Source organism: Argopecten irradians, chromosome 9, assembly GCF_041381155.1.
Source record: "Argopecten irradians isolate NY chromosome 9, Ai_NY, whole genome shotgun sequence".
NCBI lineage: Eukaryota > Metazoa > Mollusca > Bivalvia > Pectinida > Pectinidae > Argopecten > Argopecten irradians.
In genome coordinates this window covers 10,478,671-10,539,937 of record NC_091142.1, presented here as the reverse complement: position 1 = coordinate 10,539,937, position 61,267 = coordinate 10,478,671, and the positions used below count along the sequence as shown (strand labels likewise).

General features: G+C 33.6%; 4 protein-coding genes across 5 annotated transcripts in view; 3 read left to right on the top strand and 1 right to left on the bottom strand.

The window, feature by feature from the left end:
* Positions 1-1,455, top strand: part of LOC138331415 (protein HIRA-like) — a 22,160-nt gene extending 20,705 nt beyond the window's left edge. The window contains exon 27 of the mRNA XM_069279016.1: positions 1-1,455. This exon is cut by the window's left edge and continues 672 nt beyond it. The gene's annotated coding sequence lies outside the window, so the exon portion shown is untranslated.
* Positions 1,456-9,096: 7,641 nt separating this feature from the next.
* LOC138331413 (uncharacterized) lies at positions 9,097-13,648 on the bottom strand. Its single transcript, XM_069279013.1, has 2 exons — positions 13,379-13,648; positions 9,097-12,484 (listed from the first exon to the last, which is right to left on the bottom strand). Exons 1-2 carry the CDS (start codon positions 13,628-13,630, stop codon positions 12,071-12,073), a joined length of 666 nt encoding a protein of 221 aa, XP_069135114.1. The 5' UTR covers positions 13,631-13,648; the 3' UTR covers positions 9,097-12,070.
* Positions 13,649-19,654: 6,006 nt separating this feature from the next.
* On the top strand, positions 19,655-29,875 carry LOC138331412 (solute carrier family 28 member 3-like). Its single transcript, XM_069279012.1, has 11 exons — positions 19,655-20,224; positions 22,257-22,398; positions 22,626-22,820; positions 23,985-24,146; positions 24,461-24,586; positions 24,998-25,128; positions 25,581-25,749; positions 26,547-26,705; positions 27,054-27,234; positions 27,726-27,758; positions 28,305-29,875. The coding sequence occupies exons 1-11, from the start codon at positions 19,773-19,775 to the stop codon at positions 28,487-28,489; spliced, it is 1,935 nt and encodes a 644-aa protein (XP_069135113.1). The 5' UTR covers positions 19,655-19,772; the 3' UTR covers positions 28,490-29,875.
* A 7,137-nt stretch (positions 29,876-37,012) lies between these two features.
* Positions 37,013-59,773, top strand: LOC138331410 (solute carrier family 28 member 3-like). 2 transcript variants are annotated; one of them, XM_069279009.1, is made up of 11 exons: positions 37,013-37,667; positions 46,293-47,309; positions 47,944-48,085; positions 49,713-49,907; positions 50,590-50,751; positions 51,592-51,717; positions 52,324-52,457; positions 55,381-55,549; positions 56,565-56,723; positions 57,236-57,416; positions 57,750-59,773. In XM_069279009.1, exons 2-11 carry the CDS (start codon positions 46,825-46,827, stop codon positions 57,908-57,910), a joined length of 1,914 nt encoding a protein of 637 aa, XP_069135110.1. In that variant the 5' UTR covers positions 37,013-37,667; positions 46,293-46,824; the 3' UTR covers positions 57,911-59,773. The 2 variants fall into 2 exon arrangements, with proteins under 2 accessions (XP_069135110.1, XP_069135111.1); XM_069279010.1 differs by having other exon boundaries at positions 37,013-37,941.
* The last annotated feature ends 1,494 nt before the right edge of the window (positions 59,774-61,267 follow it).

Sequence of the window (61,267 nt, the reverse complement as noted above, 5' to 3'; positions counted from 1 at the left end):
AAGTCCTCACCAGTATTGGAGGTTGCTGGGTACTGCCTGGTTTTACTCCGGGAACTCTGACTTGTCCACTGCCAAATCCTGAAATATCCTTATATGGCCGTAGCTGTTAATAGGATATAAAAAAAACAAGCACAACAACAAATTTTGCTGTTTAATACAAGCAGTGCTCTCATGTGCTATTTTGTAAGATCCTTAAGACTCAAAAAGCTTTTGCAGCAATTCTGTATTCTCAAAGAGCAACAGGATAAAACTGATTTTCCAAATATATTAAATTGAATGAGCTCTCTTTATCACCAGTATTCTGTTTGATTTAGTTTTAAAAAAATGGGCATTGAGATCTTAAGCATGTGCCATTTGAATACATTTTATTATTATATATGTATGAAGTAACTATGCTAAGCAATCATAGTCTCTGCTACTGACGTTTAAATTCTATCAATCTTTGACCATTCTAGTTAAAAATAGTCATTATTATTTTGGTCCCAATATATATACTGATGTCTAAGTTCTATCCATATTTGACCATTCTAATTGAAAATGTTCATTATCCATTTGGTCCTAATATATACTTATGTTTAAATTCTATCCATCTTTGACCACTCTAGTTGAAAATGTTCATTATTTATTTGGTCCTAATATATACTTATGTTTAAATTCTATCCATCTTTGACCACTCTAGTTGAAAATGTCCATTATTTATTTGATCCTTATATATACTGATGCTTAAATTCTATCTATCTTTGACCATTCTAGTTGAAAATGTTCATTATTTATTTGGTCCTAATATATTGTGAAATTTTTACCATTCTATAAGATGTCACACTGGTTAGGTTCACACTGCTGTTACTTGTTAGGTATTACTGGTGTCACTCTATGCTGTATATGTATGACAGGACCACTCCACTCAACAGTACATGTAATTAGGACTAAGGCTTGGTTCCATGAAGTGGGGTCCTTCCCAGATGAAATTGTGTTCCTGTGTTTAATGGGAATAATTCCCATATCACGTGATACCCGATAGCGTTTGTGTGGGACTAGTATCTCCAGTGGTGATAGAACGTAACTAAATTGTATTTGTAATGTTCCCCCTGAAATGTTGTTAACAAGAGATATCATCTTTTGATGTTATTCCATCACCAATAGAAACAATAGTACCGCAAACAAATGTTATCAGGTATCCTGTTGTATGTGAATTATCACCAATAACATGGACTTTAAGAAGAAATGGTGTCCTCATTTTCTGTGCTTAAAGAAGAATATGGGAATGGCGCAAACGCAAACCTTGTTAAAGTTATACTACCTTTCCTTAATAGTACCTAGCTACTAGACCTATCCCATGGACAATTTTCATTGAACAAAGGCCTACATTATAGAATTGTTTATAGACTAGTAAGGATAGGCCTTATGATTTCGTGTTGCTTTTTGTAGACACACCCCTTTCAAGACCTGCATGTTTGTAAGCTTAAAAATTGGCTGAACAATTTTGTCAGCAGAAAATAGTGGTTCTTGTTTCTACTAATCATATAGTTAACTTATAAGTTGCCATGATCTCAGACGAGTGGGGGGTTATTTGTTAGCCCTTAAGTGGAGGGGGATATTGTTTTACAGTTCTAGTTCTACCTTACTAGGTATTACAGAAGTTAACTGCTTCCCATTTAAATACTATTTATCAATACATGGCATTATTTCAAATAAATGATTAAGTAGTAATATGCTAGTGTTCATCATCATCTCATTTATTCTGTCATCATATCATCAAACCACCATTTCCACAGCAACCACAGCAAATAAGATCATTATTATTTATTGTCAAAATTCTTAATCAAAATTTTCTATCCAAAAAACACATTTTGTGATATTTCTCTTTTACATAGTGTTTCATAATATGTTATATCAGTTCCATCACAAATACCAGGTATATGACTCTACATATATTGTACAAACTTCATTTGATGTATTGTATCGTGTAACATGTACAGAGGAGTTTCAAAGGTATGATTTATTGGGAGTTTAAAAAAAGTATTCCGTCTTTGCATATTACAGAGTAAGCTCCCTTGCAGGTAAGTATTAATTGTTACATCATACTTTTGGGTGTGCACTGTGCAATTCACGTCATTTTCTCCAAAATGTATGATGTTGCGGTTGCAAGCACATGACGTCACAATCAATACCTACCTGCAAGGGTAGATATCTCTGTAATATGCAAATAATACAGAATACACAGCATTGTTGAAGTATTGAAGCCTTGGCTTCCTACAGTGCATTATTAGTGCCGCAAATTGTTTTAATGTTCGTGTTAACGACAAATAAGTACGTGCTTTATTGAGACAGTGCTAGTATTAGGTTTGTGTGTAGATGTGAATGTGTGTAACATGTGTGAGAGGAACCACCCAGGCCTACAGCTAGAAATAAGAATATGATCACAGGTACAATTTTACATTTAGTTAACCATGATACCAATCTGATTAAAATACAGATTTATTATGATTGTTGACTGTTTATGATTATGAATGTTTGAGACTAGTGTTACGGGTGTGTGATGACATCAGAGATAAAAATGTAAGTGACAGTGTTGGTGATATGTAGCTATCTATGTACTCTTGATTGTAGTTGCTGAAAGTTAGTGCTGAAATGTGTTGATTTCTACTTAAAGTCTAGCATTCTTGTTGACATCTGAAATCTTAACGAAATTGTTTTCTCTCTCTCTTGTTTTCTACCTTAAACTTTTCCTCTTATAAATATATTGTGTTCATGAAAATAGTTGAAAAGAAATTTCCCTGTTCTACTGACGTTATTCATTTCTTGTCCTCTCAAACTCTTACATGTATTTCTTTCATACATTTGAGAAAAGGGAACAGGTCCACTTGCACAATACATTGTACATCTGACTAAGATTTATGCTCAAACTGAAGCTTGATTGAGAATTTTCTCAGTTCGAGAACTCATATGTAGGCAGTGCATATTCTCACCAAACTCTTGTTTTTCTGTTACATATGTATATACATGTATATACAAATCTATTTCCTGGACCAACATTGATCTGAATGACTATCATATGTTATGTAATACCAGTATTACCGACATGTTTCCATGGTGATATGATGTTTCTGAATTAAACACATCATTTCACTTGAACTACGACCATGAATAAAAGTAGCTAAAATATGAAAAGATGTGTTCTCTAATCCTTTATCAACGAAGCAAAAAAATTAATGTTGTCAATATATTAAATTTCATCAATATTCATTTACTTACTTAAGGAAATCCTGTAACTTAAAATTCTTTGTATGGTAGCATTTCAGAACACAGGGACCTGGCACGAAATTTTTTAACCAACAGTAGGCCTATACATATATATAAATTATAGTATAATATACTATAATATGTATATATGTATACTCACTGTAGTGCAACTAGTACGGCTACGATGTTTTGATCCGTTTCCGGTATCGCTTCGGCGACATGAAGACCACGGTACTGTGCTTTGTATCATTAATTTGCTGGTGTTACGGATGATACCATGATTCATGGTATGTAGTGATTGCTAAAGAGTATGATAAGTTTCAACCAAACCAAAAAAATGTATTATTATCTGTTTTCTTATATTTCAAAAAATGCATTTGAATATCACACATGACAGAAAACACAGCTAGATTTTTCGTTCAGCTTCGATTTGCCGACTTATATTGAGGTATAGTTTTACTGTGATTCAATATTGGAAATCTTTAGACTTTTCCGTTTCCATTGGTATATAATATGTTTACAATAATGTTAAAAATACTTATGAAATTCAACAATTTGTGTTCGATATCAGACTAGTATCGCAACGGTTTCGAATTTCAATAGTGTACGGTTGAGACACAAGTTTAAAACAAAAGTGAGTGTACGGTTTCGATTTCTTTCTTTCAGATAATGACATGAAAATGGACCAATTTTTGTACTATTATTAGAATTAAATTCATTAGACGTAATATTTAACGTGTAAGCTATCTTAATTTTGTAGTAGACTAGAAATGGGTATACTAGTTTATCCCATAATGCGCTTGATATACAGTAACCTTGTTTATGTCATATTTTTGTATACATCGGCTATTTTTAATTTTTTTTTAAAAAGCATATCAAATAGCACGCACAAGGACTTCAAAAATATACTTATAAATACTTGGTGCGAATTAGCACTCCATAATAGAAATATACACATATACATGTACATGATGTATATCATATGACTGTGTTTTAACATATATCCGCACCATGATAGATATGCGAGAACAACCAATTTATGTCACACACCAATGCATGTCAAAATATGACAACGAATGCTTAATTACACTAGTGATACATGCAAAATATTATACGGGCAAAATCACTAGTCGTTCCAGTTATAAAGGGAAAAAAGCTAAAGTTTAACAATAAAACGCGTTCGTTTATACGTCTGTATAGAGTAAGAATACTATTCGATAAACAGTTGATGATTTGGGGGGAATTTCTTCTGGTGTGTTGTAATCAGCAACCGATTAAACAATGACAGTATCTGACTGCCGATAAACCAAATATACACAGATATATATACTTCTTCAATTTTAAGAATACATTTTTGTACATTGATATTATTCAACGAATTCTCACATTGACTTAAACTCAGTGTTTATGTGACCTCTTGAACTCTGAAGAAATAATTAGCACACCAAAATCTACATGTAACTGCCAATGTTAATAATGAGAATTATCATACATTGGGGTTAATAGCCATACATAGGTACTGTACATATGTACAGTGACAATATAAATATCGGCTATTAACGGGCACGAAATTCAATCTGACGTCATTTCAAAAACGATGAAGGGACATCAAGAAACCAAGACGTTACGCCCACAAGAGTCTGATAATTAGATAAAGTTTGTATCAATGTACACCCAAAACAGTGCCCATGGACCATTTTATACGATTTTAAAAGCAAAAAGTATCGTTCTTTCCAACGGCAGTAATCTGTTTCTTAAGACTTCCTAAAAGTATGATTTTTGGCCGCTAAAGCGCAGGCGTGGTAGATTTTTCTTCGATTTTTGTGTGTGTTGAGGAGCTTTCCACCTTTCGCAATATATACGTACTTTGTAGAATGTGAGTTAACCGATTTTTATCTAGACCCCTCAAACGTGTAAACATGGTCTATGGGCTCTTTGGTCCATATTGAAATGAACTGTAGCTTATTCTCAGATCCTTGTGGTTACGCTAGGATTCGAGGACGGCGGGACAGGCAAGTTAAGATGTCCGACTCTATTGCATATTTACAGCAAATTTTGCCGTTAAAAAATTCTCCCAACATAGTTTATGTAGGTATTCGATAACAAGTTTCATAAATTCAAAAGTGTTCAAAAGTAAAAACTCCTTAATCCCACATCAAAGGATTTGAGAGACCTTATAGGCATTGTAATGATGGGCATAAAAACGGTATACGAAATCATGTACATATCAGATGCAGGTACACACATCTCACTCGTATAATGAAAATGTGCCTAATTAGTTATAGTATATATGCATTGGTCAGTGTGACCGAGTGGACAGCGGCAAACTATTATTTTAAAGGTGAACTGGACAAATGCAATTAATGCCATAGCTAGGGATCTGATGATTATTTACAGTTTAGATATTTATGTACATTAATTACAATGTAATCGTGGACCCACAAGAGTACCCAAAGACCATTTTAGACGTTTTAGGGACCTAGATAAAAAAAATCGGTAAACATCCTATTCTACATTGTACTATGTGTGTTTAATGTAGAATAGGATTTTTACTGATTTCTTTTTTATCTAGGTCCCTAAAACGTCTAAAAATAGTCTATGGGCACTCTGGCGGGTCCATAATTATATAAACTGTAACTAATTCTCAGATCCCTGTGCTTAATACGTTACGGTTGGATTATATTACGCATGGAAATGCCATCATATAAATAATACCAAACCGTTGCAATCTCAAACTCCAAACCGTACACGTTTTCGCAATATCATCGATCAAAACCGTTGCGCAAAGACTGACACAACGATGTAAACAATGGGTCAAACACTCTTTATTCTTCATCAAATATAGCAAAGCGCATATCAAATTGATACATATGAATCTAATTATTTGTTTCTCAGTCATATTTTGTGAATATCTTGGATAATAAGCAAGATTCAGATGAAAACTTGAAGTTTTTGCTAGGAACTCGCATCAAGCTGTATGTAAGTGTCACAATTGTATGATAAATAGGAGTACTTTGCGTGAAATCACGATCTTAATACAAGGTAGGATATCTAATTAACACTTGAGCTGAATATCGGTCTGTAACACCATGCGCAATGTATTTAAACTCTACAAGTTGGAACCTACCTGCTCGGTACTCGTATATCGAAGCGATACCGGAAACGGATCAAAACATCGTTGCCGTACTAGTTGCACTACAGTGATAGATAATACCACCTGTTAGTCGTGCCAGGTCCCTGTGTTTCAGAAGTTAAGGAAAGATTTCTATGGAGAAATATTATTGGACCCGGAGACCTATGGAGAATTTTAAGCTATTAAGAAATTTTTCTCAAGTTACTTGTAAGGACCATTGATTAAACCCTTGCCTGAGTAGATATTTCTTTAAAAGCAGATCATCTGTTCAAACTTTACACTAAATGCAAAAAAGACAACTTGCTGAAATTATGTAAATAAGAAATATATAATGTCCATTTTGAATTGCTAGCATATTCCAAATTACTGAATTTGAAATTGTTGACATTGAACATTCAAACTGCCATACAACTGTACAAGGATTTATTCTTCTTTTTTAGCTCACCTGGCCCGAAGGGCCGGTGAGCTTATGTCATGGCGCGGCGTCCGTCGTCCGTCGTCCGTCCGTCCGTCTGTCTGTCCGTCAACATTTCCTTTAAATCGCTACTAGTCATAGAGTTCTGCATGGATTGTAACCAAATTTGGCCACAAACATCCTTGGGGGAAGGGGAACAGAACTTGTATAAATTTTGGCTCTGACCCCCTGGGGGCAGGAGGGGTGGGGCCCAATATGGGAAATAGAGGTAAATCCTATAAATCGCTACTTGTCCTAGAGTTCTGCATGGATTGTAACCAAATTTGGCCACAAACATCCTTAGGGGAGGGGGAACAGAACTTGTATAAATTTTGGCTCTGACCCCCCGGGGGCAGGAGGGGCGGGGCCCAATAGGGGAAATAGAGGTAAATCCTATAAATCGCTACTTGTCCTAGAGTTCTGCATGGAATGTAACCAAATTTGGCCACAAACATCCTTGGGGGAAGGGGAACAGAACTTGTATAAATTTTGGCTCTGGTCCCTCGGGGGCAGGAGGGGCGGGGCCCAATAGGGGAAATAGAGGTAAATCCTTTAAATCGCTACTAGTCATAGAGTTCTGAATGGAATGTAACCAAATTTGGCCACAAACATCCTTGGGGGAAGGGGAACAGAACTTGTATAAATTTTGGCTCTGACCCCCCGGGGGCAGGAGGGGCGGGGCCCAATAGGGGAAATAGAGGTAAATCCTTTAAATCGCTACTTGTCCTAGAGTTCTGCATGGAATGTAACCAAATTTGGCCACAAACATCCTTGGGGGAAGGGGAACAGAACTTGTATAAATTTTGGCTCTGGTCCCTCGGGGGCAGGAGGGGCGGGGCCCAATAGGGGAAATAGAGGTAAATCCTTTAAATCGCTACTAGTCATAGAGTTCTGAATGGAATGTAACCAAATTTGGCCACAAACATCCTTGGGGGAAGGGGAACAGAACTTGTATGAATTTTGGCTCTGGTCCCCCGGGGGCAGGAGGGGCGGGGCCAATAGGGGAAATAGAGGTAAATCCTTTAAATCGCTACTAGTCATAGAGTTCTACATGGATTGTAACCAAATTTGGCCACAAACATCCTTTGGGGAAGAGGAACAGAACTTATATAAATTTTGGCTCTGGCCCCCCGGGGGCTGGAGGGGTTGGGCCCAATAGAGGAAATAGAGGCAAATCCTTTAAATCGCTACTAGTCATAGAGTTTTGCTTGGATTGTGACCAAATTTAGCCATAAACATCCTTGGGGGAAGGGGAAACAGAACTTGTGTAAATTTTGGCTCTGGCCCCCCGGGGGCAGGATGGGTGGGGCCCAATAGGGGAAATAGAGGTAAATCCTATAGATCGCTACTAGTCATAGAGTTCTGCATGGAATGTAACCAAATTTGGCCACAAACATCCTTGGGGGAAGGGGAACAGAACTTGTGTAAATTTTGGCTCTGGCCCCCCCAGGGCAGGACGGGTGGGGCCCAATAGGGGAATTAGAGGTAAATCCTTTAAATCGCTACTTGTCCTAGAGTTTTGCTTGGATTGTGACCAAATTTAGCCATGAACATCCTTGGGGGAAGGGGAAACAGAACTTGTGTAAATTTTGGCTCTGACCCCCTGGGGGCAGGAGGGGTGGGGCCCAATAGGGGATTTAGAGGTTAATATTATTATTCCTTCAGAAAAGAAACAATGAACCTGTATACAGAATATTACTTGGCATTACAAACCAGGTGAGCGATACAGGCCCTCTGGGCCTCTTGTTTTAAATAATGTATTGTTCATATATTAGTACTAGTCCTAATTATGAATCAATTCACTGTGAACTTTTCAATGAAGCCAACAAATTTTACATGTACCAGAAATCATCCAGCCCTGGGTCACGAGTTTGAATCCAATATCGGGTAGTTGCCAGGTGCTCTTGACATTCCTCTTTCTGAATCTGTTGTGTCCTTGAATGACCTTGGCTGTTAATAGGACGTTGAACCAATCAAATCAAAGGTGAATTTTTCGATAAACCTTGTATACTAGATAGTATATATTGTATGATGCTCAGGTGTGGATTTGGATATTGTAGTACACATGTACTTAAATTATCCTTGAAGGACAACAGCCTTTTAATGTTTATTGCTCCTACATTACCAGGATTTTGTATTTCGTTATAAGACTGCAACAACATTAATGTTTTCTCTCTCATCTTAAATTCGGATCACAGAATGTCATTTAAAAACAACACTTACACTGAAACAAAATCATCCAAAAGCATTTAATCAATCGGGAAAAGAAGCAATGGTACAGTTCTTACAAAAACTGGTCACAAACTTAAAGCTTTTACCATTTTATCATGATTTATAATCAATATTGATTACCTGAATTTGAAGACACATGATGTTGAGGGTAACAATTTTAGGATGGAGATATAATAGTACCGTTTTCAACCCAATAAGTGCCCATGGCATTTAAAAAATTGAAAAATAAAAAGGTGCTTAACAAGACGAAATTATTGCAAACCTTTTATAGTTTTGATAATTTTGGTCTTATATGCACAATCAGGCAATTGAAATGAGGCCTCGAAAAGGGGAGGGGGAACTTATTGTGTAGAATACTGTAATCACTTCTTCACACAAGGATAAAAAAAATCTGTCTTTATGTCTCAAAGTATTTTAACTTTGATCGCAAATACATAAATTGTGATACAAAATAATGACACATTAGTAAACCAACCACAGCTGCAAATGCTATGACAATAACTACGACTAGGGGTAAAAGAACTACTGGATTGACATTTTTTGTTTTGTAAACGATAATACAAAATAAAAGACATTAAATGCAGTAAGTTTGCTGAAGACTAAGAGCCTTTGAAAATTAAATCACACCCCAAAATTAATTGGTTTACAATAAAATCAATAAAATGACAATAAACATGAAGCACTATTAATTAACTATGATAAAATATTTTATCACTGGTATCTTTCTGTTTCTTACCAATCTAATTAAAATTAGATCTTCTATGTCTCTCTTCTACGAGCGGACGGTACGGAGAGCGACATAGAAGATCTAATTTTAATTATATTGGTTTCTTACTCACCAATCTGGATATTATTGACGGAGTGTAAACAAAGGGAAGTAACTCTAGGAAATCCTAATCAACTACATCAATGTCATTATTACATACTTACACTAGACTAACATCGGAATGTGACTAATTGCAAAGAACGAACATTAAAGGTTCAGTACACATAATTATTAATTTAATGATAACATTAATAGCTGCATATATCAATCTATTTAATACAATATACATTACATACAGCACATGTATCCAAGGATTTATAAGTGGGACTTTAAAAAAAATCTTGATGTATCATGTCAAGATAGTTTTAAAAACAATTAAAACTATTGGCAAAAAATCCAAATCAAATTTTAACTCAAATAAAACTTGCTATCCAATAATTTGGAAATCATCTTTATTTCTAATAGTCAGTACGTCTTTCAGCCTCTACTAACTACATGTAGGTTATAACACTGTGAAAGTTGCATATATACATGTATACTATTATAACTGTTACATTTAGGTACATGTAAATGGTATTGTAATTTGATCGATGGGTCATAACTAAGTTTGAAAGCCAAAGAAATTAGAACACATATATAATTTCTTACACAGTAACAGTATATATTAGTACGACACATTAGTAAAGTGTAGGGAAAAGGAAATTCAATGAGTAAAGATAGGAAAAAGGAAAGTACGTGAGTAAAGTATAGAGAAAAGGAAAATACTTTAGTAAAGTATAGGGAAAAGGAAAGTACGTGAGTTAAATATAGAAGTATAGAGAAAAGGAAAGTACGTGAGTAAAATATAGGGAAAGGGAAAGTACGTGAGTAAAATATAGGGAAAAGGAGAGTACGTGAATAAAGTATAGGGAAAGGGAAAGTATGCGAGTAAAGTATAGGGAAAATGAAAGTACGTGAGTAAAGTATAGGGAAAAGGGAGGTACTGACTAAAGTATTAAGAAAAGTAATGTACTTTGTAAATGAATAAAGTATAGGGAAAAGGAAAGTACATATCCAACGCAATGGTAAAGATACTGTCTAAGAAAAGAAAATCGTTTTAAGACAGTACAATTGAAAAGCAAGTGGTAGATAGTTATCAACAGTGGTTTCACACGTCGACAAAAAAGAGAAATACATTTATACACATCAGAAAAACGTTTTGAAATAAAAATATGCTGAAAGTTTAAATCTTTATACGCGACTTGATGAAACAATTCATTAGAGATGTAGCACTATGTCTAGAATCGTATCTCAGAATAATTACTATGTAAGCACTATTAATTAATATATTGCTTTAGATTACGCGCAGTGAAATTTAGCTCTTGTTATCACTTTATGAATATAGCGGACTGGAGTTTGATATCTTTAATACTGCAGAAAAAAACTATTAGACATTTATATATCTCAATAGCTTTTCTGGAAAAAAAATCATGCGTTCATAACGCTCTGTGGAAACGTTTGGCGTTTATAACACCACATGAAAAAAGCATGCGTTCATAACGCTTCGTAAAGTGGTTTTGGCATTTATAATGCTACAAAAAGAGATTATCTTTTACAATAATTATAGCACGAACACATATTGTGTTTATATCGACACAGGCAAAAACAGCTTAGGCATTTTCAACGCTGCAGGTAAACGTTTTTTCTTCAAAATATATAAAACAACTTACACAAAATATGATAAGTATAACTTTTACGACATATTATGATAATTTTGTAGTCAATAGTGATACCCATATTTTGATAAAAAATATAAACGGAAAACTTAAAACTTAATTATTTTTGTGTAAATAAAAGTCTTGGATAAAATAATTATAAAAAAGAAATAAAAATTAAAACCAAAAAGACGTTAGTATGTGATAAACTTAAAATACATTTGTTGATATAAAGGAGTTTTAGTAAGTCAGCACAATAACAGCTAATAATGATTAGAAAATAGAAATATTCTACAATATTTTAGTATGTCAGCACAAGAATACAAAATTAGAAAATAAACTTATTCTACGACTTTTTTAGTATGTCATGATTAGAAAATAAACTTATTTCCACTAGTACATCATAAAAAATAATCATTTCAATAAAAGAAATTAACAAGTTCATTTGCCAGTGAGCCTTTCAAACTGATAATTACATCGATATGTATTTCCTCTGCGTCATCTTGTTCTAAACGAAACAAAGAACTGATGTCGATATCGTGTAGATTTCAGAATTCAAACCTATTGTATGTATCAAAGTCCTCACCGTCCAATAAATTGCTTTGGACATGACGTCGGCGTCCTTGAAGCTTCTTTCTGAAATTCTTGCCGGTATTATTAATATTTTGCACTGGGAACTTTTCGTCAACTTCAAATGCGTAATACTTATTCGCCTCGCGCCAATACCATTCGTCCTCCTCCTCCGGAAAGTAATCCTCGCCGTGGAAGAAGGACTCGGGGAATAAATCTTCGTATTTTGGATGTGGAAGAAGTCGGACAATCCGAGGGTGGGGAGCTGGGGGAGGGGCTTCCATGTGACATCTCTTAAAGTTCATCATTGTATCGTTACATAATTGTCTCCAGTTTTTCCCGCCAGGGTCTCTCCTGACAACAATGTCTGCCCCGCCATTGGAGGTAGTTATCTTAAAAACAAAATATTCATTCAGAAAAAAAAGTTTTGAATAGACAAATACTCACGTCCCCGTGCCTATACTCAGATCCCTGTGTCTAGAATAGGGCTACACATTTAGAGTAAAATTAACTAATACCCAGGTCCGTGTGACTAGAGTCCTTTTCAATGGTTTTTGTGAAAACAATGGGTGCTACAGTGTTATAGATACCTATTCCCAGATTTATCACTGCACATATATACATGTAGATTAATTAGGATAGGCGTACATAGATGATACATATATCAACTAGGAATGGAATTTATTTATAGACTATAATCGTTCCGGATGCAGAATTAAAAACTATTATCCGGAAAAAATGTCCGAATCTTGGTTTGATTTAACAAGCGTCCGAACCTCGGTCGTTTTGCCCTAATTCTCAGGTCCCTATGTCTAGCAGTTATTAAAAACTATTATCCGGAAACCTGTGTCTAGGTTATGTATACACATATTGACTTACTAAGTAATACTAAGGTCCCTGTGTCTAGGATAGATCTACAAACCACACATATTTAGACTAACAGGTCCCTGAGTCTAGGTCTACACTCATATATAGTATTAGACTTATTTTTACTCAGGCCCCTGTGTCTAGGACAGGTCTACATATATATGGACTAACTAGGCTAATACTGAAGTGAGTTCCCTGTGTCTGGGGTATGGCTTCACACAAGTAGACTAAAGTTAACTAATACTCAAGTCCCTGTGTCAACGTAAATATACACACACATAGAATAACTAATGCTCAGGTCCCTGTGTCTAGGATAAGTAATACAGTTCACATTTGTGATTAATTATCACATGGTCCTCTAGGCCTATATGAAGAAAAACAACATAAAAATACAAAGTAATTACAGTAGGGTTTCTTACCTTCGATAGCTTAACAAATTCACGGTCTCTCTCGAGGCATGTAATGCTAAAATGAGACGTTGGATCCCACACCGATTGAAGTTTCTTAAACACCCATAGTCTCCGATTGTCTAAAGAGAACCATGTATTTCTGAGACAAAACACACTGATCTTAGGGATGGCATCGATACTGATGTCTCCTCGAAGGATCTTGTCCACGACCTCACCCAGGGGCATCTTGATTACATTCCCCTTGGTGGTAGTAACGTGCATGGTGTTGGCGATGGTATCCTGTGTTTCGAGAAATGTACCTGATGTCACTAGGGCGAAGACGGACGTAATCATTATCCCTCTTCCTCTTTCCATGTTTCCTGTTCATCTTGGATTGTGAGTATGGCCCGGGACACCGTTGACTGTGTTGTGATCAAGTACTCGTGAACACAGTTCAAATTAGCCGCGTGACTGTCACGTGCTCTCGACGTAACATCAATGTATACAATGTATTACATGCATGAAGATATGCATGATCTACTATTGAGCGCAGTTTGTATTTGATAAGAATACAGCCAAAATGTCTTTAATAAATTGTTTTTACAGGGATTTGGCACGGATTCACACATATCATAAATAAATATATATATACAGTAAACTTTTATTGCCGAGTACCTGTAAATATAATTTTTCCACCATTTTTTTCATCTCTAAAGACGCCTAAATTGGTTTATGGATATTCTGGTAGCTAATTTTTATATTCCTATGATCGTATAGGAAATAAAATGTTTGTAGAGATCTTTTGTTTTTTACTCTGATTGGTAATAAATCAATCAACCAATCATCCGTCCGTCCGTCCGTCCACCCACCCACCCATCATTTGCTAAAAATCATTTCTCAACAAATGTAGCCTGGCATGTCCAGCCAATGATGGCTTACTTAGACATTGAACAACCATAAGTACATGAATATAAAACGGAATACATGTAGTCTAAAATAAGGATTTGCGAAATAAAAATAAAGAAAGGATGTCCCAAGTTGTTAAATGATTAGTATAGGCACCTTATAATACAGGGTTTAAAAATCGTCGGTTCTTGAAAATCTGTAGAAAGCATGAAACTTTGAATATGACTTCTGTATTTATAACAAACATAAGGTTTCAGAAAAAAATGGATCCATCACAATTAAGCCCACACGGCTGCCATATTGATTTTCAAATTGCCACCAGAATCACATTCTTTTAGCCATTTATTGCATTAAATAACAGCTACATCCAAAATACAAAACATGTGCACCTACAGATATTTGGTATTTTGTTACTTAAGGCCATTTTAGTATTTTGTTACTTAAGAACATTATAGTAGTGTTAAAATACTTATTGAGGGATAATCATTTTGTATTTCAAGGTGGCCGTCAATCTTACGACCTGTATCTACCTGAATTTATAATTATTGATAACTGATTTTGACATCTAAAAGACATCTAACAACTTTTAATTCACGAATCCAGATGTAGATGGTTTTAACATGTTATTCAACACAAAAATCAATAGCATTTTGAGAATTACAATACTTACACAGTCAAATAAGAACTAAAAATGAATTTTAGCAGCATTGTCATCAATCAAAATTTACGTCAGTGATATAAGTAATTATTAAGTGACTTTTTAGATATGTTCTCATCTAAATATACGTAAAGCATAAAAACAATAAATATTACATTGCATAAATTCTGTGGTTTGCAAATGCTTACAAAGCATCGTGCGTGTTTTTCCATGTCTTTGAATGCTTTTCACAGCTTAATTCATCTAAACATGATTTTCAATAGACTACTGAAGAAGAAAAAGGATGTCAAAATTTTCTCCGATATAATTTTAAGATTGTGATGGTGTTCGATTTAGTACATAATTTTATTCACTGTGTTAAAATCTGAAATAGTCGCCATTCTGAAATCAAAGATGGCCGCTCAGCTTAAGATTGGAACTATGCATACGTCATAACAGGAAAATTTCTCATAGTGTGTTTTGAGTCCTGACCTAAAACATCTTCAATATAGTAAGTCAACGGAAATTTGCTTACTCATTGCCATGTGCATTTACCGATGTCGTTCAGCTATCTTGTCGCTTCCGCTACGATCTACCAGGCGCTTTCTCTGCAGTTTTCGAAAATAGATCTGCAGCTGATTTCATGTCTATATACATTATTTCAAATGTAGGCAATGGCGTCCATGTTGAATGTACAAAGGGATCTGTACATCTATTCTCCACAGTCTAGGATCCTGGAATCTCCCAACTCTTCATACTTTGGATCTTCTTTCATTGAAATGTTTCTGCAAAGCGTACCTACCGCGGGATTCTTCGTCTTCTGTAAGTCTGCCCTGCCACGTACATTCCAACCTTAACAAAGATGATGCAAGTTAAGCACCTCGTGGGTGTGCCAACCCTACCTTTTTTATTGGGTGGGGATGTTTGGGGTTGTAAGACACGCAATGTTTTCTGTAGTAGTCTCTCATGGTACCACTATCAGCGGCGTAGTCCTGACTGGTAGGCTTGCATGCCCCAAAATATAGAACGGTGGTGATTTTATAATAGCATGTCAATCGTACAATACTAGACTCCCCTCCCCCCCCCCCCCCCCCCCCTCTGTCTAAGTGCCTCGAACAAAAAATAACGGATTTTGGTGGTAAAAAAATTAAAATAGTAAGGACATGGGAGAATTTTGGGTTTTTTTAACTGATGACAATTACTTATATGGCGCATATTCCTAACATAATCATGTTTTTAGAAATATGTTCTAACCTTTTCAAATGGAATTTTGGTAATCCGTAAGTGTTGTCCTGATTCAAAAATCCACTCTTGCACTTGAGTGTAATTTGGTTGAAGGTCTATAATATTGTCTTTTGACAGGATTCTAACATAATCGAAATTCATAACACCCTGGTAAACCCGGAAATATATAGACATTTCTAATATAATTTTACAGAATAACAAATGTTCAAATCTTTCGAAATGTGCCCCGAATAGTTTTGTTAGGCATACCAGTTGGACATTTATCATCTGTATTATACTATTTAATATTCTGCCAGGCGATGTTAACGTGTATTCAAATGTTGTTGTTTTTTACTGACTGTACAAAAATTGTAAGTCAGATTTTTAAAATAATGGTGGCATGCTTGAGCCAAGCATGCGACGCGCGCTACGCACTTGCCTATGGAATTTGGCAAAGAATGTAGGTCGTATAGTACATATACCGACATCAACCGAAACTAAACCCAACCAGGTTCCCGATATCTTCAAAGTTATTTTCCTGTCTGTGATTCCCAACTTGGTCTTTACATCCTGGGCTCATATCTTCGCGGTTTGGAAATCCTGATTCACTCTTCTATCGTCTGTTTCATGAAGTACTCCGGGATTGTGTTGTGGTGTGGGTCCATATGCATTGGAGAGGTCCTGCTAAATAACTGTAAGGCCTCAAGGCTTGACCGTTGTTTACTTGATAAGTTGGTGATGGTTTTATTGTGTTTATGAACGCGCAGAATCCTTGAGAACTTCCATTCTTCAAAGACAAAAATATATTCGTTAGCTGCCATGGAGGGTGCTATTCGTTTTATAAGTATGACGAAGATCTTTCTTTCCACGCTCATAAAGGAGGTGGTCCTCAATTGGTAATGTGCCTTAAAATTAGTCTCTTCCTGACAAAAGTCCGGATGTAGGCGGCATCGCGGGGAAATCGCTTGTACGATAGGAGAGGGGTCGCTGAGCATTTTTCGGTATTCATTTCCACAAAAAACCCGGTAGTTTTCACGGCAATCCCAGAAACATTTATTAATTTGATACAGTGATCGGGGAATTGTCACATTTATATACGGAAAAATCTTGTGCTGACAAAACGTTAATGTATTTATTGGAATAATGGGCATCGTATACAACCATCCATACCTGGCTGAATAGTTCTGAAAGACAGGAAAATGCGGAAATTGATCTCCCGAAAAGATGTTACAAAGTAATGGGGGTGGATCGTTTGATTTTAGTGTTACGAGGGGAATCGTTTTAATAAAAATTGATATAAAAAACCCATTAAGTCATTAAAAGGGAATACAACATACAGTAAAACCCCTATAACTCGAACAGCAGGGGACCATATCAATAATTCGAGGAATACAGGGTATTCGACTCATCCGAGGTTGGTCATGATCGACCGTTGACAGTCAAAATGTCCGGTCACCCTATGACAAACAATACATTGTAATGACATTTTAATTACCGTAATTTCAGCATTTTGGATTTATTATGAAAGTGTTTTTGATAGCAATATCAAGTTGAAAAAAATATGTATTACATAAAATGAGGGTTTGAAAATACTGACGACAAAGTAAATCAAATGTAAACGATCGTCAAACGTGGTACCATATTGGTTAAAACAGACAATGGGTACAATTTCGATGATTTAATTAAAAAAATCATTTAACACATTTACAAAATAAATACACACTATAAAGTTATTAACCAGCATAGTTACGAACAAACAACGATACCTATGTGTACCTTGTAAAAGCGTTAGGTTACACGTGTTCACGAGGAAAGTTACGAAAATACAATATGCGGGAAAAGATACGGAACGCACTGATAAAAACGAACATGGGTCAATGTGATTTGTACGGAGCAATATCAAATTTTGGTATCGTTTATATCTTTTGAAAGAAACCACAGAAACTAAAAAAAAAAAAAATATTTAACTTATATAGGAAGTCGGACGTCAGCGATTTCTTCCGACTCTTTTGTCATTTCACAATGCGTACTTTCTATTTTCGTATTTAAGCGAAGATTATTGCGAGAGAGACATCGATTATTTAATGCCTTTTCTGAAATATTCAAATAAAGTTTGCATCAAACAACGACTGGCGATCGTGAAAGTAGGTAATACTGACACCGTTAATCCCTTGCAACATTAACATTTATAATGTGTATTAAAATGAATATGGTTAAGACCCTAAGTAACAGTCTTCAATCTCATTTCATTTGGTATTTTTACATTATTAAGTGACTTCTAAAATATTTTATATTTTATATACATATAAAGCATTAAAAACCAATGATATATTATTACCAATGTTTATAAAACATCATATAAGTGTGTTTGTGTCGGCTTTAATAGATTACCAACTGAAACTATAATAAACAGGTCAAAATCTCCGACAAAATTAATTAAAACTTTTCTATTGTTTTTCTCCACCCATTTTCTAACCAAATACTTAAAGGTGTACGTCTATGCGCTAAAAGAAATCATGCGCAACTATGCACGGTCACAAGAAATGAAAGTTGGCTAAGAATGTAGCTCTGGAGAACTCCTATGTCAATACATTGATCACGAAACCTGTTTGTAAAAAAATATTTCACCTGGAACTCAAAATGCACTGTTCTTAATAATCCACATGTAGCTCCATATTAATTCTTAGAATTTGCCATGTTTATAATTTTATGTATATAAAAGCACTGATTATCTTTAATTAATAATTTACATTGTATATTATACGGAATTTATTGAAGGAATTATTTTCCAAAACCCACCAATGTTACTTATGATACTGATTGAAATACAGGTAAATCTCAGGTGACTTTACAGGTGTAAATATAAAGACAGCTTATATGAAACAGTATATAATTGCCTTCCTATTGTTTCCTAAAACAACACCTACCTATTGTTGATAAATATGTTGGCGTTCAGAGAACACTCCCCCTTAATTACCGAAATGCTTGATACGACACCTGTATAAACACAGGTCGTGAGCTATTATCCGTGACGGTCGGTGCAGTCAGGTTTGACACAGGTAAACAATTACCAAGGGCCGAACACCTGTTCGACGAATGCATGGGTACATACTATGCATTTGCTCAAACGGGGATATATTTCTGTTCGAGGAATAAGGGGTATTCGACGAATAGCTGTTCGAGCTATCCGGGGTTTTGTTACATAGATTATATAGGGAGACGGCCGGGACCGTACGACCAGTTCGACGAATAGGGGGTATTCGAGGAATCCGGGTTCGAGTTAGAGGGGTTTTACTGTAATTATATACTATTTACGATAAAATTACATTTGTCGCACACCATTTATGTAAATATCACTATATATATCATTACAAGGTAATTAAGTTTTTACATTGATGTTAGACTGCTGCGTTACTTATAGGAGACACCAAGATATAGACATTTATATACATATGCCTATGTATCATTAAGCAAGCTCACGAAATTGACGAGTCACGTGACAGCTAGTGTTACATCGCAACTCGCCAGGATCAAACGAATTATCAACACTGTCTAGACTGTTGTGCCGTGGAATTAGCAGTAACTGATGGTTTTCGAGTGTGGTAAAATATTTCTACTAAGGACTTTTGGGACTTTTAAGACTGACCACTGTCCTGAATGATGAGTGCTCGTGGTGACCAAACTATGGCGGTGGACTCATCGGAACCGTTGTCGTGTAGTGACATAGACAAGGCACGTGATGGTATACGTCACCATCAAAATGGCGGTTTACCACGTGCATTTGAGGCTTCAGATGCGTTCAGTGGGTTGTTTGACTCTTCGTCCAACCTTATCAAAACTTGTAGAAAATGGATCCGTAGACGGTTTGTCGATTTTCTTCACCTGTTGGCTATTATTGGTTACAGTGTGTATGTTGTGTTTGTTATCCTCTACGACCCGTCAGTTGCATTTTGGACAATCATCGACATCATCGTCATCGTTTTGTATGTTCTTCATCGCTTCATTCGTCTTCAAAACGTTGCCAAATTCATCACCAAACATGGCCGGATATGTTTGCTATACAAGAGACACTTTAGAATAAAAACAAGGACAAGAAGAATTATTCGTCTGTAAGTCGTGTTGGAAATTCGAACCTGCTTTCAAACGGCATGGATATATACTTTGACTATTGTATTGTTGAAACGTAGCACTAGATTGATTTCTTGTCTTGTAAATATAGTAATACACCATACTCTAGTTAGAATGGTAATAATTATTTATAGTATTCCTGGTCATCTTCTTATTCGTGATGAAGGTTCTATAATATATGTATATAGATACATGGTAATCTCATTACAAGCGCAAATATTCAGGAATAGATCCACCGACCTGAATATAATTATATATAATTGAAAATATATTAGGGAAAGTTGTTAACTTTCTTTCTTTGGGTATAAATATGAGTTATTAAACAATAACACCAATATAAAATTATAAGGAAATTTGCTGTTGCAATGGAAAATGCAATATTTTCGCTTCATTTATCACACCATTAACTCCAGCTAGCAAGTAACGCTTATTTTCTATGGGTGGTTATAAGGACATTTTCGTGTGGCGTTTTCATTAAGGTCACATGACTACACTAACACCGTGACGCCGTATTGGACCATTTAAAAAATTACTTCGGTAGAGTAGCATGCTTCCTTGAAAAACTAATCTGGGCAAAATGCTATGACTATTTGTTTATTGTTAACCAACTAATTTTTATGAACCATTTAATTTATGGAGATTAGCCGAAAACTGTACAATATGTGGAAGAGAGAACTGTATCGAGGCCCGTCATGCCCGGATAAGCAATTTTATTAAGCACTGCCTACATTTTTTACTTATCCTGGTTATACAGTGATATTAGCATGTAAATACGTGTCCTAAACGATAACCGCACAATCCTATGTCCTCACGATATCCCCCTTCTCTGAAGTTCTCTACATAAGTTGTTCCTGCTCGAACCTTAGCAAATTCTGTTCAAAACGAATTGGGTATGGCTTACAATCATTTTAGAATATCGAAATATGCTAGAAAATGGCATTTATGGGTAATTTGCTTATTTCCAAGTAGAAGTCCTAACGATAACCACATTTGATCTGCACGCGCACGATGTTTTTCCGTGAATGTTTGCAAAAACGGCACATTCTGTAAGAAATCCATTAACAGCCGATGAATCTTGAATTCATTTAAAGTACTATAGACGGCATTGATAACTGATAAGTTGATTAATAACGATACAAAAAGAGGTAAACTTACCGCGAGGCGGGCTTCACGGTAGCCATTACGTTGTTCTCTTAGTAACGTTTGTGACGTACATTCCCTACCGTAATAACAGTAATTTCCAGGCTAGTTCAAAACAGTCGGTGTACCCAGAACTTTCGTTGAATTCAGAGGATTTAAAATATCGACCTCTCTAGGGACAATCTTGTATTCAACAAGCCAATGGGATTTTGGTGAAATTCTAAAGTTTTGTTACTACAGCGTAGATGATTTGGAAATTTAATATCAAATGAGGTGTACCATAACAACAAGGTTTCAGAAAGCGGAAATTGGAGTTAATGCTGTAGACATGTGTTACATGGTGAATTCATAACAAGGAGGAAAATTGATATGTACAGAAATTCTGCGGATGTGTTTAATTCCGCATCAATAGAGGATTAAATTCTCTTCATATTTATTGTGTGGGATTTTTTTTTTGTAATTTGGATTAAAAAATAAAGGAATATTCCGGCAGGTTGTGTAATATGATTAAGCCCGGAGACATATACTCACCCGCATTGTGTAACTCTCCCATAAGTTACCTTTTACTGTCTTATGTGACTGTCTTATATTAGAGTCACTTATAAGACAATAAAAGGTAACATATAGGACAGTTACAGGTAATGGTACCATAACCCGGGAGTTAAAGTACAGAAACAACAATAGATGACATCACAACTATGTTTTAATTTCGCGTATTTGGTTCCCAATGATAATTCGCGGAAATAAATCACCAAGAAAGGTAATTAACTACTATTGCAATGGAGCGTTTGTTTTACCTGTAAATGTGAAATAGACCTTTGTGTATTGTTGTTGCTGTTTCATTGTTGAGGAATCTTATTTTGTATTTTCCAGGTGTCTGACGATACTGGTGCTGCTGTTGATCATCACATTCATTGCTTTTGATGTTCGTGCTGACACGGAGAGACTGATATCGTTAGGTGGACTGTTCCTTTTAGTGTTTCTCGTCTTCGCCACTTCCAAAGCTCCAACTAAGGTGAGAACAATATGGCGTGCAAATCATACCCACAATTCCTCCAATTTCAATGTGATGCTATTTTCATTTAGCAGAAGTGCACAAGGTATGACATACAATGTATAAACGGTTTCATATAATCTGCTAAGGTAAATGACACAAAATGCAACTTTAAATTTCAATGAAAGTGTTACTGGTTATCATTAGGTTTCATAGTTTTCACAGTTATGACGTCACTTCCGTTTCAGGTAAGCTGGACCCCCGTGCTGTGGGGACTTATACTACAGTTCACATGGGGGATCGTCATACTTCGATGGAAACCTGGATACGAGATATGTAAATTATTTGGAGATGCTGTGGTTGGCTTCCTCACCTTTGCGGACGAAGGGTCAAAGTTCGTGTTCGACGAGAAAAATTATACAATGCACATCATTGTATTCAAGGTATGTACATCCTCGATACTCCAGGAGTTCCGATCACTTACGATCTCTACACCCAGAAAACATTTGACCAATCACAGGCTAGCAAAGATTTCCTTTGAAGACTACAAAGAGAGCGACGCCTAACATCAAAGCCACACAGTCAACCACAGTGTACCGTTATACGGCTCTTTTGATGTACATCAAAGGACTGAATCACCTGTACTGTTCTGTTGCCTCCAGTTTTACTATGAGATAGTCCAGGAGTGTATAGAGATCGTAAGTGATCGGAACCCCTGGAGTATCGAGGATGAGGTATGTAATGATATAAGGAAAGTATTCTGGTGTCTTACAGCTTCTTTAATTAAGTCAAAAAACGCATATTATTATCTTGATATTCAGAATTCAAAGCTAATATGTTTTTCTAAATATTAAAATGGTAGTTATCGTAACGCCAGATATTTACGAGTGTCAAAGTTTTCGCGATTCTAGTTAAAAATGAAAATATTAACTTTCAGCAGGATAAATTTTCACAAACTGGCTATCAGGGTAGTTATGGTTCAATCATAGCTCAATAATTTGCTGATCAAATTTTCGCGATAATTGCCATGCCTTCCGAAATCACGAAAATATCATACCGCGAAATTAAGCGGCTATACGGTATGACACTTCCGAACAACAACATAACACATGGTGATTAACACAAGAATTGACTACCCAAAGAGGAATGATTCATTGGTATCGAGGACGGTCACTACATTCAACGTGCCTATATCTTCTGCTCACTGTTACACTGTTATATATTACCAGCGGTGATATACCTTTGTGATGTAATATTTTCCCTCTATGTCCCTAGATACATTGGTAATGCATTCGAGTAATGAAATATTTTCCCTCTATGTCCTCAGATATTGCCAGTGCAAATGCATTCCAGTTATGTAATATTTTCCTTCTATGTCCCCAGATATTGCCAGTGGAAATACATTCCAGTAATGTAATATTTTCTCTCTATGTCCCCAGATATTGCCAGTGGAAATACATTCCAGTAATATGATATTTTCTCTCTATATCCCCAGATATTGCCAGTGGAAATACATTCCAGTGATATGATATTTTCTCTATTTGTCCTCAGATAGTGCCATTGGTAATACAATCTAGTGGTATGATCTTTTCTCTGTTTGTCCCCAGATCTTGCCAGTGGTGATATACTTCAGTTCCATTGTATCCGTCCTATATTACCTCGGAGTTATGCAGTCTATCATCAACGGACTGGCCAAACTGTTCCAGTTCACAATGAATACTACAGCCATTGAATCATTCGCTGCTTCCGCCCACATCTTCATCGGACAGGTATTATACCCGATTCTAGAAATTCAAAACAATTTATATTATAGCAATAGTCAAAGATGTTTTACGGTGAATTTACTATATCAGTCATACACATGCTGTTGGTCAAGACTTTTTTTCTTGTATTCTTGTATTGTTCTTACACTACAGTTATTTTTTTTGGAATCAATAAATTCAACTTTCTATGCCAATAACATTCTCCTTTCCTCTGCTCTATAGTAAAATCAATGTTGTCATAGCGCTATTAATAAAAAAAAAATTCCAAATCTGAGCATATGAAAATAAAATTTTCATTATATACAATTATCTGACCACAGTTGGAGTCGTCCATAGCCCTAAAGCCATTCTTCCGTGACCTCACTTTGTCCGAGCTGCACTGTGTGATGACGTCAGGCTTTGCTACTGTGGCTGGGACAGTTATCGCCGCCTACATTGAATTTGGAGTAGGTACTTATTTATACAATCTATTTTGGTATTATCCTTGTTTAAGTTCGTTTAAACATTGAACCGCATTCACTTGGCAATTATGTGAGGATGATTGCCTACTTGACAACGAAAAATTCCACATGAAGCGCTGGCGCGCGTCATCAAATTTGCCGTTGGATAGGGGCAAACTCTCACTTGAAGGGATTTATCGATACTTTGATAAGCTGTATAAGGAAAAAAATATTCTAAAATCTATTTCACAATAATAAATATTTATTTCCTTTTGCGTCGTTAAAGCGGGATTTTTATTGTAGTTATAATATACCTTAATTACTATATTAATGTGATGAAATGAGATTAAATATAATGTAAATCCAAATACTAAGTAAGCTATAAAGGAATACTGCATGTAGCTTGTTTTGTAATAGGTCCCAGCCGAGCACGTGATTTCTGCGTCTTTCATGTCAGCTCCAGCCGCTCTTGCCGTGGCCAAGCTGGGCTGGCCGGAGACCAAATTGTCCAAGATCCAGGGAAAAGCCATAGTACTTACTGAAGTCGGGTAGGGCCATCGAGTAGCATATTAAACATAGTTGTAGAACTTGTGATAAAAATGTCATAAAATCTTAACTCCTTTGTCAAAGATTTCAAAAGGTAAATTACTAAAATAAATCATGACGTGGATGAACTTTAGATTTCTTTCCAACCTAGCTAGCAGTGAAAAAGAATGAATAAGCTATCCCGTGTTTTGTGTTGTACAGTTTGAAATGTAGAGGACCAATAGTATCTCAGATTTAAGTCAAAATTACTTCGCCTCCATTACTCTGGTGCATCCTTTTATGAGAAATAATATCCAACAAAAGCAAATTCTTTTAAAATCTCTTTCCTCTTTTAAATGCATGTTTTTCCCTAATCATTGCAATATCCAGGTGAGCGTTACATGCCTATCGGACCTCTTGCTTACACAATGACTCTCGTTGTGATATAACATTGTTTGTCTCCCGTGTTATATAGTAAGGAACACAACCTCATGGAAGCGGCGTCTGTAGGAGCCGTCACGGCCATTAAACTGGTGTCCTATGTCGTCGCTAATCTCATCGCATTCATCTCAATTCTAGCCTTCATCGACTACTGCTTCTCATTCATGGGGGCTCGTGTTGGTCACCCAGAGTTCACTTTCGAGGTATTTACTAATTGAAAATATGTTTGATTTACTGGAACTTAATTTGGTTTGGCGTTTTCTTGTCTTGAAACCAGCAGTTTTTAAATGGAAAAGAAAACTAGGGATTTACACATCAACACACTTTTATTATCTAAATTATCACATACTGTAAACCAATCTATTTTCGCGACGATTTAATTTCGCGTTTTCTTGCCCAATGACCTTTTTTATGGATATTTATGATTTCGTGGTCTACAGTTACAACGTATAGGGCGCTATGAATATTTATCTGACACCCAGATTGCATTTATATTTCCAATAAATGCAATCTATCATTTCTTTAATTGTTATATTTGCATTTTATTTTCCAGTTCAAAGTATAACATAATTTAGCATCTAAATTATGCTGCATTGAACATTTGAATTTCCGGCTTCAGCCATCTAATCTCAACAGCCAAGTTCAATGTGATAAAAACAGTCCCTATAAAAACTGAAAGGAAAACAAAATTTCATTGTTTTTTCAATAGTGTTTCAGTTAACTTTCAATTATCTAGACATTTAAAAGATATTTTTTATAGTTTCATAACCAAACTGGTTCCTTCAACTACAATGTCAATTTCCCAGGCGGACTAACATGGTGTCAGTAAACAAGACTCACATCCATTTATATAGATATTACTACACTAAGTCTAGGCTGCATTTATTGGCTCATAATGCAAATTACGATTATCATTAGAGTAATGGGAGTTGCTGTACACGAAACGAAAGATTGTCGGCTTTTTGTCAATGACCTTTTTCAATCTCATCTTAAATTTTAGTACTTCTGTTCGTACACCTTCATGCCGCTGGCTTTGGTAATGGGGGTCCGATGGAAGGACTGTGACAAAGTCGCTAAACTTATTGGCAAGAAACTGTTCATCAACGAGTTTTTATCCTTCGCCGACCTTGGCGCAATGATACAGAACAACGAGTTAGATGTAAGTACATTATTTCTTGAATCGGTCCTCTTTCTTTTAGCAGTTTTCCTATATTACAATTTTCAAGAATAAGTTAGGAATCTTCGTACAATACAAAAGACATTACACTCGTATATTGCGTATATTGAATAATGGAGAAAAAAGATTATTATGTGAATGGATCGTAATCTTCTTTCTTCTTATGTTTCTTCTTTTTCTGTTTCTTTTCTTTTTTTCTTTTTCACTTTTCACTACTTTTGATCCATTTGATCCAGATTTGTCTTTACTTTGTTCTCCGATGGATTCTGGTCTTAGAAATGTATTGCAACAATTTGCAGAATTTTCACGTTTGACCTCTTTATTTTCAAGAATCGTTCTGCAGTTATAGCTACCTACATCCTTTGTGGGTTCGGTAGTATCGTCGCCATGGGGATCAACCTTGGAGCGCTTACAGCCGCCGACCCCAGCCGACGACAGGACTACGCGACAGGCATGTTCAGAGCATGGGCTGGCGGGAATATCGCCTGCTTCATGACGGCGTGTGTTGCAGGTTAGAACAGACATATATAGTACCTAACAAAAACTAACAAATGCTATCAGATATAAACTGGAGTGATATTTATTCAGATGGAAGTTTAGGTAAATCGATATGAGCATAACTTCACTGGTGTTTATCATGCCATCGTGCAATATATGTTTTATTGGAAAACCGTTGCAATAGTATTTACAGTAAAAAATCGCGGTAGTTTCTATAGTGGTTTTGTCACTTGGGACATAATAGTCTGTTTTATGCAAGTTTACCTGAAATTCAATATTGTGAACCTATCAATTTTCGTATGCGATTATATTTTGCACTTTTGCGGACATTTTGAAATCGCAAAATCGCGAAAATCATTTCTCAGCGAAAATATGGTACACTGCTGTAACTATCCATTTTAAATGATGTAAACTACTTGTTTAATGGAATATTTTAAATATGATTCCCTACATTAGCAAGTTAAGTCCGAGGATAACATATTATAACTTTGCTTCTTACTACAGGAATGCTATACCAGGAGTCAAATTTCCAGACAGGTATCAACATCACAGATGTAAACGCAACCATTATAGCGATCAACTTTACTACCATAAACAACTCCTCCAATCTGATAACATGAGCGGTCATGTGACGTTATCATGTGACGTGGGAGTCGAACCATTTAACCAGTCGGTTGCTTGATGAGGATAAATCGTTGGCGTATCGTTCTCGCAATAGTGCTCCATGAAGCATGGACATGTTTCCCATTAAGTGTTCGTTAAGTGCCACACGGCATTACCAATATCAATATAGAAGAGGTAGATAGATATATGTAGATCTCGTGTTTCCTTCGATGATTTGGAAATTTTCAAGATAGTAAGCGTAAGTGTATTCAAGGTGGTATGGTAAGCCGAAATGTCGCGTTGTATCGATCATATATAATGCCTATATCTAATAAAACCTTTTTAGTCTGTATGTGAAAGAACAACAATGACAAAGGCTTATATAAACAGAGGAATTTTGTCAGGAAAAACTATAATCTATTATTTTTTTACAAGAATTGCAAGTAGAGTAAAAATAATTTGACTAATCTATCTTGATAGCCGAAGCTTCCAAAGGCATGGCAAGGGTCTTGTCTTCACCGGAGGAAACAGCCAGATCTAGAAGTGCCCTTGGAAAATCCACGTGGTCGACCATACGCCTATTGAGGTCCAGTCGGGAAATATTAACTGCGGCCGTCTTACCATTACACATCCAAATCAAGGATGGTGCTTTGTTGGTCGTTTAGAAATAAGATACGTCGTTTCCATTAACTTTAGATTTAAAGCTAAGAATTTATGCTTGATCCGATGAATGTTACGATGTACATGTATAGCAATTCGAAGAAAAATTATGTAAGATATTTCTTCCTCAAGTAAATAATAAAGAAAAATATGTCAAGAGAAAATAAGTTGCTTTATTTCGTGAGGTGTTATTAGATCAAGTAATATATGCGTCTATGAAAGATAATTCTTATTAATCTGTTACTTCCATTTCTTACTAGGGGAGGTAACTCCAAATCTAAGTAAAATAACTCCGATGTATCAGAATATGAAAGCATATGAAATATGATTTAGTGTGATGGTATATGATTGAATATGACAAGTGGGATGGCATATCATATAGTGGTAATGGTGATCATTGGCGCAATTCAATGGTAGTCAATAAGGCGGTCATGGTAGATGATATGAATGATGATGGAAAATTGCTTTACCGGTAGATGTTGAAGCATGCTGGTAGATTGTATTTAAGGGGAAATATTTTAAAATAGTATATTATATATTTTAACTGTTTATAAGTTATTGTATACTATTACATACATATTGTAATGTTAGAAAATCTAACTTAATTTAAGATTGTGTGGTATGGTGATCGTAGATAATTGACTTTAGCAAAAAAAATGTGGTGCATAATATATTTCAATTGTAAACAATTGACTTAATTGCAGGTAATTATCTTATTGGTGGAAAATGTAATATTTTAATGAAAGGTAATGCTATGGTGACAAATAAGGTATTATAATGGTAGATAGAGTATCATAATTGTCCACTTATAACGATTAGATAATAAATTAAAGATGCTCCACCGCTGACAAATGGTATTTTTTCTCTATCAAAAACAGAAGCAGACGATTTTTTTTATTTTTCTTCAGTTACAAAAGTTACTCACTTTACACCATTACCACCATTGAAAAGTTTGAGCTTCAAATTTTAATTCAAGATAAAATATGAAAAATAATTAATTGCATCCCGAAAAAATTCCGTGGCACTATAACCTATATGGCATGCAGTACTGATTGCGCATGCACCGAAAGTAAAATTAGGTATTTTAAATTACTTTTTGTGTTATTAGACATATATATACACGATTAAACACCTATTATTGCTATTGCTCAAATGTTGGGTATCATTTTTGCGCTGTCGGCGGTGGAGCATCTTTGAATTTATTATCAATGTAATTGTAGTAAATGCTATATTGGTAGTTAAAGTATTATAATAGTTATTAATGTTATAATGGTAGTTAAAGTATTGTAATGGTAGTTAACGTTATAATGATAGATAAAGTATTGTAATGGTAGTTAATGTTATAATGATAAAGTATTGTAATGGCAGTTAATGTTATAATGGTAGATAAAGTATTGTAATGTTATAATGTTAGATAAAGTATTGTAATGGTAGTTAATGTTATAATGATAAAGTATTGTAATGGTAGTTAATGTTATAATGATAAAGTATTGTAATGGTAGTTAATGTTATAATGATAAAGTATTGTAATGGTAGTTAATGTTATAATGATAAAGTATTGTAATGGTAGTTAATGTTATAATGATAAAGTATTGTAATGGTAGTTAATGTTATAATGATAAAGTATTGTAATGGTAGTTAATGTTATAATGATAGATAAAGTATTGTAATGGTAGTTAATGTTATAATGATAAAGTATTGTAATGGTAGTTAATGTTATAATGATAAAGTATTGTAATGGTAGTTAATGTTATAATGATAAAGTATTGTAATGGTAGTTAATGTTATAATGGTAAAGTATTGTAATGGTAGTTAATGTTATAATGGTAGATAAAGTATTGTAATGGTAGTTAATGTTATAATGATAAAGTATTGTATTGTAATGGTAGTTAATGTTATAATGATAAAGTATTGTAATGGTAGTTAATGTTATAATGATAAAGTATTGTAATGGTAGTTAATGTTATAATGATAAAGTATTGTAATGGTAGTTAATGTTATAATGATAAAGTATTGTAATGGTAGTTAATGTTATAATGATAAAGTATTGTAATGGTAGTTAATGTTATAATGATAAAGTATTGTAATGGTAGTTAATGTTATAATGGTAGATAAAGTATTGTAATGGTATTTAATGTTAATAATATGGTAGATAAAGTATTGTAATGGTAGTTAATGTTATAATGATAAAGTATTGTAATGGTAGTTAATGTTATAATGGTAGATAAAGTATTGTAATGGTATTTAATGTTATAATGATAAAAGTATTGTAATGGTAGTTAATGTTATAATGTAGAAGTAAAGTATTGTAATGGTATTTAATGTATAATGTATAGATAAAGTATTGTAATGGTAGTTAATGTTATAATGATAGATAAAGTATTGTAATGGTAGTTAATGTTATAATGATAAAGTATTGTAATGGTAGTTAATGTTATAATGATAAAGTATTGTAATGGTAGTTAATGTTATAATGATAAAGTATTGTAATGGTAGTTAATGTTATAATGATAAAGTATTGTAATGGTAGTTAATGTTATAATGGTAAAGTATTGTAATGGTAGTTAATGTTATAATGGTAGATAAAGTATTGTAATGGTAGTTAATGTTATAATGATAAAGTATTGTAATGGTAGTTAATGTTATAATGATAAAGTATTGTAATGGTAGTTAATGTTATAATGATAAAGTATTGTAATGGTAGTTAATGTTATAATGATAAAGTATTGTAATGGTAGTTAATGTTATAATGATAAAGTATTGTAATGGTAGTTAATGTTATAATGATAAAGTATTGTAATGGTAGTTAATGTTATAATGATAAAGTATTGTAATGGTAGTTAATGTTATAATGATAAAGTATTGTAATGGTAGTTAATGTTATAATGATAGATAAAGTATTGTAATGGTAGTTAATGTTATAATGATAAAGTATTGTAATGGTAGTTAATGTTATAATGGTAAAGTATTGTAATGGTAGTTAATGTTATAATGATAAAGTATTGTAATGGTAGTTAATGTTATAATGATAGAGAAAGTATTGTAATGGTAGTTAATGTTATAATGATAAAGTATTGTAATGGTAGTTAATGTTATAATGTAAAGTATAATGGTAAATGTTATAATGATAAAGTATTGTAATGGTAGTTAATGTTATAATGATAAAGTATTGTAATGGTAGTTAATGTTATAAATATAAAGTATTGTATGGTAGTTAATGTTAAATGTATTTGTAATGGTAGTTAATGTTATAATATAAGTAATTGTAATGGTAGTTAATGTTATAATGGTAAAAAAGTATTGTAATGTTAGTTAATGTTATAATGATAAAGTATTGTAATGTTGTAGTTAATGTTATAATGATAAAGTATTGTAATGGTAGTTAATGTTATAATGATATAGAAATATTGTAATGGTATTTAATGGTAGTTAATGTTTAAGTAAGTATTTAATGAGTATGTAATAATGTAATAAAGTAAAGTATTGTAATGGTAGTTAATGTTATAATGATAAAGTATTGTAATGGTAGTTAATGTTATAATGATAAAGTATTGTAATGGTAGTTAATGTTATAATGATAAAGTATTGTAATGGTAGTTAATGTTATAATGATAGATAAAGTATTGTAATGGTAGTTAATGTTATAATGATAAAGTATTGTAATGGTAGTTAATGTTATAATGATAAAAGTATTGTAATGGTAGTTAATGTTATAATGGTAAAGTATTGTAATGGTAGTTAATGTTATAATGATAAAGTATTGTAATGGTAGTTAATGTTATAATGATAAAGTATTGTAATGGTAGTTAATGTTATAATGATAAAAAGTATTGTAATGGTAGTTAATGTTATAATGATAGAAAAGTATTGTAATGGTAGTTAATGTTATAATGATAAAGTATTGTAATGGTAGTTAATGTTATAATGATAAAGTATTGTAATGGTAGTTAATGTTATAATGATAAAGTATTGTAATGGTAGTTAATGTTATAATGATAAAAAGTATTGTAATGGTAGTTAATGTTATAATGATAAAGTATTGTAATGGTAGTTAATGTTATAATGATAAAGTATTGTAATGGTAGTTAATGTTATAATGATAAAGTATTGTAATGGTAGTTAATGTTATAATGATAAAGTATTGTAATGGTAGTTAATGTTATAATGATAAAGTATTGTAATGTAGTTAATGTTATAATGAAAAAGTATTGTAATGGTAGTTAATGTTATAATGATAAAAGTATTGTAATGGTAGTTAATGTTATAATGATAAAGTATTGTAATGGTAGTTAATGTTATAATGATAAAGTATTGTAATGGTAGTTAATGTTATAATGATAGATAAAGTATTGTAATGGTAGTTAATGTTATAATGATAAAGTATTGTAATGGTAGTTAATGTTATAATGATAAAGTATTGTAATGGTAGTTAATGTTATAATGATAAAGTATTGTAATGGTAGTTAATGTTATAATGGTAGATAAAGTATTGTAATGGTAGTTAATGTTATAATGATAAAGTATTGTAATGGTAGTTAATGTTATAATGAGATAAAGTATTGTAATGGTAGTTAATGTTATAATGATAAAGTATTGTAATGGTAGTTAATGTTATAATGATAAAGTATTGTAATGATAGTTAATGTTATAATGATAAAGTATTGTAATGATAGTTAATGTTATAATGATAAATATTGTAATGGTAGTTAATGTTTAATGATAAAGTATTGTAATGGTAGTTAATGTTATAATGATAATAAAGTATTGTAATGTAGTTAATGTATATGTAATAAAGTATTGTAATGTAGTTAATGTTATAATGTAAAGTATTGTAATGGTAGTTAATGTTATAATGATAAAGTATTGTAATGGTAGTTAATGTTATAATGATAAAGTATTGTAATGGTAGTTAATGTTATAATGATAGATAAAGTATTGTAATGGTAGTTAATGTTATAATGATAAAGTATTGTAATGGTAGTTAATGTTATAATGATAAAGTATTGTAATGGTAGTTAATGTTATAATGAAAAGTATTGTAATGGTAGTTAATGTTATAATGATAAGTATTGTAATGGTAGTAATGTTAAATGTAAAAAGTATAATGGTAGTTAATGTATATAATGAGATAAAGTATTGTAATGGTAGTTAATGTTATAATGATAAAGTATTGTAATGGTAGTTAATGTTATAATGATAAAGTATTGTAATGGTAGTTAATGTTATAATGGTAGATAAAGTATTGTAATGGTAGTTAATGTTATAATGATAAAGTATTGTAATGGTAGTTAATGTTATAATGATAAAGTATTGTAATGGTAGTTAATGTTATAATGATAAAGTATTGTAATGGTAGTTAATGTTATAATGAATAAGTATTGTAATGGTAGTTAATGTTATAATGTAAGTATTGTAATGGTAGTTAATGTTATAATGGTATAAATAAAGTATTGTAATGGTAGTTAATGTTATAATGATAGATAAAGTATTGTAATGGTAGTTAATGTTATAATGATAAAGTATTGTAATGGTAGTTAATGTTATAATGGTAGATAAAGTATTGTAATGGTAGTTAATGTTATAATGATAAAGTATTGTAATGGTAGTTAATGTTATAATGATAAAGTATTGTAATGGTAGTTAATGTTATAATGATAAAGTATTGTAATGGTAGTTAATGTTATAATGATAGATAAAGTATTGTAATGGTAGTTAATGTTATAATGATAAAGTATTGTAATGGTAGTTAATGTTATAATGAGATAAAGTATTGTAATGGTAGTTAATGTTATAATGATAAAGTATTGTAATGGTAGTTAATGTTATAATGATAAAGTATTGTAATGGTAGTTAATGTTATAATGGTGATAAAGTATTGTAATGGTAGTTAATGTTATAATGATAAAGTATTGTAATGGTAGTTAATGTTATAATGATAAAGTATTGTAATGGTAGTTAATGTTATAATGATAAAGTATTGTAATGGTAGTTAATGTTATAATGGTAATGGTAGTTAATGTTATAATGATAAAGTATTGTAATGGTAGTTAATGTTATAATGATAAAGTATTGTAATGGTAGTTAATGTTATAATGGTAAAGTATTGTAATGGTAGTTAATGTTATAATGGTAGATAAAGTATTGTAATGGTAGTTAATGTTATAATGATAAAGTATTGTAATGGTAGTTAATGTTATAATGATAAAAGTATTGTAATGGTAGTTAATGTTATAATGGTAGTAAAGTATTGTAATGGTAGTTAATGTTATAATGGTAGATAAAGTATTGTATGTAATGGTAGTTAATGTTATAATGGTAGATACAGTATTGTAATGGTAGTTAATGTTATAATGGTAATAAAGTATTGTAATGGTAGTTAATGTTATAATGGTAGATAAAGTATTGTAATGGTAGTTAATGTTATAATGATAAAGTATTGTAATGGTAGTTAATGTTATAATGATAAAGTATTGTAATGGTAGTTAATGTTATAATGATAAAGTATTGTAATGGTAGTTAATGTTATAATGGTAGATAAAGTATTGTAATGGTAGTTAATGTTATAATGGTAAAAGTATTGTATATGGTAAATGTTTAATGATAAAGTATTGTAATGGTAGTTAATGTTATAATGATAGATAAAGTATTGTAATGGTAGTTAATGTTATAATGATAGATAAAGTATTGTAATGGTAGTTAATGTTATAATGATAAAGTATTGTAATGGTAGTTAATGTTATAATGATAAAGTATTGTAATGGTAGTTAATGTTATAATGATAAATATTGTAATGTAGTTAATGTTATAATGTAAAATATTGTAATGGTAGTTAATGTTATAATGGTAGATAAAGTATTGTAATGGTAGTTAATGTTATAATGATAATAGTATTGTAATGTATTGTAATGATAGTTAATGTTATAATGATAAAGTATTGTAATGGTAGTTAATGTTATAATGTAAAGTATTGTAATGGTAGTTAATGTTATAATGTAGATAAAGTATTGTAATGGTAGTTAATGTTATAATGATAAAGTATTGTAATGGTAGTTAATGTTATAATGAGTTATGTTAGTATTTTGTAATGGTAGTTAATGTTATAATAGATAAAGTATTGTAATGGTAGTTAATGTTATAATGTATAAAGTATTGTAATGTAGTTAATGTTATATGTAAAGTTTGTAATGTAGTTAATAATGTATAATAAAGTATTGTAATGGTAGTTAATGTTATAATGATAAAGTATTGTAATGGTAGTTAATGTTATAATGATAAAGTATTGTAATGGTAGTTAATGTTATAATGATAAAGTATTGTAATGGTAGTTAATGTTATAATGATAAAAGTATTGTAATGGTAGTTAATGTTATAATGAGATAAAGTATTGTAATGGTAGTTAATGTTATAATGATAGATAAAGTATTGTAATGGTAGTTAATGTTATAATGATAAAGTATTGTAATGGTATTAATGTTATAATGTAAAGTATTGTAATGGTAGTTAATGTTATAATGATAGATAAAGTATTGTAATGGTAGTTAATGTTATAATGATAGATAAAGTATTGTAATGGTAGTTAATGTTATAATGTAGATAAAGTATTGTAATGGTAGTTAATGTTATAATGATATAAAGTATTGTAATGGTAGTTAATGTTATAATGATAAAGTATTGTAATGGTAGTTAATGTTATAATGGTAGATAAAGTATTGTAATGGTAGTTAATGTTATAATGATAAAGTATTGTAATGGTAGTTAATGTTATAATGGTAGTTAATGTTATAATGATAAAGTATTGTAATGGTAGTTAATGTTATAATGATAGATAAAGTATTGTAATGGTAGTTAATGTTATAATATAAAGTATTGTAATGGTAGTTAATGTTATAATGATAATGTATTGTAATGGTAGTTAATGTTATAATGTTAGATAAAGTATTGTAATGGTAGTTAATGTTATAATGTTAGATAAAGTATTGTAATGGTAGTTAATGTTATAATGATAAAGTATTGTAATGGTAGTTAATGTTATAATGATAAAGTATTGTAATGGTAGTTAATGTTATAATGATAAAGTATTGTAATGGTAGTTAATGTTATAATGATAGATAAAGTATTGTAATGGTAGTTAATGTTATAATGATAATGTATTGTAATGGTAGTTAATGTTATAATGTTAGATAAAGTATTGTAATGGTAGTTAATGTTATAATGTTAGATAAAGTATTGTAATGGTAGTTAATGTTATAATGATAAAGTATTGTAATGGTAGTTAATGTTATAATGATAAAGTATTGTAATGGTAGTTAATGTTATAATGATTGATAATGTATTTTATGGTAGTTAATGTTATAATAATGATAAGTATTTTATGGTATTAATGTTGAATTGCAATACCTTTTAATGTTTAAAGTTATTTGATGTTAGACGATTTAATGTGATGTAAAACCGATGCAATAACGACAGTTATAGTAACACCTGGAGTATATGTCTTATTCGGCACATTTAAGACAACGTTAGAAACTTTAAATCCAACGTTAGAAACTTTAAATCATCGCTGTAACACATGTTAGAGTCTTAGCTTAAACTGGTTATCAAACCATAAAACATCAAACTGCATATAATATTTTGATTTAAATTGCCTGTAGGAGTATTGAAAAACGTTATGAAACGCTCACATTGGAGCATGTTGTAGATAATTACCTAACGACAAACTCTTCAGTATTGTCATTGTTAATTAGTCCAAAAAGACAATGGCAACATGCTGTTATGATAAACAAACTAACAATGCTACTATTGCGTAGTAGCAATATTTGAAACTAGAGGGATCACAGTTCATAGGTCAAAGGTTAAACTCCGAGGTCACATATCGAGTCACGAATAAAACACTATCTAATAGAACTTATATGAGACACCGTGATATTTATGAATGGAAATATCATTTGGCGTTACTAATTATAGATTAGGTAATGTCCATACCACACACATGTGCCAGTTTGTCACACTCGTACATTGCCAACGTAAACACGCGAAGATATACCGGAACACAATCGTCACATGTAACGTGTTATTGAACGTCAGAATCACGTGGATTACACAAGCGAGTCAGTTATTAGGACATGTGTGCTACTAGTACTGTAGCAGGTAAATTACTTTTTGGTGGATATCTGGAGATAATAGCACGTATGTATGATTGTTTTACGTTTGAATAATACACATATCCCATTCACACGCTGTGATTCACGATCAATACGATAACATGAGCTTCCTTCCTGCATACATGTATACATCCTGTATATGTTACATACAGCCATGTGATAATGCACTGTTTAATCACAGGAGCTTTACGTTCTGATAATATACTATATATTATTGACAGAACGTCAAACTCCTGTGGTTACCACAGAGATGTATAGTGTAGCTCGAAAGAAGTCTAGACAGATACTATCACAGAGCCGTAAGTATAAAAAATGTTAATAGTTAGATCGCAGACGTAATGTATAGCCAATATATACTGCACTCCCTCTTACATAATGACAAAGTCAACCATGCATGCTATTATTATATGCAGAGATTTAAATATAAAACAAAATATTTAAATCTCTGATATATGTTAGAGGAAGTGAGTATCTTTAACCATTGTATTTGATAATTTTACTTAAAACTTGGATGGCATCATAGCTACATGTATGTTTTAAAAATGATATACGCCTCTCCAATTGATATGCTGAAAGAAAGAACACTTTGTCAGCCTACCCGTCTCAAGTGAGCATTATTATACAAAAATGTTATTATGGGCTTGTATCAGCTCATAACCATTACAGAAACTAGAATGTCGTGTTCGGTAGTAGACTACACAGGTATTCAATGTACATATCAAACATTTAAATTGGGAGATATGTTGTTGTTTTTCTTCTATTTACATGACGCCGTCAAAATATGACGATTATGTCACGGTGACCTGTAGGGGTGCAATGGTGTGAAAGGATTAAATTTGTGATTTTTGTTTGTAGTTGAACTAGAAACTGATAATGAATGACATATGCATACCTACCTGGTAGTACTATTTAAAACTGACTTAATTATCCTTAGTCAGACTGTTGCGATAGCTGCCTTTGGTATCTAGGGTAATTGAGTTCATTAAAACCTGGTACTTAAACCAATCAATACAAAAATAAATGGTATCGTAATTCAATGTGTTGTACACCTAATGATATTAGAGTAGATTACCTATTGCATGCGGTCCAATTACCAATATCAATGTTATATATTGTATATCTACGCATGTACAATATATAATGGCTTACATAATAGTCAGTATATAGTCTTGCTAAAGCCCGTGTACATTTCAGAACAAGAATGGGTCTTTCAATGATAGGTTAGTAAAGTCCAAGTAGTGGGTTGTGTCCTGTACAGGGTAATATACAAGGTATACTAGTGTTGTAGGATTTCATATAGGTATTAAACTCGCCTGACAATATATGTCAATATATAATCATTATATTGAGATTTCAGTGTGTTGTCGAGTAAAACAGTTTTACCACAGATTTTTATTTTCAATATGATTACATCTCCATATTTTAGTCTTGATCGAATGGCACAGTATTACAAATATGGAAATGTCTATTACGTGGTTGGAATAGACTTCTACTGGAACAGTGTGCACAGCCAAAATATCTTCAGGTCAAGTTGACCTGGAAAACAAATTTGACCTCAAATTCACAGGAAATTGGGGTCAATTCACACGAAAAATCCTCAGGTCAATTTTATTTGTAATTGATATGAAAAATGTTAAAATCGTCACATGAATTCATGCAAATTTCAGGTCAATTTCACTTGAATTTCAGATCGATTTCAGGTCAAGGTATTGACCTGAAATGACTTTTTGTACTCTTTTCAGATACATTTGACCTGGAAAATTCACCTGAAATTGAGGTCAATTTCACACGAAAAAACCTCAGGCCAATTTCAGGTCAATTTCATTTGTAATTGATATGAAAAATTTAAAAATCGTCACCTTAATTCATGCAAATTTCAGGTCAATTTCACATGAATTTCAGATCAATTTCAGGTCAAGATATTGACCTGAAATGACTTTTTTGTGCTCTTTTCAGATAAATTTGACCTGGAAAATTCACCTGAAATTGACCTGAATTTACCTGAAGACATTATGCCTGTGTAGGACATTAACCAGTATATTGACAGAGATATATTACTTTCATGTACATGTATTATGTCACTGGGGAGGTAATGCGACCTGGTGTGGTGTGCTGTTCGATGTCTTTGGTGGCATATTTTAGTGAGATAGCGCAATGAAAAGGGCAGCAAGAGTTATATCACTATTACAAAGAGACACAACAAGAGGCCCCCTAAACATACATTCATTAACACCACAACACATTGCACATATGGCAGACCGTCCTTAAATGACCTTAGTAGTTAATAGAACGTAAAGACTAGTAAGTCAACTAAACCAATCATTGAAGAGGATTGCACAGAAAGACACATTTTGGAATGAAGGCTCCGGAAGAGGAATGTATGCAATCTTAACAATTCAAAAGAAGGGAAAAGGAAATCCGAAATATATTATCTCGTTTTCGATTTGATAATTATCCATTATAAAACAAGACGGCATTGTAAAACTCCGCTTTGAATGGTCTCAAAGTGACTTCTTATATTAAAGATTATGCAAAATGTAATTGGTGATTGTGTCAAACATTAAACTATTCGAAAGGGAACATCACGTAGACATGCCAACTGCAATTCCTTGCTTGTTTTTGCGCAAGAAGTACACAAAAATGGGGCGTTTCATAATTAAAGTAGCAAAGACAATTGACACAGTGTTCTGGCATACATATTGAGCAGTATGCATTGTTGGTATTCAGGAAGCTAAACTTGATGTGTGGAGTTCCTGCATTTGACAAGTTGAAAAAGAAAAGGAAAAAAACATTTTTTTTTTAATGTGATCAACGCATCCATTTTCTCGGGCGATTCCTTTTTCTTTCTGATAAGGCTCGCGGATAGGATCGTTCGTGAAAACGACGCAAATAACAGATAACATAATTCTTACAGTTGACCTAGATTACCACAGTCATAACAACTGTCACTTATTCTCCTTATGTGTTCTGAGAAGTACAGAATTACAGTTCTGTAATGATAGTTTGTTATGGCTATTGAGGAGATTAACATACATGGATGTTTGTTGAGTTGGCATATCACCACTGCCCTTTGTTTAACATAGATTGATTAAGAAATGTTGAGAAAGATCTGTATAAACAATCCGTTTGACATTTGTCAATAAAAGTGTTTGAAATTGAAATTTAGAAGAGTTATAGCATCGATGAACCGTGTAACGCTTGCTCCTCAGGAACGTCAGGCGATTTCTTTAAGCGTACATATTTAAGCGATAAAATGATTTAGCGTTTTTCGAGTTAGATATTTTGCGATATAGTAGGATTGCGCTAATCGTACTTTCTGCATGTCGTCAGTGATTCTAAAAAATGCGCGAATTTCTTATTGCGCTAAACGTTTCAATTTTGTGTTAAAACACAATTGCGTTAAAAAGTACATTGCAGAATGTCCTATCTTTTGTGGAAGACGTTTGTTTAATCGATTATGAAATATGGATACAGTTTTGCTAGGAAGTTACTCGTTTACTTGAACATATTTTAGGTATTCAATAAGTTACTAACAGCTGTCAAATAAAAAGTCTGTGGACTAATTGTATTTTAAATGCATTAATTGGGTGAACGTTATTAAATTGACGTATGTCAGTGTGGCGTTTTTATTGTGTAATGGAAAGATTATGAGTTTATACCAAAGTCTTTAGTATGTGGGTTCTGGGTTTAAACTGTAGTATGTAGAGCGGATTCATTTGTAGTAAATAATATATTATTTTCTACGACATTCATCTTCTAATAACAACGGAAGATAAACTCAGAGAAAAAAAAGGTTCAAAAGAAAAAAAATAGAAAGAACATAACTTTAAGACAGAAAAATCAGATGGAAAAGTTTACAAAGATGCTACCATCGTCTGAATCTGAAATATATCCAACATGAGTGAGGAGTCCTACAGAATATGGCTGACAGGCCACACGAAAATTGTCGTGTCATGCCAAATGATATATTAGATCATGAAGAACCATGGGGAAAGTTGCACGAGTTATTCACATTGATAGGGAACGCGTGTGTCAAAGTCCAATATTTACATGTGATGGAAAACTTAAGGTAAAAGGTACACGGTGACAAAGCTATGTTTCAAAGTTCGAAACAGATTTAGAATAATTCTTAATACACATTGGTGGGGAAAATGAAGAATAGCACCAGGATATCAAGGTAGACCTTTGCTTCGGGAGGTAGGTGTAGTCTTTCAGTAATTTAACTAAATATCTCACATATGATCATGTGTACTACACAAATGCGTACAGTCAGACCTATCTATAAAAACTACACAGAGGGCCAAGAAAATATGGTCGTTATAGCCAGGTTGTCTTTATACATAGTGTTAATTATGTTGACCAGGCGGTCTTTATACAGAGGTGGTCGCTAAAGCAAGGCCCTGTATATAACTTTTAAGAGGAGTTGAGATATACAGTACAGTGTATCATTAAGGATTAACTTGAATATATTTTTTATGTTATGGAGATATAACACAAAAATCTGAGTGTACTCAATCATAAACCGCGAACACACTCAGATTTTTGTGTTGTATCTCCATAACATAAAAATATTCAAATTAATCCTTATAATTCAATATAATTAATTTTTCTTCGATTCTGGCTTTCTGATTGGCCTATTCAGTTTTTGTATTCCACGATGAAAAAAAAATCCGCGATTGGCAAGGAATTCCGACGTTATCGTGACGTCACAATAGAAACATTTACGTCGCGTATTGAGTTTGCAAAAATAATCCCTTGGAAAAAATCAATGGAATCGTACGTGTATACGTATTTCACTTTATAAAGTAGCCTGGAAAATACGCAGATTCACAGTTTGCAAACAAAATTTCTTTCATACCCCGATGAAATTAAAAAAAAATGACTTCAATGCTTAATTACTAAAAATAATCTCTTCAATATTCCAAATTAATTTTTGGACTCTTTTGTCTACGAAATTATTACGCCATCATCTCAGCCAATCAGAAGCGACGTTACAAATGGCGACGCCATTTTTTCCTTAATCGGCTGAAAAATTAAATTGGGAACCCAATGAAAATGCTCGTAACAAGCAATATTGAGTTATTTGTCAATATTGAGAATTGAAAGCTCAAAACAGAAATACGCCAATATCTGGTACATGTAAACCAATCAGGATAGATACTAATATAATTTTATAATAGTGTCTCTCTAGTATATAGGTTATTTCTGATATTGTATATTATTATTCATTACATCATAATACAAATTAGAGTGACTATTTTGCTGGCTGTTACTACAACGGGTATTGTTTTGTGTATTATAATGACTTGTAGTTTGGCCCTAAACGACCTTAGTTGTCGATGGGCCGTAAAACTCAAACAAACCAACAGAACAAAATATTACTATAATGGATGTCGGCGACAGATAATGTGCTTGTACGAGGTAGATATAGTTATTTTTGTTTGTAGATCAACGACCTATTAACAGTCATGATCATATAAGGACGGCATCCCGTGTGTGAAGTGTTAGAAGTGTGTTCGTATTTTGGGAGACTGCAGTATTTTCGCGTTGTGATAGTGTAACTCTTGCGCTTTTGATAGTGTTATCTCACTGAAGACAAAACAAGTACACCCCTACATATACTGACAACGGCAAACCAGTCGTCCCACTCACTTTTTTCTGAGCACTGTAGAATATTTCATTTGTTTATATGATTATAAATACAACATATTTTGGTGTGTACGTTACTGATAGCATATCGACGACTTCACGAAATAATTTAACAGCCTGAAACCACGAGAGAGGACAATAAAATGTTTAATAATTATCCACAGGTGTCGTATAATGTGTATGGACTAACTGATGTCTAGAGTCAATGCATTTTTTAAAGAATAAAGCAAATTTTGAATAACATAAGGTTTTTTCATAATTTGCATTCAATTATTTTATTTAATCGTTGATATTTTTTCAAATGTTTGCAAAATCAGTTTTTTCCATAATTTGCTTCCATTTTTTTTTATTTCATTATTAAAGGCCCAATACTTTTCTGAAACGGCTTTTAATTTTTAAAATGTTAATGTAAAAGAGATCGATAATTTTGTAGAGTCGCAAAAGTTATTAACTTACCGTTAATACTACACTTATCGTCATCTTCTGGACAATTGAATTAAAACAATTAAAATGTTAATTTTCATAACGCGGGTCGTATTATGTTTCCCGCCGTCGTCCTAAATACCACTCGGTAGTTGACCATCACTGCGCCAGACGGCAAAAAAGCGAACTTACTCTCCCCTCTTATCATATATTACGCAGGAAATTGTGTTTGGTGTTGTAACCTGATAATTGGCCATCGATATGTATTTTCGTATGTTATTTATGTTTTTAAGAAAACTTTAAATTTTGCTCCGGAACGGTAGTGGGCCTTTAATATTTTTCAAATGATTAAAAATAGTGTTTCATATCATATACAAAAGGCCGTAGAGTTTGTCATATTTCGAAATACTTATTTATTATTTTTGCCATCACACATTCATACCATATCTATTCATGGATCTATCGAACAAACAATCATATGTATTTTAAATGTGTGTATATTTATTTCATATGCATTCAAAATAATTTATTTTGATTTTGTTAAATGCGCAATCAGTACCTCATTCCATATAGTGCCATATAGTGCCAATTATTTTCTTTAAATATTTTTATCTTTAAGTAAAATAAGAAGCTCAAACTTTAAATTAATGGTAATAGTGTAAAGTGAGTAATTTTTGTAACTTGAGAAAAATAATTATTCGTCTCACCGGTTTTTTATTTAGAAAAAAAAACATTCGTCAGCAGTGGAACATCTTTAAACGGATTTTCAGTGAAAACATAAAAGACTCCCGGAAACCACGTATTCAACTGAGCCAATTTTGTACCTTTTTATTATTTCAATTGTAAAAAACACATAAAAAGGACTTAATGATTTTCAACAATCTTTTCTAAGATTACCAAATCGTGTTAATAAAGCACGAACGCGGTAATTATTTGGTCTATCGATATATAGAACAAAAACCGAAGTGCACAGTTTTTCATTACCTTCGTGGTTTATTCATTATGAATATCAGTGTTCGGTCTAATTACGGCTTGAACAAGACAAGTATTTGGTTTATCAATGTATAGATTGAAAACCGAAGTATATTTAAATCATTAACTAAATTATAATTACCTTTTTTTCTTCAAATATTTATCTTTGCGCGAAAGAAAGTTGGTTTACAGTTCAATAGTGTTCAAATCTCACGACTTGTTTAATTAAACAATTACTGTGTGTTTATTGCAAGAATGGTAAAGGAGAGGTAAATTAAAAAATATTATTTAACAAATATCACGACATATTACGTAGTTTCTACATTATGTGCTTAAAGGCCCACTACCTTTCCGGAGCTAATTTTAAAGGTTTCTTAAAAACGTTAATAACAAAAGAAAATATATATCAATGTCCTAAGATGAGGTTACAACACCAAACATATGCAAGATTTCCTGTCTAATATACAATAACACTGGAGAATCATTTCGCTGTTTTGCCGTCTGGCGCAGTGATAGTCAATTACGGCGCGGCATTTAGGACGACAGCGGGAAACATAAAAACGACCCGCGTTATGAAAAATTAACATTTTATTTATTCTAATTAAACAGTTCTGAAGTGATGATAAGTGTGCTAGTAAACGTATAGTTAATAACTTCTGCGACTATACAAAATTATTAACCTCGTTTTACATTCCTATTTTAAAAATTAAAAACCGTTTCGGAAAGGTAGTGGCCCTTTAACATTGATTGTTGTCAGAAGCACAAAGAACAGTGGACCAAAACAGTTTCTACAGATAATTCAAATGACTCTGTATTTTGCCTAGATAATTATAAGTGTGTATAGTTCGTTAAACTCTTAGTAACATAATTAAACAACAAGTTTGCAATATCATATACTATCTGCAGCTGTCAAGTATATATACTTGTACTTATCAATATTTACTGTTATCACAGCTAGTCTGTAGATAGACATCAACGTCGGTTTTGATACACCTGAGTTGTCAATAAGTTAATTAATTCCATTTGGTTCCACGTATATCTACACTGATATTCTGTATTACTGGAATTATTCGCGGCACTGAAATGAACAAAACACCAAATATAATATATAACACATTAAAATGCCCAGCCTTTCGAGGCAATGTTATTAAATTCTAACTGTTTTGAATACATTTAAAAATTAAATGAAAAGGCTGATAATGATATTGGAATGGATCGACCGAAAACCACGAATCTGATACATAACATACACATTGAATGTCTTTGCAAATTTATCAAAAAGGCATTTTGTTTACATTAGAAGAGCTTTATCTGAAATGTACTGCGCCAAATCGTTGCACCGTGAAAGCCTTTAAGCTGACTTTAGCGAAATAGCCCAAATGTGAAAAATATTAACAATAATTTGCTAACTGTGTTCAATCCTTGAAAGTACTTGTAATTTGTATTTGTATCTTCTAACATTACTCATACTGCATGTATATCATGATCTATTCAAACTCTACTAAGAGATAATATGTCTTTATAACGACACGACCTAGTTGTAGTAGGTAGACTTGATACCGTATAACATGTAATAAGATCTTAACACATACACTTTCTGTTACAGGTTTAAGAAGGCAATGCGATCGATGCGCACCTGTAGCACGTGGTCGAAAGGCATTTTGTATATCATGGATTATGATATTGTAGTTATACATACTCTTAGCTAAACTGGGTGATACCACGTGGAGCGTTTGACATCCGACCTTTCCATGTTTTATCACCATGGTCAGCTTCTATCACTGGAATAAACACACAGACTTTCATCAAAACATATCGGTCGAATACGAAGGTCAATTACCTGGTGAATAGGTGTTCAAATTGTTATCTCTGTCCAGTATCCGTATCGTATGATTGTTTGCTGAAGTATATAACTCCCCTTGAGTCTATCTCATCCCCCACCTGTCCAGCACCGGCGGTATTTAACTTGTACTCCAAAAGGATAAACTATACAACAAGTCTTGTTTCGTTAACCCGCTGTGTGTGCCGAAGTGATAAGACCTGACCCCGAACCTGATACTTCCAGGGTCTACTTACTAAATTGTGGTCAGTACTTGTCAAACTGACCAACCACACAGTGTTTTTTTCTAATTAAAATCATGACAATGGAGAACCTGTCTCGCACCACTGCCTCTGGACATACAAGCGATGGATCCGACGAACCATTGGTGTCTAAGTCTCACACCATTGAGACATCTAGTGTTGTGGTGAACATGGATACTCTTCCCCGTAATGGACATTGCAAACATGATAGTGAACCTGTGGAAATCACGGAAACTTTTGGTCAGTTTTTGACTTACTGTTCTGAAACAGCAAACAAGTGCAAGTCATCAATACAGCACAGGTTCAAGGATGCCATCTTCATTGCATCTATCATTGCCTACTCCGTTTACATCGTTTTTGTCATTGCATATGAAGCCACGGTCTCATTCTGGACCGTCGTTGACGTTGTTGCCGTGGTTTTAATCGTTATATACAAGTTCTGGGGGATATCAAATGTCGTTGGACATATTACGACGCCTCTTCGTGCTCTCCGTAAACGACACTGCGTTGTCAGTCCAAAGCGACAGATTTTGGCAGGAAGGTAAGTGACTTGTTATTACTACACTGGTTTATGACGATAAACTACATTAATGTTACGAAATTCATAATCTAAACAAGTTAACCTAGGAAAACTGTTATACTATTGTAAAACAACTTATTTTCGTTTGCGGGTTATATCGTGTATTTCTCGGGCGGAAACAGAAATCGCGAAAATATATCACCGTGAAAAGTTTTCAAATACAGGTGATGTAGAATCAAAGAAGTCTCGATTAAGAAATTAAGTCGTCGTAAAAAAGTCATTAGGCTGTAAACGCGAGATTAATTCCCCGCAAAAATAACTTGGTTTACAGTAAAACAAATGATGAATGGGAAAGGTGCTTCAATAGAGTAGCAACTCTGTCCAGCACCGTGGGTATGTAAGTTGTACTCTTGAACTCTGACAGTAAAGGGAGATCACTCGGTTAAGTGCTGGCCCTTTTATTCTAGCGTTATATTAAAGGTGTCCCAATTTTTACGGTCTTAGATACTGAGTGGTGTATACAGTATCAACTTTAATAACTTTAGGAAGAATATGAAATATTATCTATGATATTTTCACAAGAATGTCACATATTAAATCGAATTTTAGATAATTTTTACAAGGATGTCACATATTAAATCAAATTTTATTTCAGGTTTTTCACGGCGTTCCTTTTTGTCGCCTTGGGTGTGTACTTGGTAGCAGACCTATATGACGAGCCGGAGAGACTGATTCCCCTCGGTGGCCTCATTCTGTTCTTGGTCCTAATGTTCGTGACGTCTACAGCCCCAACGAAGGTAACCTCTCAATTCACGAAAAATGGCTATCAACCAGTAGTGAACTACATAGAAATGTGTATTCAACAATTGAAATATGAAGCAACCTCACACAAGAGTATCTGTTTAAAGGGACAAACATGAATGTATACTACGAAACTAGGTTAGTTAAATTAAGACCAGAAATATCATCAAGTCAGAAATAATCGGCTTTATTTAATTGAAGATTTATATAATTGCTGTTTGATCTAAGGCCATAGTACATAGCGCTCAATCACTGGAGTTTAACACACACTAACATATAAACGCTGCTTTCCAACATGGATATGAAGGCCAAAGAGAGATATCCTTTATATAGTCACTATACATTTGAAAAGTGTCATTGATGTATTTTTCAAACAAACCTTGCAGCTATAACATTCAACAATCGTAACTATATATGAAACTAGGTTAGTTAAATTAAGACCAGAAATATCATCAAGTCCAGAAATAATCGGCTTTATTTAATTGAAGATTTATATAATTGTTGTTTGATCTAAGGCCATAGTACATAGCGCTCAATCACAGTTCTAACACACGAACATATAAACGCTGTGCTTTCCAACAAAGGTGTGAAGGCCAAAGAGAGATATCCTTTATATAGTCACTCTTTGACGACAATTTATTCCCTTTTATTAGGTATTCCTAACAATTTCCATTATAGACAGGTGTCCGGTATATTACGACGTCTGTTATTACAGGCCTTTTTGACTGTAGATCTTTTCCCACGAACTTAAATCCCAACGAAATTGTATTTTTCCCACGAAAATTGAGCCCACATAGTTTGACACTGTGAACACTTCCGCGGTTAGGCTATTCGTTTGATATAAGCGAATCTCGATCTTTTGTGTTGGCATCTGCTCTGCAGGTAGGGCGTTAGAATTGTACCTGCTGCCCATATTGCATGATCGGAAAAGGCGACTAAATTTAGGAACCTATTTTTTCCCTTCTTTCTAACTGACTTCTTGTCTTTCCTAATGCCTCCCTTGGCACCGCCTCACTTTTGGCCTTGAGTTGAGCTTTCGCCCCTAAGAGGAAGGTTCTGGGTTCTGTCCCCTTGCCGAGACACACCAAAGTCTATAAGAATTGTAGTTTTTCCCCCTGCTTAGCGCTCAGCATACAGGGAGTGGGACGACTGGTTTGCCCGTTGTCAGCATAATGTGACCGAGTGGGGTGTGTTGCTTCGGCGGTATGCTTCAGTGATATAGCACTATACAAAGGGCAACAGTTCCACTATACAAGACGACACAACACGAACATACTGCAGTCTCCCAAAACACGCACCTCGCACTCCACACACGCTTCACACTGCATACATGGGAGGCCGTCCTTACATTACCCTGGCTTTTAACATGACGTTAAAATAATCAAACAAACCAAAGTGTTTGGCATCCCCTCAATACAATTGTAAGATGTATGTGGCAGCATCAAATTACCTCTTTGCTTGAGTGAAGCAGCTTTCCTTTCCTTTCATGTGCTGCGTCTTCGCGACGTCAAAAACACGAATATAAAAAGAAATAGAAATTCGTTGTTTTTACAAGTTGTCATCAACTGAACTGTACAAGTTAATGTTTTGAATTAATTTGCTGCTTTTTTATTTATATACCAGGTTCAATGGCGGGCAGTACTTTGGGGTCTTCTAATCCAGTTCATCATGGGTATCATTATCCTAAGATGGCCGCCTGGTTACAAGGTTTGTAAACTGATGGGGGATGGCGTTGCGAAATTCCTCTCCTTCACCGACTTCGGGTCCAAGTTTGTGTTCGGAGAGAAAACCTATACCATGCACGTCGTTGTATTCAAGGTAAATGCATTTTTCACCGTTACGCTAAAATTGTTTGCTTTCAAGGTAAACCGATATTGTTGCAGCAGGTTGAAAGTTTCCTTATTGCAGCAATTTTTTGAAATCCTCTATAATTAGCTTTAAGTATCAAAATCAGCCAAAAACGTTTTAAAATTTTTACCGATATAAACTATCATCAAAAATGATTGCCGTTGTGATAATATTAAAAGACAATTAATAGCAAAATTAAGATTTCTTGATGTACCTTTATGATGTATTTTTCAGTTAAACATGAGTAAGGCATTCCTCTCACGCTCTCTCTTTCCTTCCAGATCGTACTTGTAACTTAGTTGTGTACTTGAATGACGAATTTATCTCTCTCTCTCCCCAGATTTTACCAGTGGTTGTGTGCTTGAATGATGTATTTCTCCTTCTCTCTCCAGATTTTACCGGTGGTTGTGTACTTGAATGACGTATTTCTCCTTCTCTCTCCAGATTTTACCGGTGGTTGTGAACTTAAATGACGTATTTCTCCTTCTCTCTCCAGATTTTACCGGTGGTTGTGTACTTGAATGACGTATTTCTCCTTCTCTCCCCAGATTTTACCGGTAGCTGTGTACTTTAATGACGTATTTCTCCTTCTCTCCCCAGATTTTACCGGTGGTTGTGAACTTAAATGACGTATTTCTCCTTCTCTCTCCAGATTTTACCGGTGGTTGTGTACTTTAGTGCCGTTGTATCCATACTATACTACCTCGGTGTGATGCAGTTCATCATCAAAGGTTTAGCTAAATTGTTCGAGTTCACAATGAACACCACACCTGTCGAGTCCTTCGCCACTGCCGCTCATATTTTCATTGGTCAGGTGAGTCCAATGTCCAGCTATGTGAGGTACAAAGTTTGACACTATCATCTGGAAAGATTAGTAGCGTATCCAATAATCCATTTTATCATTTTCAAGTTATGTCAGTTTTGTCGTGAAAGAAAACAATATTTAACCATTGGAATGGTTCTAATACGCTTTTCGATGTTTCTTCCTATATAAGTTAGTAATATCATTTATTTTAGCAGAATATTTCGCGCTATTGATGATTTCATATCTGCTTATTCTAATGTGCAATTCAGTACAATATATTGAATCAATAAAAGTAAAATAAAATGTCTTTCTTCGTCACTTTTGTTCTTGATAATTACTGTCTAATTACTAAGCACAAAGCATCATATACACTGTGTTATTGATCCGAAGGTTAGGTGTGAAATTCCCTGTAGAAATTGTACTTTGTTAAAGATGCTCCACTGCTGACAAATAGTATTTTTTCACTATCAAAAACAGGAGCAGACGATAAAATATTTTTCTTCAGTTACAAAAGTTACTTACTTTACACCATTACCACCAATAGAAAGTTTGAGCTTTTAATTTTACTTCAAGTTCAAATTACAAAAAATAATTAATCTGTCGGCGGTGGAGCATCTTTAACAATGAAATAATTAAAAAAAAACACAATAAATTAAAAAAAAGATATTTACTTACAATGTATCTAGATGAATTGATTTACAAAATATGTGCCTTGTTATGGCATAACTGCCATAACTATGAATTTATTATGTCATTATGACCCTGAAGCGGCTCCACTTAGATCTAGATTTTCTCAAACCATCGTCCTTGACCCTGACTGACCTTGACTTCTTCTAAATATCCCAACAGGTTGTGTCTACTGTGGCCTTGAAGCCATTCCTCCGTGACCTCACGTTATCCGAACTCAATGCCGTGATGACGTCAGGCTTTGCGACGGTAGCCGGAACAGTTATAGCTGCCTATATAGAATTTGGGGTAAGTACGGAATTATTATAGTACATCTTTTTCCATGAATGGTCGTAAATTGGTTTTTACGCGAGTCAACATTTTCGCGGTCTTCAAAGTAAAAACGAGAAAAAATATTGGTTTCAGATTTTCTGGCTTTCAAGGTATATGAGTCAATCATTTCTCAATGTTTCATGATCATAGCAATTACCCGCAAAATTGCGAAAATATCATCCCTGCTAAAATAACAGACTACACCGTATTTCTCATGTCAATAACATCATTTCGCCCTATCGAAACATCATTTGGTTTGCACTTACTTTGTTCTTCGCAAGAAAAAAGTATAACTATCTTAAAAATGAAATCTTCCAACATTTGCGATCTTGTAGGTTCCTTGACTCAAGGAATATCTACTACTGTGGATTGAATTACTTCAATCTTCTCAAATGAAGCGCAAACTAGTGTGACTGAACACACCCCAACCGGTCACATTTTAAACTGACAACGGATATCTCGTTGGAATCTCATGGGAATTCCATGCAACCTTTGGGCAGTTGAAGTTGTTGATTCATGAAGATTCTTGGAATTTCCTAGAACTGTTGTCTTTTTTAAATTGCATTGTTTACCTCCACACAGGTTCCGGCAGAGCACGTGATTACTGCGTCATTCATGTCGGCCCCGGCAGCGTTGGCAGTGAGTAAGCTGAACTGGCCGGAAACGGAAGTACCAACCGGGGAGGCGAAAGATGTCTACGTTAACCTTAATGTCGGGTGAGAGCATTGATCACATGACTGGTCTTTTATTGCGGTTAGAGGAATTAATTAACTGATGACTGTAATAAAGATTTGAGAAAAGTTTTAAAAAAGATTTGATACAGCATTTGGAAAAAAACCTCTATATTCGCGTGTCCTCAGAACACATCAAAATGGAATTTTGCATATAATATGTAAATTGTATGCTACAAATGCAATATGTGTGTAATTATAATATCAATATTAACTATTGCACACCAGACATTTGATACATTGTAGAACTATGACGCAAATATACTTATTTAACTTAGGAATTAGGTACTGTCAATGTTCTTATTTTGGCACATTTAAATTAAAAAAACCGTGATTTTGAAAAGGTTAATGCAGTGATGAAATCACGCATTCGTAATGATTGTTACTGTAACGTTGTATAGAATAAAATAAAAATTATAAATAAATATTATCCATAATGATGAGAATGTTTGATTTCATGAAAAACGATATATTAAAATAAGAAAATCGAATAACTCGATTGACGAAGTATTAAAACAGGTTCGTGTATATAAATTAAATAAAATGTAGATATAAAATCGAAATTAGACTTTATGTAGTTACAATGATATCGGATACTCATTTGGTGTGATATCAGACGCTGATTATATGAAGAATTTCAATTTGTTATACAATTTTGATACCTGGTGCTAATTATGTACGGCGTTATGACATGTGTATTACCAGACACTTATAAAGTATTAAAAATTGATGCCAAATACTAAATAGGTATGCAATTATAATACCAAACCCTAATTAGATTTTCATCTGTATCATAAAGATCACAAAGATTAGACAATGCCTGATACTCAATCCTATTGACATTAATATCATTAAAATATTTTGAAATTAAAATTAGATTTTCAATTTTGTTAATTGAATCTAATTATGTAAACAATTGTGACATTAATTCGGTATGGAAATATGATACCAATCACTCTTGGTGTATGCAAATAGGATACATTATACATGTACTAGTAACACACACTAATTTGGCATACAATCAGGACAGCATATTCCAATGAGATTTGTTACTTTGATACTAGTCATTATCCAGGGATGTATTTATGATACCAGACACTTGCTAGTGTTGTTGTTTGACGACAGTCCCTAAGCACGTCCTTGTGCTGCGTCCTCAGATCTAATACCTTTGACTAGTAGAAACAATTGAAGGATATTGTATTAGTATCTTGCCACTAGTTTGGAATAACTTGACAAATATTCACTCATCTGTTGTTCAGAACGAACCAATTTCGTTTTTCCGTCTTGCCTTAATCTGTTGTTGTTCTGTCAACTCTCGTTTTCTGGCCAGTTCCTCTATTAATTAAACGTTATATCTATTATTTTTCAGTTTTCGCTTATTTATGAAGACAAATATCTTTACATTCCCGTTTCAGAAGCAACACATACTTTCTTATTTTCCATGTTTGTCTCCTTTTCGATAATATGGGAGTAAAACATTGTAAATCACCATTCTTTCGCTAAATAACATCTGCATCATTTTTATTGATAGGAATTTCCATTCAATTTTTACATCGGCGAAAGTTAATCTTCGCGAATTCGGTTTGAAACGGATATACGCACGAAAAAGTGTTTTCACGAAAAAAGTGTTTTCAGTTTATCATCCCTCACAATGCTGATACCATGCACATATATCGATAATTTTGGGGTCAGATTTTTTTAGCAGTAATGATGACATTATGGAATCACAGGCTGTTTCGGTTGCCATATTGTTCTTTGAGCTTCATTTTATTTTTCAAGTCAGTCTGGAGAGTTTAGAGAGTAGTTTTTAATTTCAGATTTATGATGACTTTGACTTAAGAATATATCTTGTTATGACAAGGACTTTTAAACGATTTCATTCATTGTTGATATTTTACTGACTTATCATTTCTTGTATATGGGACACAAACATCCTTTTGCCCAAATGGAAGTTATTGTCTTTGTAAAAGTCGGATCTAATAGATCTGATTAATGACAATAATTTACCAACATCAGGCGTTTAGGCCTACTGGGCTAATGTGTCTTTAAAATGGTTGTTTCTGTTTCTGTTTTGCGCTCAGCTTAAAGGGAGTGGGACGACTGGTTTGTCCATTGTCATTAGAATGTCGCATGTTTGCTCTGTGTCTCTGGTAGCATATTTCAATGAGATAGCAATAAACATGTATAAAGGGCAATAGTTCCACTATTACAAAGAGCCCCAATACAAACATACTGCAGTCTACAAAAAACACGCACGCACTTCACTTCACGCACGCAATACATACGGAAGATACACGGAAGGTCGTTCATAAATGACCATGGCTGTCAGTAGGGGGTTATAAACAACCATCCAACCAACCATTTCTTCGTGTATACGTATGCGTTTTATTTTATGCTTGACTTTGATTTTCTCCTGTCAAAACGTGTTCATTTTGTAGCTATAATAATTGTTGTGTAATGCATTTTGCTTCTTTTCTATGAAGATTATGGAGAGAAGTCTTGACGTTCAAAAAGTAAAATCTAGAAAATTAATTCAAACGGTTTAAAAATTTTCTCGATTTGGTCTTCAGGGTATTTATGCTTGAACCAATTCTCAAAATTTCACGGATCCAATTTTCTTGGTCATAGAAATATAACGCGAAATCGCGGAAATATCATAATTAAGCAGTTATACGGTATAAATGTTCGTTTAAAACTTAATACGTCATATTTACCTACAGGAACGAAAACAACAATCTTTGCTCTTTGCTTCCATTGATATTTTGATATCTCACTCATGATGGAGATTATGGAGGGAAGTCTTGACGTTCGTTTTGACAAACAAAACTGTTTGGTCAGACTTAGCGAAACTTACATTGATTGTTGATATATATTTTTGTTGAAATTTTATTCGTCATTTTAACTACAGAAACGAGCACAACATTATGGAGGCTGCCTCGGCAGGCGCGTTAACAGCCATCAAACTGATTTCTTACGTCACTGTGAATCTCATCGCTTTCATCTCCCTCCTCGCCTTCGTCGACTATTCTCTGTCCTTCATGGGGTCACGTGTCGGTCATCCAGAGTTCACGTTCCAGGTAAAGATAGAAAAAAAAAAAAATAAAAAGAATAATGACAAAAATGTCCTCGGGATATTGATTTTAATCTTAGGTCAACCTATAATTACATTTTGTGTACGGCATGCTGTACAATTATTTTCGGGCGTTTGTTACAGGGAGCATAGTAAACTAAACTGGTCGAAGTATCATTTTAAATGTCCACTGCCTTTCTAAAACAACAATAACACAAGAAAATTTAAATCGATGCCATATGATGATATTGAACACAAAACAAATGTAAAATTCCTGTGTCATGTATATTAGCAGGGAAGATGTATTTCGCTGTTTTGCAGTCTGGCGCAGTGATAGTCAACTAACGCGCGGCAATTAGGACGACAGCGGGAAATATAATACAAAATTAAAAATTATTTTTATTTTATTCAAATTGTTTAGAAGGTGATGTTAATAACTTTTGCGACTCTATAAAAGTGTCGATCTCGTTTTACATTCCCTTTTAAAGATTAAAAGCCGTTTCGGAAAGGTAGTGGGCCTTTAAAATAGAAATGTCTATAGACGTGGTAAAATTACCAGATAAAATATAAGCAGCTGACCTAACGTAGAAACAGGTTAAAATATATTCGGTATGGTGCATGGTTGTTTATATTTCCGGTCAAGACAATTTCCGCGAAACTAAAAACCCGCGAATTAAATGGAAAGAATGAGAAGTAAGATAACCCGTACAGCTTATTTATGTTAGAAATTGACAGGTGTGCGAATGTTTCTCCTAGCTAATTGTAGTTTTAAGTAGGCGATCGCGAAATTTTCTTTTCGCGAAACTAAACATCTATACAGCATCGATATAATTAAAGTATATAACAGCTTTAAAATGTAAACTAACTGTAAATGCAATTATTTTTGCGGTTCGTAATTTTAGCACAAAATTGTGATGAGTTTGCTCTTGCAGTTTTAACGTAAATGAACCGTCCATTTGCGCAGTACTGACTTAAAAACAATTATCGATATTTCATTTTTATTCACTTACGTTTCATTGTAGTTCCTGTGTTCGTACACTTTCATGCCTCTAGCCCTGGTGATGGGGGTTCGCTGGCAGGACTGTGGAAAAGTGGCTGAACTCATTGGCAAGAAAATATTCATCAACGAGTTTCTGTCATTCGCCGACCTAGGAACGATGATAAAGAACGATGAAATAAATGTAGGCATAAACACTAAAGTATTGCTTCAAATTATACAAGTACTGACATGCAAAAGAAACTTAACTTTCTGCATGGGTACCAAATTCTTGCTTCAAAATTCTCTGAATATAAGTTTGCTGATGAAAGTTAATTTTCAGTCAATAACAGCATTTTTATAAGAATATTTTACAATCATGAAACAACGTTGTATGGCATAGCAATATGGTACCTCTTATGGCGTACACATATCAGAATTTTTAATCTTGAAAATGAAAGCACCTGACCTTGTGCTGACCCTTAGTCTATTAGATATAAACAATCCATTTGATATTTCAAAGCAAACAAATCTTAATGTTTTGATAATGTCTTAACTTTAATTTTATCATTTGATAGACTCTATTTTCTCATTGGAAATTTGGCTTGTTGCTCTATTGTATTGTTGTCTACCTTCTATATCTACTTTCAAATGTAGAATTTCTAACTTAGTGATAGGCAATAACATATTTTAATTGAATTATTTTCTTGTTTGAAGGACCGTTCAATAGTAATAGCTACTTACATTCTGTGCGGGTTCGGCAGTATTGCCGCCATGGGAATCAACCTTGGTGCTTTCACAGCTGCCGACTCGAGCAGACGACAGGACTACGCCAAGGGAATGCTCAGAGCAATGGTTGGCGGGAATGTAGCCTGCTTCATGACGGCGTGCGTTGCAGGTAAAACATTTCGTAACGTTTCGTTGGAGATTTCTTATACTACTACTGGTCGTTGAAGTTTCATCCTCGACAATCCAGGAGTTGCTATCACTTAGCATTTGGGCTAGTGCGTTATGTGAATACAGAGCACAGGGACTTGCAATTCAATTGATAATATAAAGCGGTAAAAAGCATAACGGTAGGCCTATGGAGCTACTGGTGAACTCTACAGTCCTCTTCCGTTATACAATTTACAGCAACTTTTTATACCTATATGATCTGCAAGCGCCTGTGATCCAGAGTAAAATGAATTGAATAAATGTTATTATTACTATGTTCTTTTCTATGTTTCAGGCATTCTTTACCAGGGAAATCCATTTGAAAACATGGCGGAATTAAATCCGAATGTGACTGCATTATTTAACTCTACCTCATTAAATGGTACCTCATTGACACCCGACATATTTAACCAATCGTCATTGTTTAATAGTTCCTTAGCAATCGGGGCTACGTGATGATGACGTCATTTTAGGATGTTCAACTTTATCAAATAAAATAAAAGTGACGTTCTGGCGGTAGACCTATGAAGTCATCGTTAGCTTACTGTACATCTTGGTTGTGATATACAGAGCTTGATGTTTTTCACATTGGTGTTCAACTACAGGTACTGGTTTACGCGTGTTAGACAACTCTGGTTCAACTAAACTAGGCCTATGCGAAATATCTGATCATATCAGATAACATTGATTGAATCACATTAATCTTTTGTCAGGTTTGTGAATCTTGTGGGAGCCGTAATCCCTATTTAGCAGATACACGTCGACCAGAGTCGAGATTGGACAATCGTAATAACATTGTAACTATAAAATATTCACAACGTGCATTGAACTACATTTACTTTTGGAGAAACTTTGTCATATATGTGCCATACGTCTTCGGAAGTGAAACAGTGTTTAAAAGAATTTGTCCTGATAAAGGAAAGCCCGAGAGACTCTGGCCCTGACACCAGACTTAGACATTATGACAGATATCTGTCTGGCGACTAAGACATTACAGAGTGGTTCACATGCATTATAATTGTTGACATTGCGGGCAGCTCTACATGCCACTAAGGAAATGTTGATATAGTAGCCATACAGTATAGAAATCCAATATATTGTCGACGAATCCTTGCATGAAAAATTCTGTGATTTAAAGTTCAGATGGTGCTGCCAATTTTTAACACGAGAAGTCACTGGTCAGATGATTTCTAAGAAAATGTTGATTAACTGATTGTTAGACGCAGCATTCTGTTGGAATATAGAAGAGCATTGAGGAGATTTTTTTTACGTTTCAGCATTAATGAATACGATGCATTATATACTTTGGTACCTGGCTTTAAGCTTATGACATAAATATTACGATGATACAATTAATATTATTATAATCGCACTTGTTTTAATCCCAAAAAAGGGAGTCATTTACAGGCTTTTCTTGTTGACCCCACCCTCCCTCAAGATATAAGATGGTAATGTTATGATATATTTTACAATTTTGATTGTTACTGTTCGTGTGTATGTGTCATTTTATATATAGAAGAAATTTGCATATATAGTTTTACATTCCAACAAGCGTATGTGTTCGCAAAAGGGGCCTCAGTGGTCGAGTGACGTATACGTGTTTTGCTTCTGTGTATTTCTACTCTCAATTTAAATATCAAAGAAACACAATTTAACAAAGCATGACAATTTATTGGCTCGTGCCCTATCCGGGCCTCGAATAGAATGGGGGATGTGGATGTGGCGCAGTGGTAGAAGGCGCAGCTATGTTTGGCTAGGCGATTGGGTGCCGTAGATCGTGAGTTCGAGGCCTGGATAGGGCACGAGTCAATAAATTGTCATGCTTTGTTAAATTGTGCTTCTTTGATATTTACTCTCATTTAATTAATTATATAGCTATATTTATTTTATTTTAATGATTATGTACATGAACGATGGTATGGTAGTGTATGGCTGTTAATATACGTACATATTGCATACATTATGTGTGTATTTCTTGATATTGTGATTTAAAACCATGTGTGCATGTATGAATATTCACTCTGCCAACATATTTCCACAAGCCCTCCACCTCTGGTTCGCGAGTTCGTATCCTATGTTGGGCAGTTTCTACTGCTTACTATACTGGCTTGATCATCATAACATCCACTTACTCCTACCCTCATTCTCTCGTCTCGACCCCTACGTTCATACCTTCATACTCCTACCCTCATTCCCTCGTCTCGACCCCCTACGTTCCTACCTTTATACTCCTACCCTCATTCTCTCGTCTCGACCCCCTACGTTCCTACCTTCATACTCCTATCCTCATTCTCTCGTCTCGACCCCCTACGTTCCTACAGTTATGCAATACGATCACATCAGCAGTATGACGAATAAGAAATTGTGATTTTCAACTTTATCAAATTGTATTATTTTGATATAGAAATATAAATATTTTTGATCATAAGTACGGTTTTATGTTGACGTTGGTTTACATTTTTTCTAAATTGAAAGAACGTATTGATTGACTTTCTTAGAGGCATTAACGATATTTTCATCGACACCCACGGTTGACTGCACAACGTGGATAAGTGTAGCGTGAGCAATCAACCGTGTCTCCGACAATATCGCACGTTATCTCGGTTTCAAATTATAATTGGCTGAAGAAAACAACAAATATATTTCTCTATCACTGTTAAGATGAATCTATTGTTTGAATGATAAGAATGAGTTTGATTTTATGATTTACATTTGTAATGTTTCTCGCAACATGCGCAATGCGACTTGTAACGTAGTTGTGAGAAAGTGACGTTTTGTGACAGATACACACAGACTTTCTCACAACCTACGTTACAAGTGTGGTGCGAATGACGTTTTGTGACAAAGTTGGATGTTTTCGGTTTTGATAGTCGTGGAAGTTAAAATGGACACATTTGATAAAAAAAGCCTTATGTAGTAGGAGACTGTGGTAATGTCTCCTTGTGATAGCGAAAACTCTATATGGTTCTTTGATCTAAAGGAAATTCTATAAATATGTGTGTCTTTTTATGATAGAGGTAACTCTGATATATTTATAGTGTGCTGCCATGCCGAATCATACAAACAATGACAGATAGCAAGATGACAATGCGAAAAGTTGAAATTTGAATTTATGTCTTATGTGGTAAATCTACATTCCATATTGTATGTATTTGCAATCATGTTTGTGTATTGAAGATTTAAATGATTAATGATTTTATATGGGAATAATTCAATTTTGCTTGTTACAAGCATTTTCATTGGCTTAAATATTTACTTTATCAACCCATAAAGGAAAAAACGGCGTCGCTTTAACGTTACTTTTGATTGGCTGAGATGTCGGCGTATTGATTTCATAGACAAATGAGTCCCAAAATGAATTCTAAATATTGAAGAGATTATCTTTAATAAATTGAATTATAAGGAACAATTTGAATATATTTTTTATGTTATGGAGATATAACACAAAAATCTGAGTGTACTCTCATCATAAACACACTCAGATTTTTGTGTTATATCTCCATAACATTAAAAATATATTCAAGTTAATCCTTAAATATATAAGCGACATATTTATAGTAAAATTTGGTATTTTTTATTTATGCAAAAAAAACATGCTATAGCATTATCATCTGTATAAGGAATGATAATTGTAATTTTGAAATTGTACTATTTTACTATGGAATGATAAAATCGTGGTGAGTGCAGTGTTAGTTACAGGTTGATGTAAATTGAAGGAAGATTTTGATTTAATTTGTTTGATTTATATTTATCATGGTTTCAAAATAATGAAATAATGATTAATGAATAAAAACTAAATGAAGAGACCAATTT

What these genes read in the sequence shown, in the direction of transcription:
- LOC138331413 (XM_069279013.1), bottom strand. Translation starts at nt 13,630, where the DNA reads ATGCACGTTACTACCACCAAGGGGAATGTAATCAAGATGCCCCTGGGT. An exon ending in AATTTGTTAAGCTATCGAAG is followed by an intron (nt 12,485 to 13,378) that starts GTAAGAAACCCT and finishes TTTGTTTTTAAG; the next exon opens with ATAACTACCTCCAATGGCGG.
- LOC138331410 (XM_069279009.1), top strand. Translation starts at nt 46,825, where the DNA reads ATGACAATGGAGAACCTGTCTCGCACCACTGCCTCTGGACATACAAGC. An exon ending in TGCACGTCGTTGTATTCAAG is followed by an intron (nt 49,908 to 50,589) that starts GTAAATGCATTT and finishes TTCTCTCTCCAG; the next exon opens with ATTTTACCGGTGGTTGTGTA. An exon ending in TAAAGAACGATGAAATAAAT is followed by an intron (nt 56,724 to 57,235) that starts GTAGGCATAAAC and finishes TCTTGTTTGAAG; the next exon opens with GACCGTTCAATAGTAATAGC.
- LOC138331412 (XM_069279012.1), top strand. Translation starts at nt 19,773, where the DNA reads ATGATGAGTGCTCGTGGTGACCAAACTATGGCGGTGGACTCATCGGAA. An exon ending in CCGCCTACATTGAATTTGGA is followed by an intron (nt 24,587 to 24,997) that starts GTAGGTACTTAT and finishes GTTTTGTAATAG; the next exon opens with GTCCCAGCCGAGCACGTGAT. An exon ending in ACCCAGAGTTCACTTTCGAG is followed by an intron (nt 25,750 to 26,546) that starts GTATTTACTAAT and finishes CTTAAATTTTAG; the next exon opens with TACTTCTGTTCGTACACCTT.